Source organism: Phragmites australis, chromosome 23, assembly GCF_958298935.1.
Source record: "Phragmites australis chromosome 23, lpPhrAust1.1, whole genome shotgun sequence".
NCBI lineage: Eukaryota > Viridiplantae > Streptophyta > Magnoliopsida > Poales > Poaceae > Phragmites > Phragmites australis.
In genome coordinates this window covers 5,916,315-5,987,769 of record NC_084943.1, presented here as the reverse complement: position 1 = coordinate 5,987,769, position 71,455 = coordinate 5,916,315, and the positions used below count along the sequence as shown (strand labels likewise).

The window sequence follows — 71,455 nt, the reverse complement described above, 5'->3', positions numbered from 1 at the left end:
AAACGTAGCCACATCACTGTGTCGCTGGTTTTGCCGCTCGCTGCTGGCCGTATCAGCCTCTAGCAGAGCCGGCTTCCAGCGCTACAGTGATTTAGCCGAGACATTATAGCGCTAGGTGAATGGCAACGTTGCCATGAAAACGAGGATACTGTTTACAGCGTATGACTGTGGGTCTGAAGAAATGAGGAGAGTAATAGAAGGTAGAAAATAGGGTAGTTGCTTGAGATTAAAAAAATAGAAGGTACTGTAATAGTATTAGGGGATGTTGTAATGGTGTTATAGGGGACGAATTTTTAAAGTATCTGCTGGAGATGGTCTAAATCTTATATGAGCTTATTTGCATAAAAACATAATTTAGTATAAACATTTGAACAAAGAAAAAGTAAATGCAGAATTAAATGACCTCAAGAACATTCTTGACCTCAGTCGAAGTTGATCACCTTAAACATGGTTCCGACAATCATGAATGAACCACCAACCCAAAGCTATCCAAAATAGTGTACTCTAATCATGAATTGCATTCTTCGCCGCTCGTAATCGTGAGCACAACTAATATATCAATTTTACATTTTGCAAAGATTGTATACTTTACCCTCAAGACGTGTCATCCCATTTTGCCGAGTATCCATTGGCCAATGGAAAACTCTTACATATTTCTGAGCTGTGTGCTAGGAATCCACTGCAAGACCTTTACAAAGTCTTCTCCTAATATGTGTCTACCCGCTGAAGTTTCACTACTGCGTGACACAAATATCCTCAACAATGGAAGCCTCCTCTTACGCCAGATGGTTCCAAGAAAATCTCATCCATTCCCCGTTCATCTACCTAGTCTACACTATGTTGGGAAAAAAAACTAATTATTTAGCTAGGTCCGTCCCATACTAATCTTGTGGTTGTACTATAAAACTTGGTCCGATCGCACCATGAACCAGTCCTTAATTAAATTGAGCAAGACTACCATCTACCTACCCTTGCCAACCAACCCAACCTCTTGCTAAATTACCTATTCCATGTTGCTAAAAACGCAATTTTATCTCGTTGCATAAGACCATTATCAAGTTATTAAACCAAGTGTTTTTCAAGCATGGCTAAGCAGTACTACTCTTGATCCCACCAAAATCAAGACGACAAGGTAGATCTGAGAAGGACTAAGGTATTTCTATCATGGGTTTCCCACCAATTTTAAGCATGCAACTTTATAAAACGAAAACATTTAGAAAACATAGGATCAAAATGCATTAAGGGCAACTTGCCTTCATACTATTGCTCAACAGGATCTTCGAACTCCAGGTCTTGAAAACCTGCAAACTTCTTCTGTGGAGTCTAATCATAAAAGAAAACAAGGCAATAAACACAAAGAACCAAGAAAGATAAAAAACACATCAACAACTCATGCAATCTCTTATTTATATGATTTTTGGTGAATTATCGGCAAAGGAAACGATTATATCAGAGTTACGATGATGGAGATATGGCTTTTGAAAGGTGAAAGATAGGTGCAAGAATTTTCCTGGGATTTGGAGGCTCATGGTATTTTCTAGGATTTTTTTAACAATTTTTAGGAAATAAAATAATTTTTAGGAATTAAAGAAACTCTAAAAGAATTAAAATAGATTATTCATAATTCTTTTACTACTGAAAACTCATTTTCTAATTTGTCAAAAATTTCACGATTAAAAACATTAAAGAAACTTAAATATTAAAACAATTATTTCAAAATTAATAAAACATAATTTTCATAATTAAAACATTTATTTTATTAAAAGAAAACCTTTTAAATGAATTTAACAGAATTAAAAAAATTAATTAAATTTATTTTACTGAGATAAAAATTTTAAAACCCTAATTTAATTTATTAAAGAATTCACCAAATTTTTATATTGAAGAAAAACTATTTTTGGATTTATTAGATTTTAGGAATTATTTTTTAAAGGAAAATATATTTATTGCGAATGGCTGACGTCAACAGAGGGAATAAAAGAAAAAGAAAAAAGATAAGCTGACGTGCCATGCTGACTGGCTCAACAGGCTAGCGTGGTTGTGCCACATAGGACAAATAGGTCTACATAGTGCGTTGATGTGGATTATTACTTCTGAGTGGGCTAAGGCAAACCAATATCTAATCGTGGCCACACAATTTGAATCTGACGATTGAGGCTTATCGTGGCTTGCTTCGGTTGACTGGGGGCGCGGCTAGGGTGCGGCGGTGTAGTCACCGGAGAGGAGCGAAGACATCGTCATGGTGGCCAAGGAGCTTTGGTGAGCAACGAAAAATGGAGAGGAGGCGATGGTGAGTCTTCCCAGGGGACATGTCGCCATCGAGGCAGCCCGTGGTGGACTGGAGATGACGAGGAGCTTCAGCGGCATCTCGAGCTTGTCCGAGAAGCTTGGATTCAACGCAACGGTGGTCGCGCAGCTTCGGTGAGCGGTGGATATCGAGGAGAGGGCAGTTGTGATCCCGTTTAGGGGTCATGTTGTCGCTAGGGAGTGGTGCAATTGCTTGGCGACGGCGAGGAGGTGCGGTGGTGGTGGGAGCTCAAGGAGGAGGCTCTCAGGTGGCTTTGGGGCTATGTTTTGTGAGGGAAAAGAACATGGAGGGCCGGTGCGGTGCTTAGGGGGTCAGGAGGGGGTATATATTGGCTTGGGCGTGGATTGAGTTTGGGCAGGGATCGGCGGCTGGCGAGATTTTTGCGGTGACTCCGGGCCTTCCGTGTTTAATCCGACGCACAATCTTTTCTTCTTTCCATCTCCTTGGTCGGTGCTTCCATCTATGTGTTCGTGCTTGATTTCCTTCCTCTCTTGGGGTGTTGATTGAGGCGTGGTGCCGGACACTGCGCGGAGAGAGCTTAAAGGAAGGGGCACAAGGTAGGAGGAGCACCTAACGGGCGGGTCTGGTGCGCAGAGAGAGCGGGGGAGCAGGGTAAGCGTAGGCCGAAGCATGGGCTAGCATGACGCGGAGGTGGGCCAAGGCTGCTCGGTCCGAGCGGGGACACGCGGGGAGGGGAGTGGGCCTAGGGGCATGGAAGGGAGAGCGGGCTGGTGAGCGCAGCTAGGCAGGGATGGGCTGTGTGGAAAAGAGAGAGGGGGAGAGAGCCTAAGAGGGAGAGAGAGAGGGATTGGGCCAGGGAGGGGTTTTCTTTTCTTTTCTCAAGCAAAACTTTTATTCCATTTATTGATTTATCAAAAAGAGGCATTAGGCTTTTATTATTTTTTTGAATTTAAGCGCATCCATGGCTGAATGATTAAAGTGCCCAACTCATAATTGGTAAATTTGCGGGTTCAATTCCTGCTGGTTTCTTAAGAAATTTTTTTTTTGTAAAATTTGAGTTGTTACACTACATGCATTTTGTAGTCTCACTACACATTATATTAGATAGCTTGAAATATCGTTTTGATGTGTTTCTGTTAACTCTAGTTGGACACAAGATTTGTAAATGATATTTCACTATCTCTTTTTTCATATTATTTCAATTTTCAACTACCACCTGCAGTCAAATCAGGGGGACGGGTTTAAAGATTCTAACCTATTTATTGTGAAGATATTTCGAGCTCCCATGTTGAACAAATCGTTTTAAAAAAGACGTGATTTCGCTGTCATCACCTTCCCCGACACAATCCATCCATCAGAGTACAGCTCCCACAGGCTATTGTCTAAGTGCAATCAACAATATCGCAAATAAAGTGATACTTGATATCAATATACTTGGTCAATATGCACCTGATGTAGGAGCAGAAATATGCACTTTGTGGTCAGATGCACTCGCCACCATAATTTCCGTTTCTACATCAGAAAGCATCACAACAGCCATGTATGATAAAGTGCATCAACTCTCAACAGTCCTCATCTAAGCACCAACTCTCTACTCTCAACAATTCACTCCCACAAAGCACCAACAATATCGCAAATAGAGTGGTACTTGATATCAATATGCTTGGTCTTAGCATGGAACATATCATTCTTGGTCAAACAAATAGCATTGTCTATAACAATAAACAATATTAATATCCTGTGAAATACCAAGTTCATGAACCAAACCTTGCAACCAAATAGCTTCCTTGACACATTCAATAGCTGAAATATATTCTGCTTCAGTAGTAGAAAGAGTAGTAACAGACAGAGAGGAGCTTTTTAACTAACGGCTGAACCACACAAAGAGAAGATATATTCAAAAATAGGCATTTATTTATCAAGATCACCAGCATAATCGGAATCAACAAACCCAATAACATTATTTGTCTTCACTTATTCTTATCAAACATCAAGTCAAAGTGAAAAACACCTTACAATAACGAAGAATCCACTTAACACCATTCATATATTCTTTGCTAAGATTATGCATAAATCTATTAACCACATTAACTGCATGAGCTAAATCTGGTTGAGTGCAAATCATAGTATACATAAGATTTCTAACTACACTGGTGTAAAAAACACATGACATGTAGTTTTTATCTTCTTCATTAATAGAACATGGACTTAAAGATAATTCTTTCTTTGAGCAGCTCTGGCTCTACCCTCTCTTTTTATCAAGCAAATGGGTCTGACAGTGATTTGGATGCAGTTTGGAATGATATCAATGACAGCAGGAATGGTGGACAGTGCTCCTTTGACTCAAATCTCATGATTGTCCCATACCAGTTGCACCAGATGGATGTCACAGTACAGTTCACGAGTGCTATCCGGCCAATGGTCGTTTCACTTCAACACCCCTCGGTGATTCACCCTGTACCTATCCTTCCCCTTAAGAGAAAATGATCAAACACTTTCTCACTGGTTGTGGTTCTGAGGGCTTTTCTGGAGCCTGCTCTATTGAGGTTTCAGTTGGCTGATCCAGTAATTAATGAGAAGAACCTAAACTCAGCTATTGACCCCGCGCCTCCCTCACTGTCTGCCCTTCGGGAGCCTAATTTGCATGTTGACCCTGGATTAGGTTCAGAAGCTAGAGTTAGTAAACTCCCTTTTGTGCCACCTACACCTCAAGATAGTCCACCTGCTAACTCTGTTCATGACATGACTGAAGATATGGACTTGTCCTCTGATGCATTCGCGACCCGAGTGAAGTGTCAACTGAAGGCTACTGTCTTACCTAAACCCCCAAAGAAACCAGTCACAAGGTCATCGACTAGACGTAAAACAACGCCCTAGTGGATAAGACTCTACGCCACAACATTCGACTCAAGGACAACAATAATGGCTTCCAACATATACACTCATCGGCAATTGGCTTTCAATATATATAGCTAGAGGACACATCGGCAGACCAATGTGAAAGCAACAGACCCATCTTTAATGTTTGCGAAGCAACCTACTAGTCATCAGGTCTCAGGCCCAATTCTTATTGATCAGTGGTGGAGTGACTTTGCATTACCCCTTTTTGTGGGAGTTGATGATGCTATCTATGATAAACATGTAGTTGCTTGGTTGGTCATTTTACTCTATCATTCTACAAACTTTATGGTTATATATCGTACTCAAAACTTTATGGTTATCTGTTGGTCGAACCTTTGCTATCTTTGCCTAGTCGATCATGGTCATATATGTCTTTGTGATTTGAGGGTGTATACACCTTTACTCCATGGATCATGGTCCTTCCTCCATGACGCACAATTTCTGTTGATGGATGTTCCATGTCGGAATTTGTTCAGACTTCGGATCAACACACATTGACTATCTCACAATGCTAGATACGGTTCATGCTATGCCGTATATAATCCTGTACCAACTAGTGAGCTCCTAGCACTTGTCTACTGGTACACAAGTTAATTATTTGCACTTGATCCTTGGTTAATGAATAGAAGCTAAATATCTTAAAATGGAATGTGAGGGGCTCAAATGATCCAGATAAATGGTCGATAATAAGGGATAAAATTGAGGAAAGCGCTTGTTCCCTCCTCTGTTTCTAGGAAACAAAACATGAAGCATTCTCCCTTTTGGATTTATGACAGTTTACCCCCAAACGCTTCGATAAATTTGATTTTGTGCCTTCTCTTGGGGCTTCTGGTGGGATTGTAGTAGCTTGGATCAGCTCTGTCTTTTCTATGTCCACCCTGGAGAAGCAATAGTTTGCTATGAAAATGACGGTCACGTCTCTACATAATTTAGACTCCTGGACTCTAGTAACTATTTATGATCCATGCCGTGAACCAGATAGATCACACTTTGTTGAATGATTGTGAGACCTAAGCATTCATGATGATGAGAATTGGCTCATCCTAGGAGATTTCAATTTTTACCGATCTCTGGAAGATAGAAACCAACCCAGTGGTAGCCCCCAAGACATATTTGTCTTCAATGATATCATTGAGCACCTTGGCTTAATAGAAATACCTCTTAAAGGAAGGGCATTCACTTGGAGCAACATGTAGCATCATGCACTTTTTATACAATTGGATTCGGTTTTCACTTCGATTAATTGGACAACCCAAAATCGTAACACTTTGGTGCTCTCACTGGCACTAACTACGTCGGATCATGTCCCCCTGCAAGGTCACAGTAGACACAACCATTCCTAAAGCTCAAGTTTTTCATTTTGAGAATTATTGGCTAGAGCACCCTGGGTTCTTTGATGTTGTCTGTAAAGCTTGGTCCACTGAGGTGGGAACAAAGGATGCAACATCTACCATCACGGTGAAGTTTAAAATCTTGGGAAGGGAGCTTAAGCAGTGGAGTAAACAATATCTAAGCTTAACATCCTCATTGAGAATTGTAATAAAGCCATCATGTTTATTGATTCTCTAGAGGAGCTGCAACCACTATATCATGCTAAAGGGAATTTTAGGACAATCATCAAGAAGCACTTGCTCATACTTCTGCATTATAAGAAACTCTAGTGGAAAAAAGAGGCACTTTAAATTGGATTCAATTTGGTGATGAATGCATGAAGTTTTTCCATGCCATTGCTACAGAAAGTAATAGGAAAAACACTATATCCCACATACAGAACGCAGATGATCAAATGGTAACGGATCATGAGGGTAAGGCTACACTGTTATGGCAATCATTCAAGAACCGGATGGGGGTTTCAAATAGCCCAGTGATGCACTTTGACCTCTCTACTCTCATTGAATGCCAAATTGACTTGAGCTGTCTCATTGAGCCTTTTTCAGAAGCTGAAATTGATGCCATTGTCAAAAGATTACCAAATGATAAGGCCCCGAGGCCTGATGGATTCATTGGGTTATTCGTTAAAAAATGTTGGATCATCATCAGATAGAACTTTTATAAGCTATGTCAATATTTCTTTGATGGAAAGATCAGTCTGGAAACTATAAATAACTACCACATTACTTTGGTGCCCAGATTGCAAAACCCCGAGAGGTGAATGATTTTAGGCCAATCTCCCTCCTCAACTACAACCTCAAGCTGCTCACAAAAATTTTAGCAGATAGATTACATAACGTAATATTGCAACTCATTCACACCAACCAATATGGCTTTCTCAAATCAAGAACTATCCAGGACTGTCTTGCTTGGTCTTTTGAATATATTCATCAATGTCATCAATCAAAGAAGGAAGCTATCAATCTGACACTAGATTTTGCAAAAGCTTTTGACACTGTTGAGCACTCAACAATCCTACATATCATGACTTAGACGGGTTTTCCTAAAAAAATGGGTTCAATGGATATCATGTATCTTATCCTTACTGAATGGGGTGTTGGGAAAGCAGTTCAAATGCAAGAGAGGAGTTCAGCAAGGAGATCCCTTATCTCCTTTGCTTTTTTGTCTTGGCAGCAGATTTTTTACAAAGCATAATAAATAAAGCTTTTAGGCAAGGGCTGCTGCTTCCTCCTATAGGCCAATACGAGGGAGTGGATTTTCCAATCATTCAATATGCTTACGATACCTTGCTGATCATGCAAGCTAATGCCAAGCAACTCCTCGCTCTGAAATCTCTCCTCAACACCTACTCAAATTTTATGGGACTCAAAGTAAATTACAACAAATCCCTCATGATTCCAATCAACGTGACTACAGAAAAAATGGAAATCCTTCCAGGGACTTATGGATGCACCGTTGGCTCCTTGCCATTCACATATCTTGGGTTGCCAATGGGAACGACAAAGCTACGCATGCAAGATCTCACCCCGGTCATGGATAGAACTAAGAGAAGGTTGACCACATCATCATCCTTCCTTTCATATTCTGGGAGATTAGAACTGGTAAACATAGTATTCTCTTCCCTCCCAACATACACCATGTGCACGTTGAAGCTACCAGCTAGAGTCATTGAGTTCATAGACAGAGCACGAAATCAATGCTTATGAACATGCAATGATATCAACAAAAAAGGAGGGAACTTAGCAGCATGGGAAAAGGTGTGTATGCCAAAGGATAAAGGGGGTCTAGGTGTCATCAATACTAGGATACAGAATTATGCTTTGCTTATAAAGCAACTCAATAAGTTCTACCAAAAAGCTAATCTACCATGTGTAAAACTTGTCTGGGCCAAATACTATCAAGACAAAATCCCTCATGCATCAAGGGAAGTAGAATCGTTCTGGTGGAAAGATGTACTTAGACTAAATGTGATCTATAGAGGCATTGCCAAGTGCTCAATTGGTGAAGGTGACACGGTGCTGTTTTGGGACAACTTATGGCTAGATGCTCCACTGCAAGCCAAATATCTAAGGGTATATTCATTTGTGGAAAAAGATAGACTATCTGTCCGGAAAATCTTGGCATCCATAGACAATCTGAGAGTACTTTTCAATCTTCTACTGACAGGGCAGACCTATGAAGAATTGCTACATCTGCAAAGGGAGTTAGACGAACTAATAATCACGAATCCAAAAGATTCCTGGGGTTTCATATGGGGTAACAAAGTATACACTTGTCGGCAATTCTACAGACTATTCTTTCAGCATGAAACAGCCCCACGGCCTTTCATGCTCATATGGGAATCAAAATACATTCTGAGAATTAAGTTCTTTGTTTGGCTGCTCCTTCGAGATAGGCCGAACACCAGAAACATGCTACAACATAGAAAACATCATCAATTTCAAGATCCAAATCAATGCAACTACATTCTATGCAACAAACAAGTGGAGGAAACGATCAAACATCTATTTTTTTTAATGTGAGTTTAGCAGAAGATGTTAGAGAACCTTAGGGATTAGATGGAGATTACACCTGGAGTTGAATGAAAGAATATTGTTGGCCAAACAGATGTTCTCTCACCCATTCTTTATGGAGATATTCCTCATTGTAGCCTAGGAAATATGGAAACAGAGGAACGCCAAGATTTTTGATCAAGCCCTGCCTTCGCACCATCTCTGGCTCTTGAAGTTCATAGAAACTGTAATTCTACTTCTAATATGAGTAAAAGATGTGATTAGGCCCAGTATTTACAATTGGCTATATGATCTTGCCTAGGTAAGCTCCTTGCTAACCTTGCAACCTTATAACCTTTTCTACCCCTTTCTTTAATGAAAAATGCACTGTGGGGAATTTCCTTACAGTTTCGCAAAAAAAACTTAAAAGATTATTTAAAGTGTGAAGCAAAAGGTGTAGAAATAGTGTTGCAATTGCCAAGATTAAATCTATCAAGTATGTTCTCAATGTAACTTTTTTGATATATAAATAATTTACCAACCTTGCAATCACGTTGAATTTCCACACCAAGAATTTTCTTTGCTAGACCAAGATTTTTCATCTCGTGACTAAGTTGAGCTTTCAATTCATTAATCAAGAACTTGTCATGAGAAGCAATGAGAAAATCATCAATATAGAGCAGTAAATAAATGAAAGATCAATTGGAAAATTGTTTGAAGTAAACACAATTATTATAATTGCTGCAAAAATATTATTGTGCAAATATAAAGGAATCAAACCTTTATACCACTATCTAGGAGCTTGTTTAAGACCATAAAGAGATTAGTTTAAATGATAAACTAAATGCTCTTTTTCAGGAGTAGCAAAACCTTCAAGTTATGTCATAAAATCTCCTCTTTTAAATCTCCATGTAAGAAAGCAGTTTTAACATCAAGTTGCTCTAATTCCAAATCAAATAAAGTAACAAAACCAAGCATCACCCAAATGGAAGAGTGGCGTACAATAGGAGAAAAGGTTTCATTGAAGTCAATACCTTCCCTTTGGTCAAAATCTTTTACTACGAAACGGGCTTTCCATCTTTCAGGTTCAATTCCAGAGATATATTCTTTCTTCTAATAAATCCATTTGCACTTTAAAGGTTTTTTTTTACCTTTTGGAACCTCAACCAAATCGCATGTACGATTTTTATGGAGACTCTCAATTTCTTCATCCATAGCTATCAACCACATAGAAGATTTTTCACAAGAGATAGCTTTGGAATAAGAAAAAGGTTCTACAACATTATGAATATCTTGCGCAGCAAAAAGAGCATAACATGCTATAACATCCCGAGTTTTAGCATTTAGATTATAGCAAAATTCAGTCCTTTTTAAAAAATATAATTATTTAAAACAACATAAAATCAAGAAAAATATATATTTAAATATATATATATATATATATATATATACTTGTATGTATATGTTCAAATATATTATTTTGACTTAGTATCTAAAGAGTACCAAATTAATTTCTAAATTAATCCTTGCAATAAGTTGATCATATGCATTTTGGTTTATTGTTTTTATGGTTGTTTGAGTGGAGATTTGAATTTGAATATCTCTCAAATTCAAATCTATTTCTTAGATTCAATTCAGCTGAGATTCAAATTAATTCCAATTTTCTGATTTCAAATCCTATCCAAAATCTTAGAGCTTCAAATCCAAATCCTAATGCAAATACTCCTATTTGAATTGATGCCAAATCCAAATTCAAGTCCAAAATTCAAATAATTTCATTGAATCTTTTCCAAATCAAATCCAATTCCTTTTTTTTTCTCTTGGGCCACCATCTCCCTTTCTCTCTTCGTAGCCTGGCCACGCGACCCAGCCAGCCCGGCATCACCCCCACTCTCCTCTCCCTATTGCCTGGGCCACGACACGCGTTGGCCCAACTCACGCACTCTCTCTCTCTCTCTCTCTCTCTCTCTCTCTCTCTCTCTCTCTCTCTCTCTCTCTCTCTCTCTCTCGCACGCGCGTGCCACGCTGGCAGCCCTATCGGCATTGTCTTCCTCCTCCAGCTCGCCCTCACGTGATCCAAAAGTCACGCCGCCCTTTCCCCTCACCATTAAGGCTCCGAAAGCCTTCATCATCCTTCTACTCTCTCCACACTCTCGCTCTGTGTCCCTCTCGCTAACAGAGCGTGCGCAAGTTGCGGGATAGCCCGACATCACGACATGATTGACCGTTGTGCGTGGATGGCCAATAGCTGAGCTACCACACCTTGCGTGAAACCTGGGAAAAAGATGTGTCGCTCACTATCCTATTCACTGAGATGCCGGGTCGCACCATCTCGCCGCCGCCTCTCTCCCCCCTCTCTCTATAAAAGATGAAGCTCGCCCCTTTTCTTTGTTTCCCCCTTGCACCTCAAATCGTTGGATTCACCTCCGATCTCCCCATGCCATGCCTTCGTCGCCTTCCCATCTCTAAATTTAGCTATAGGGAGCTAAATAAAGAGGCTCTTGGAGATACTCTAATAACCAGAATAAGCATCAAGATGACGTAAATAGTCACATCCGGAGGTGGAGTCGACTATTTGATCTATGCATGGTAGAAGGAAGGCACCCTTAGGGCATGCTTTGTTGAGGTCGGTGAAATCTACACACATTCACCACTTGCCATTTGATTTTTTGACCATGACAGGGTTAGCAAGCCACTTGAGATGGTACACCTCTAGGATGAATCCTTCCTAGGTGAGCCTTTCGATCACCTCTTTGATGGCCTCCTTTTGGTCGAGCATAAACAACCGGAGCTGTTGCTTGGTCGGCTTTGCATCAGTTCAGATAGCTAATTTGTGATCACCTCTCTGGGGATACCGGGCATGTCAGACGATAGCCATGCAAACACGTCGCTGTTTGCCCAGAGGAATGTGAAGATCATGAGTTCCTATTTGGGATCCAGATTAGAGCCAATCCAGACAGTATTGGATGGCTCTGCTGGGTCCAAAAGAATAGTTTTGACTTCGCCATGGAACTTTATGGCCACCTTAGGCCTTGAGTTCTTCATCTCGTTGTCACGGTGGTGTTGCGTTGGCTTGTCGAGACTCTGCTTGTTGCAGTAGAGGCCTACTTTTGGACAACCCCAGATAGTAATGACTCCCTCGAGTCCTGAACTTGGCTAAAGTTGGTCATCCAAAGATGGCGTTATATGTCGTCTCGAATTCGACCACATCGAACATAATCTTTTATGTACAAAAGTTATCATGCTTCTTGAAGGTAATGGAGAATGATATTTGGACAATATGAGTGGCCGAGGATTCGGATACTATGTCGTGGAAGGCTTACGTAACCAGCTTCAAGTGCATAATCAGGAGATCTACATCGCTTCGAGTGCACCTGTGAAGAGGATGTTCAGGGAACTCCCTCCATAGGTAAGCACTCGGGAGACCTTACAGTTGTTTATCATGGACTCGACCACTATCGGGAAGTGTCTTGGCCATACAAAGTTCTCCAGGTAGTCATCCTGGTTGAAGGAGATCTCAACATTAGACCACTTGATGACCTAGTGACACTTAGGGATGACAACTAAAACTTCTCATACCACCATCTTGTACTGTCTTTTGGACTCGTGGGACGTAGAACTACTAAACATGTGGTCGAGGATCCTCTCTTCTAGTTGGAAGGACATCGGGTTCAAGTCGTCCTTGCTGCTATTGGAGCTAGAGTCTCTATTTTGGGCCACGACCTAGGTCTTCTTTCCTTTGGCCTTCTCGATCTCAATTTTGACTATCTTCTTTCAGATGTGGCACTCGTGGAGATTATGGTTGTTGGTTTGATGGAGATCGCACCAAGGCTTGCCGTTATGTTCGTTGGTTCCCGATGTGTAGCTCTTGCCCCGATACAAACTAGAGCGCTTGTCAGGATGAGTGTCAAGAAGATATGCAAAAACCTCATCAGCTTTGGTCTTCTTGCCCTTACCTCCTTTGGAGTTCTTCTTGCACTTGCTCTTGGCCACGTCGTTGTTGAGCTCAGGCTAAGGGTGTTTGATGCATTGGGCCTTCTCCTTAACAAAGAGGAGCACCTCTTCGGCCTTGGCTACCATATCGAAGATCTTCTGAGCTCTTTGACCATCTCAAGATCCTTCCCGGCGATGTCTTCAACGCATCGTTAGCTCCTAACCCCTTGAGTGAATGCTTCGATGACATCATAATCGCTGATCTTCGGGATGGTGTTTTGGGTGTTGCTGAAGCAGCGCATGAACTCTCACATGGTTTCTTTATCCGTTTGCTCGCAATGGTAGAGATTATTTTTCGTGATAGCGTGAACGTACATACCCTAGAAGTTATCTCGGAATACATCGCAGAGCTGCTCCCACGAGTAGATTGCTCCTAGCGATAGGTTGGTCAACCAAGTTCTGGTTGCCACTTCTAGGGCTATGGGGAGGTAATTTGTCATTATCTTATCATCCCTGTCAGTTGCTTGGATTGTCGTGGTGTAGATCTGGAGGAACTCAATGGGATTCATGCTCCCATTGTACTTATTGATCAACCCAAGATGAGTCATGCCGGTCAGTTTATGTTCTGTAAATCTAAAGAGAAGGCATATCAGCCGTTGATGGCACCTTGCTCAGTTTGGTGACCACAGGTTATTTATGCATAGGGGTTGGAGATCGGCCCCGGCTCGAGCGGTGACGAGGTGTCCTACGATCAGACCACCGAGGCGTAGTTGATGCCTCCTCAGGGATCTTCGAGTGCCTCCACTGGTTCATAACTTCACGTAGATCATTGATCGGGTGATCTTTGATCGACGAGATCCTGTGGCCATTATTTGCTCAGTTATCTTCCTGGGTCAACTTGTTCCGAAGATTACACCTCTCTAAATCTAATCCATCACGAGAAGGGTGGTGTGAAACTATCACCGATTAGACCTATTCCTAGCGACGGCTAGATGGGAATTCTGGACCTAGGTGATGGCCTCCTTCGCTATGCCGGTCACCAAGTTGATCCATCCCTTACCGGCGGGGCTCATCAAATCTGCACTCGGAGGGCACATGAGAGCCTCTTGTAGAAGGAGGAACCTCTGTATTGCTACAGATATATAGCATCAAGCCCTCTGCTGGTGGTCAGGAGATGTTAGACCCTGTGCTTTGTTGGGGTTTTGGATCGGGGGGGGGGGGGGCGGGGGCGGCGTAGCTAGTGGAGGCTGGCCGTCCCTCGGAACCGAAGCGATAGGTACCCACATGTTTGCGGGATCGTCATAATGTTTGTCTAGATCGTCGTCCTCGTCTTCAATAGCAAAGACTTCTCGGGGGTAATCTCTACTAGAAGATGAATCTAGATCCATTATGGATTTGTCATCGGAGTGATCTAATTAGGTATCTCGACAATCCATGTTGTCAGAAGCTACGAGGGAGGATTCTGACTTGTGGCGAACATCACTTTCACGATCGTCTTAGCAATCGCATGGTTCAAACTTGATGTCGTAGTCCTTAGCACACTGATCTATAAAGCGACTTACCTTGTTGTCGAAGTCATCGAGGTTCACCCAATCAATCGCCGGCTCATCGGTCGAGGAGGGGGTGAAGTTGTCGTAGAAACCCTCGCCCAAGAAGCCAGTCCTTGGTGCCGGCTTGGGCGAAGCCGATGGCATGTCGTGTGTAGATGTTTCAACGCCTATTGTCATGATCCCCATGGACGACGCCAGCCGTTAACGATTGGTGAATTGGCAATCTTACGAATTTGTAGGAGTAGTAAGGGATACCTCGAGTAGACGGATCACATAACACACAGAGGGATTTTTATACAAGTTAATGTCTCCCTTAGGATAATAGTCATGTGTCATGTTTATCTTGTATTATTCTTTGAGACTATTACAAGGGGATGTGTGGCTAGTCTAGATGGATCAAAACCAAGTCGGATGGGTCCCTTGCATGTAGTCAGCGAAAAATGCTACTGCAGATCTAAACTGCATAATGCTTGGAGGGTTGGATCTTCCGTAGATTTGAATGGCGCGTGATGGTTTCAATGGACTTGTCTTCCACAAGGTCCCCTAGCTTCGTATATATATGTGGTATTGTATGGTCTCTGGATTCCTTCCTTCCTGTTTTTAGAGATAAATTTCACTATTTACAAGATATCCTGTGTATCTACGGTCAGTTTCCATATGTTTAGGGATTTTCATCCCGATGATAGAGATATGTCACGATAATAATGAAAAACCTTAAGGTATCTAAATATGATAGTTTTATACTACTCATCGTTAAGAGGTTTGTGGGGTATTTTCTAATCGTGGTGTGCGGGATGATCTCAGTACAACCTAGAGCTGCCTGAGGACCTCTTCTCCTGGGTGGCCAAGCGCGTGTGCATGCAGGGATTTGTAGTCTTTGACTACTAGTACCCTAAGTTCGAGGAGGAGATGGTTCGTTACCTCAAGGACGGCAAGATCATCTACGTCGAGGACATCATTGATGGGCCCGAGAAGGCGTCGGAGGCACTCATCGGGCTCTACCATGGGCACCGGCAAGCAGCCTGTCGCCGTTGTGCAAGAGTGAGTGCTGAGAATTTGTTGGGTTTTCCCAACCACCAGGATCACTCACGACCAACTGCTCCGAGCAGTAGTCTCATGACCAGCTCCCACGAGCAGCAGTCGCACAACCAGCGAGCATGCGTCCAACCAGTCCACGCTTGACTACACGAGCGACGAGCACGTGCACGACCACGCGATCCGCCAGCGACCACGCGAGTACATGCTCGATCACCCTGCCGACCAAGTGAGCGCCCGATCACACGAACAACCCTGCGAGAAGCAAGACGGATGATCCGTTAATCTGAACTCGACGAGAGAATACAAGAACACACAAATTTCTGAGGCCGTGATAGCTTAGCCTTTTATTTTCTTCTATTTCTTCAAAGTCTAGATCCGAGATCCAAGCTCGCTAAGTACCTAACCAAGTACTTTGAGCTTTCCACAATTCCACACCCCGAGGAGATCTGAGCTCTCCAAGTATCTAACCAAGTACTTTGAGATTTTCTCCCCGATGCATCTAAACTCCTGTTACATGCCCTTGCTTATATAGACCCCGAGTACTCAACTTGCCAGACATACAAGCTAACCGACTTGTATCTGGACTCCGTGCACCTGCACATGTACTTTGCCATACAAGCATGCAGACTCCGACTCGAATTCTACAACCTGGACACATGCAAGCATACGACTCGGACTTGATCGGCCACCATGTATTCCGCGGACTCGTAGACCTTCTATACGAGTACGTATACGGCAACTAGCCAACCAAAACTATCCTAGTTTTCTACGTGCATGCATCTGACTTGCCTATACTAAATACTTAACTTAATTAAAGACACCAAAACAAGATTAATTTCCATCAGAATTGGTGTGTTGGTGAACTATTGTGAAAGTTTTAGAAATACTTTGTTCTTTGCTGCTCTAGTTTTAGTAACTGTCGTGCCACAGGAAACAATCATGGGTTATATATTGATTATATACCTGAGTTACAAATGTACAAGCCCGCATCCCTGAGATCCAGAGAATCCGGGATTTACAAGTTGGGCAGCAATAGCAAGCATATAAATAATCTCTATTCATACTTTACAAATATACTAAACCGACTTTAAATCAACTCAATCTTCTATTTCCAACAGCCTCATCAGTTCCAGAGCTTCATCTGCTTTGTGGTTATGTGCAATGATGGAACTATTTGAAACAAACAAGAGTAAATCTGTTTAGTACCATCGCAAAACACAAGTGCTTAGCAGTTAGCACACATAAATTTTGAGATGATTTACAGTAAGGAATATCTGTACAGAACTAGAAGAGAAAATCAATGACAACATTAGTGAAAATTTCAAAATGATAGGTCTTACATCAAATGAGTTCATATGATTTTATATTGATTAAGATAAAAGAGTACAAGCTATAGAGCTGAAATTATACAAGCTGTTCTGTCAGATATTGATCAGTCAAGATCAAGGCACCAGGAATATGAACACCTGGAAACAAGATCTAAATCAAATATTTAAGCATGAGAAGGCGAAAAACAACTGGATTGATTTGTGAAAAAAATTGTAGAAGTTATAAACAACCAATAAGAATCGTACAAAACCGTCAGAGAAGTGCAAGGTGCAACAACATAACAGCAAGTGGGCATAGAAATTTTGTTTTTATCAATCTTGCCACCTCAAATCATCCCCATCTCCAACCGAGTTCTGCAGTTCTTGACAAGAGGTTCATGAAGGGAAGTCGCAAAGGGTAATTTTATCTGTTTCACACCTTCTCCGTTTGGCATTGTCAGAAAAGTCACGGAATGGCAGATTGCAACTCGAAGTCATTTGCAATGGCAGTCTTCAAATCAAGTTCTTCACGATGGTACTTTGTAACTCCACCACCTTTGAGATGGTATTTTCTAACTCCACCACCTTTGAGATGGTATTTTCTAACTACGCCACCTTTGCGATGGTAGTAAGCAAATTAACTCTACAAACAAATAGCAATATAGCATTGTCTGAGGCCCATACCACAACATGCAATCAGCCCGTTGCAACCTTTTGGTCGGGTGTTCGAGCCTGCAAACAAGTGATTTCGGAGATATTGAACGAGGGGTCTATATAAATGCTGCCCTGTGATAGCTGAGAAGATTATTCAAAATTAAACGTTGAAGTGGTTATTCAAAATATTATACTATAATATGTTACAACACAAAATGTTATAGAACAAAACTTAACCATCATTGCTCCCAAAAAAAATATACCCATCATTGCCATATATCACGTATGGACTATCGTAGCAAGCTTCCGATCATTGGTTGCCACTTGCATTGTTGCATCTTTTACAATGTGTTGTAACAATTAACAACACGAATTACATATCTGAATAAATTGCAGAACACGTCAAGACCAAATGATGTGTTGTGCCTTGCGCGACCCCACCGGCAAGACAAGTTGCAAGATGGAGCTGGCGCATGATCAGTTATCTTGTAAGGGTACGGCTGTAGCTGCATGGTGAATATTGCCGAGCAACCATCGGCTCTTCAATGATGTTGTCTAGAAAACAGGGTTTATTTCGCAGAGCTTTAAAAATTTTAGAGTTAAAAAATTTTAGAGCTGGAGTTATAAGTAGATTAATAGTATTTAGTTAAGTCACATTATTCTGGTTTTAAATTAAAAATAGATGTTTAAATCATATTATTTTATCCTACAAACTTCAAATCTTATATGGATTTTAGAGTTTGAGCTTTACCAAATATATCCTTAATGCCGCAACTCCCATCTCTTGTTCCATTGTAGAGGTCATGATTGCTGTATTGCTCCTTTGCTGTAAGATTCTATCCGCAGCTTGAGCTGGAAATAAAAACTAGGATTTTGCTAGTTACTAAGTAAAACACTGGTCGAATTTCACCGTCTAATATTTATGGTTTGATTCATTTACTTAGGTTAAATTTTACCGCCTACTATTTACATCCTGATTCGTGCTCTGTGTACCTTCCACTGTACCCTACAATATCATCCGAAACGGTCTGAAAATTCTTTTTTTAAACAAACCGTCAAGAAAGCTACATATTATATTAAATAAGAAAAAACCAACCGATTGATTTGCTCCGTTAATTAAAAAAACCAAACAAAAATAATAAAGCACCGTAAGCAAATACCTAACTAAATTTAACCTAAAGCACCGCAAAAACAATCTAGACTTTTAACCATCTTACTAATTAGACTAGACCTGCGATTGAAGGTACATTCCTCACCAATAACCAACATGACTGATATTTTTTTTTTAGTCGTCCTCGATGTTGCACCGCTGCCAAGCGTCCTCGACAATATGCTCCGCTGCTGCTAATCCCTACCGGAGAAAAGGTGGTGTGGTCACTGATCAGTACGGGCGGGGAAGGTGGCAGACTGGCAGCTAGACTCCAAAAAGCAATGTTGGCCACTAGCAATAAATGATGTTATATGATTTATGTTTTTCGTATTTTTAAATAGAAAAAAGTTAAAAATATATATTATTTCATCCAAGTTATCTCAATGCATGCCTAGCACCACTGGCTATGGATCACTTGTATTTTTCAGTACTATTTTTTGTCTTTGCGTCAAACGAGAATCGAAACCGCCACCTCCTCTCGCACGCGCGTGTTAACACTCAGCTATCGTTTGTTTGTGATAGACATCGGATATTTTATCCTTTTACCTTCTTTTCCAAAGGTCATAAGTGGCGGGTTTTGAACGATAGCTGACGGGTCACTTATGAAGGTTATAGGTGACGGGTCGTAATCTTGATTCGTCACTGATGACTATTTTTTTATTTTACATATAAAATTTGTATTAATATTTACATATAAAATATGTATTAATATTTACATATAAAATTTGATAGGTGAATGTTTATAATTTACCTATAAAATTGTATTAATATTTTATGAATTTTTGAATATCTCATGCAAACTATCGTAATTTGATACGTGCCCCGGAGTACATACGGTAAAACGGGCGTAACTTTTACATACAAACTCGGATTTTGAATTTTTTTTTTACTCTACAGACATCTACATAAAAAGTTACATCTGTTTCTCCCTCACTTGTCGGGTTCGGTGAATTTTTATAAGCCAAAGACGGCTTGGAAGATTGAGTTCTCGCTTCCTGAAGTTTCTGCACCGTTTTCAAAACGCGCGTTTGTGTCCATAACCGCCACCCCTTACATCAAATTTGAGTAGAAATTATATATATTTCATATTCTAATGCTGCTTAGGTGATAAAAAATAAGAAAAAAATAAAATAAATTAATATTAGTGAACTAAGTATCTATGACTATTATCGTTAGTGACGGGTGACAACATGACTCGTCACTGATGTCAGGTCATAAGTGACAGGTTCACAACTTAACCTATCACTTATGAGTGTCCAAGGTAACTCGTCACTTACTACTTGTCATAAGTGACGAGTCATGTTACGACCCGTCACTATTATCATAAATGACAGATCATATTATGACCCGTCACTAATTTCGTATCTCTTTGTCTGTTTTTCACGTAGTATCTATTTCCTTCCTCTTAAATATAAGTTCATTTAGATTTAAATATAAGAATTAAAATAAGGGGTACAATGACTCTATGACCCATCAATTATTGCTAATGTTAAGTTTATTGTATTGATTATGATAAGTAGAGACATACATAGAATAATGAAATAAAAAGGTGTGCTGAAGTTATAATGAACTTATATTTAGTGCATTTGAGAGAGCTATATGGCGGAGGGAGAAGTAATTAGCTTGCGAAGATCTCAGCCCACCACGATGATCCAATCACTATACCAAAACATTTTATCAGTGTCGGTTTAAAATTGTCATCAGTGACGGGTTTTGAACCGACACTGATTACTCGGCACTGATAGTCACTGACTATCAGTGCAGGGTATGGAACTGGTACTGAAAATCACTATCAGTGTACCAACTGGCACTGATAGTCGGTATCGATTCAATATTTTTTGGACTGAAAAAAGTTTCAAAAAAAATTTTCACAACCAGAGGCACCAGACCAGAGGCTGGCCACCCAACCACGCCTAATATTCGTAAAGTCACGTGATATTCGCTCGCATACGACAACAAAGACTCAAACTCAAGACCTCACAGCCAGTGCGTACATATGACCCCTCTAACCATCTCAGCTATCGTCCGTTCGTGAGCATAGTAGCAAAATAAATCATTTTGACATCTTCTCACCGAATATTTGAAAAGCTATTTGGATATCTAAATGATCTCAAATAAAGGTGATCAACTATAAAGTTGTAGATCTCATCGAGAGCTACAATTTTCATATAAAGTTTTTCTCCATCGGATTTCGTGTGAAAAAAGTTATGAATTTTTTAATGTGAGCTGTCATCGATCACTGCTGCAACTTTATTATAATTATTTGGGCATTTAAATGACCTCAAATTAAAATGATTTCAACTACAAAGTTGTACATCTCATCGAGAGCTATAATTTTATATAAAGTTTTTCCCCATACGACTTTGTGTGAAAAAGTTATGAATTTTTTAAGATGAACTGTGATAGTAACAATTATCAGTGATGGTTCGTAACTAGAACCGGCACTGATATTGATTATCAGTGCCGGTTCCAGTCACGAACTGGAACTGGCTGAAACCGGTACTGATATGTATCAGTGCCAGTTCTTATCTCCTCAGCTGTTATTCGTGCGGAAAAGTTTAAGTATTGATACTGATAAGATGCTACATATATAGTGTTCTGTAGTAGTGAATGATACGTGTCTAGGTGATCATGTACCGCTGTACTCGGAAAAAAAAACACGCTCAACACCAAATTTATAGTCAATCAATTACCCAGAATAGCTGGCTCCCAACCGTAATTATTGTTTATTGATTTGGATTCCAAATAGGGGAATTGGTCTGTGTATCTTTTGAACAAAACAATACTCCCTCCATTTTAAAATATAAGGTGTATTATAATTTAATAAGGTCAAACTTTATAAATTTTAATCTATAATTAATCAAATTATATATATGTTTATTGTATAAAAGATGTATCATATATTCGTATTTTATATATCTTTTAGTAAGATATTGGTTTCGTACTAATTGATAATATGTTGTAAGAGAATTTAATAATTACAGTACACTTCAAAAGACTTTCTCACGTTCTAATACGTCCTATAAAAATAAATAGAGCGAGTACATGATAGAATGGACAAAACTAGAAAATGTTTCTTTTGGCAAGGTGGTGGGAAAAAAAGAAATACCATATAATGAAATGGATTAAAATATGCATGCCTAAAAAAAGAGGAATTGGGATTCAAGATTTGAGAAAACTGAATGTTAGTCTCCTATGTGAATGGTGGTGGAAGCTTGAACACAATGATGGTGTCTGGCAAACCATTGTGAGGCAAAAATATTTTCAAAACAAATGCATTTCCCAAATTAAACACAAAGCAAATGATTCCCTAGAGTGGGCAGATTTGCTCAAAGTTAGAGATGTGTACCTGAAATGTAGGTCTATGATTATTTGGAACGGTAAGAATGTTGATTTTTCGAATGACTGTTGGTGTCTTCAACAACTTTTCAAAACAGCATTCCCTGACGTATATACAATCTGGAATGAGAGAACTTAGCGTTAGCTCAGTTGGTTGAGCCTGAATAGAATTTGGGCTGGTCGGCTAAGGTTCGAGCCCCGGTTCTCACAGCCTTCTCATAAGACTAGAGCGTATTCTATTCCCTGCGCTCTATATACAATCTGGAATGAACAGGTAATCTCGGTTGCCCTCTTGGCACAGAGAAATTGGAACTTGACTTTCAGAAGGTGGTTACCAGAACCCATGCAAAATCAACATAGAAAGATGAATGGTTGAGATTTGGTTGTGGTTGATTAATAATAATGTGATTCTTACAAAAGACGATATGCTGAAAAGAAATCAGCATGATGATGCTAAATGCAGATTTTATAGTGAGGATGAAATGATTTTACATCTGTTCTTTGAATCCAAACTGGCAAAATACGTTTGGAGCTTGGTTGGGCAATATGAGATTTTGTAGTGAGGATGAAACAATTTTACATCTGTTCTTTGAATGCAAACTGGCAAAATACGTTTGGAGCTTGGTTGGGCAACATGAGATGTGTGTGAAAAAAAAATTGTTACCAGGAGGGAATCAGTTTTACATGGTTGGGCTTGCAGCGATAATGCTGGGGCATTTGGAAACTCATAAATAGAGCATGATTTGAAAATTAGCTTGTAAAATACCTCATGGAGATGATTTGTTACGCGTGCTCCTTTCTGAAATGTTGGGCAGGTCACCAAAAGGAAGAGTTTGGACGAATGCTGGCCGAAGGTGCTGATGCCTTGGAAGCAGCGGCGCTACTCCATCACCCAAGACCGAGCCAAGCGCAGCGCAAGCTCAACGCTCGTTGTCAATATGAAGGCCAGGAGGTAGCAGCTGTGAGCGCGACAAAGCCTGAGGATGCAAGCTTATGCGGACACCGTCTACTTGGAGCGGCAAGGAATTAAAAGTACTGGAATCCTAGAAAATCTTCAACCGACTCCTTAAATATCACTTTATATATCTCCATACAGAGAATATCTTTAAAAGGTTCCTTCTTTTTTCTCTAAGCGCTTCAACCAAATTCCTAAATCTCGCTCCCTAAATTCTATTCATCTATATTTTATTAGTATCCTATAAATAAAAAAGTCACAACGGTTATATTTTCAATGGATAAATTTAGTATATGTTTGAATTTTGTTTTAATTCAAATTGAAGTAAAAGAAAAATATGATAAAAATGATAAAAATACATATAAATGAAGCATTACAAATGAACTCACTTTTTTACCATATAACCTAGGACTGAAATAATTTTAAAAATTAATCCATCACATATTAGAAATATTCGTGAATTTTCCTAGATTTTTGAGAATTTATTTGAGGGCATAACAATTATTAGAATTTATAAAAGTAGCTCTTTTTAGAGAATTTTAGTTTAAATTCTACACAGGAGTTTTGAGTGAATCCCATTAAAATAGGTTGAATATGGATTATGACACATACAAAAAAGTTCTAAACGTTTGGGGTAACAGAAGACATTTGTTTTGAACATAGAAGATACAAAGGGAAATTAGAGCTATTGGTATTGTTCACAGCACGGGTCCACAGGTCAGCGTCCGTTCTGGAGATAGCGAACCGGAGATGACGAGTGTGTTTGCATGGACAAAAGTAGTGAGCCGATCTAAGGAGATTGCAAGCCCCAGGCGATAGTGAGTTCAGTAGAGAGTCAGTTGGAGTGATTTTTTTCACCAAATAGCTATATGTAGCCATAGGGAGCCGGTTGGTAAGCTGGTTATGAGTTGCTCTTAATAGCAAAAATCTAATGTTGGGAGTTCTGACTTGTAATTTCGCCATTTTTATTTCCTAGTGTGTTCGCTTGAAAAAACCAAGTTACTAGTCGCTTCCTGTTTCTAATGTTCTGTTTAGTAGCGTCGTAGTAATCTTGTAAACAAAAACCTCTGTTAATTCCGATATTTTCTGGAGTAATGGAAGACGGGGCATAGCCCTGTTACGGAAAAAAGGATGGGGAATTGGTTAGTCGTGATAAGTCATGTGTATGTATGTACATATGAAAATTTCCCTTACAGGTTCCGACATCTCCATTAACCAAAAAAAAAAAAAGAGAAACGATTAATTCAGCATGTTGCAGTGTTCAAAAATGTCGTGTGTACGTAGTGCACATTAAGTTAAGTAATTAATGCAAAAATTGAATTCAAAATAGATATTTGATATCGTGAGTAAAAAAAGGCGCTAGCGTTAGCGCATCATGAATACAATGTTGGAGAGACCACTTGTCTATTTTGTTTCTAGACATCTACGATGATTTTGACATCGAATTCTTTTAGCATGCTCACTTGTTTGTGTGTAGTATAATCTTCTGACGAACATTTGAAACATTACAACAGGCCAAATTCTGTAACTTCGGAGCACCCGCCCCCCCTCCTTAACTCCATCGCCACGGACAGAGCGCTCGGAGGCACACAACGCGTCTACGGTCCCAAGACAGCAGCGCTCCATCCCATCGGACGAGCCGAGGCGAGCCAGGGAGTGAGGGCCGAGCGATGGCGGCGGCGGCAGCGGAGGGGCAGGAGGTGCCGAACAAGCGGGTGATCCTGAAGCGCTACGTGACGGGGCACCTCACGGAGGACGACATGGAGGTGGTCACCGGCGCCGCGCGCCTCGCCGTGCCGCCCGGGTCGGCGGCGGTGGTGCTCAAGAACCTCTACGTGTCCTGCGACCCCTACATGCGCGGCCGCATGACCAAGCACGAGACGCCCAGCTACGTCCCCGACTTCGTCCCGGGGGAGGTAACCAATACTAACCCACCAATCAAATCAGCCGACGTGTTTGGAGGCGCGATCAGACAATGGGGTTAGCGGCGGTGGCTTAGAGAAAGGTTGACAGTGGCAAGGCGGTGAGGCGGGCGCGGGGCAGAGCCTCGTTGGTAGGGATGTCACTGGCCACGGGCAGTGGAGGATGGTCGATGGGCGATGTAGGAGCAGGGCGAGCTGAGGTGGTCCAACGGAGCTAGATTAGTGTGGCAGCAGGGGTGGCAGCAGATCTGGCGATAGGAGCACCGCCGGAGGTAGGCGGGAGGTAGGGGAGCAGAGCCGACGTCAGGAGACACGGTAGTGTCGGGAGGCGGGAGCATCAAAAGGTTGAAGACGGCTATACATCCAATGCCTCACAATCGTCACTGAAAAAAATAGACAGTTGAAATATAGCAACAACCTTATTGTATAAAAAGACCGGATATTTTTTTGTTGTTTATTGTTGCTAGTCATAAACTATTCCCGGGAATTTGTAGTAGGTGTTCCTGTCAACACACAACGATTGCGCTTGATTTCGGAGAATTCAGCTTTGGCCACGCCAAGCAGAGTACAAGACAAGGGTCTCTTCGGGCTGTATGATTATCCAAGGATTTTGTTTTTTGGCGAGGGTTCAAAGGATTTTATGAGTACCAAAGAGTTTTCCTATGAAGCTTCTTGCTCTCGGAATGTGGGATTGAGGATGTCCAACATTGATGGAATGGCCTCTTATGCCCCAAATTCCATAGGAATATAAACATATTTAGGCCAGGTCAAAATAATTCTTATGTAGAACCAAGCATTGGATGTGTGACATCCCTACCAAGCCAGGTCAAAATCGTTCTTTGACTCTTTCGAATTCTTGTGATTTTCTATTGAAATTGATTCGAGAAGCCATGTCACTCATAGTTCAAATTCATCTTTCGTATTCGTGCATTTGGTAAATCCTCCGTTCCAAAAAGCCCTATAGTTACTGACTCCGCGTCGGAAACAACTAGACGTCTGTTTGAATCTGGCCTCTTAGATTGAATGTTGTCGGTTTCGAAAAAAGGTGTTCACTGTCTTCCAAGTACGTTGCTTGAACGATCAATGTGGACTATTTATCGAATTCAAGTTTGCCATTTATTCCTTGATCTATTAATTTTGGTAACAATGAAGAACTTAGTGTACTGTGAAAAGAAAATGTTGGGCTAAACACAATGCTGTACTCTGTTCTGATTGTGCCCAGGAGCTAGGTCCGTTTTTCATCCATTTACCCTTTTTTCTCCTTTCAAACTGGGGACCTTGCAGTTCTGCTCTCACATGGTACTAACCTTGCAGGTTTTGGTTAACTTTGGTGTGAGCAAGGTGGTAGCATCTGGGCACCCGGATTTCAAGGTTGGCGATCTTGTGTGGGGAATCACCGGATGGGAGGAGTACACTCTCATCCCTAACCCAGAGTCTCTGTTCAAGATCAATCATCCTGAATTGCCTCTGTCATATTACACAGGTGTTCTTGGTGAGTTCATTGTTAGAATATTAGCAACTTTTTTTTTTTTGGCAACCAAAATGCTAATTCCTCAAAACCTTCCTTCTAAATCGAACAATGGCCTACCTTATTCTTTTTCTTCATGCACAATTATACGACTCAGAAATCAGAACGTTTTGAGTTGATTTTTCGTTGGTCTTTTTCAGAAAGAAAATGATACCTTGTCTCCCTGAAAAAGCCTCTCTCAAATTGTTCATTGTTACACTGTACAGTTTTATCTTTCTGACTATGCTACAACCTCCACCATCCAGGCATGACCGGCCTTGCTGCTTGGGCTGGATTTTTCGACGTGGGCAAGCCTAAGAAAGGCGACTATGTCTTCGTCTCAGCGGCATCAGGCGCTGTTGGTCAGATTGTTGGGCAGCTTGCTAAGCTCAAAGGATGCTACGTGGTTGGCAGCGCTGGTTCTGACGAGAAGGTACTAATTTTCCTTAGCTTCAGTCAATAATTTCTTCTCTAGTTCATGTACTGTTTCCTGGAGTTCATCACCTGTTTACTGTTGTTTCATGCTTCAGTCACAAATCATTGGTAAATCATTGCGATTGAGTCTATTACTATACGTAGAGTGGTACCAAATGGTTGTCTGATTAAAAAGGGAAATCACTTCATCATTGACAAATTATCTGCAAATTCATGGCTTCCTCAGGTCAATCTTCTGAAAACCAAGTTTGGGTTCGACGATGCCTTCAACTACAAGGAGGCGCAAGACCTCAATGCCGCCTTGAAGAGGTTTGTGAGTTCTTGTCCGGCTCTTATGTGCAATTGTGCATCAGCATCAACATTAGCATGAAAAATTAGTAAGCTCTTCTCTTTCCCAAGAAATCCCTGTGTTCGGAACAGCACCAAAGAACTCACCAAATGTGATGTCGATGAGTCATTGCCCAGGTGCTTCCCGGAGGGCATCGACATCTACTTCGAGAACGTGGGCGGCCCGACACTCGACGCCGTGCTGCTCAACATGCGCAGCCACGGGCGGATCCCCGCGTGCGGGATGATCTCGCAGTACAACCGGGAGCAGCCGGAGGGCATGCGCAACCTCTCCAGCGTGGTGGCCAAGCGCCTGCGCATCGAGGGGTTCATGGTCTCCGACTACATCGGCGAGTACCGCAGGTTCGAGGAGGAGATGGTGGGGTACCTCAAGGAGGGCAAGGTCAGCTACGTGGAGGACGTGGCGGAGGGGCTCGAGAAGGCACCGGCGGCGCTCATCGGGCTCTACTCCGGACGCAACGTCGGCAAGCAGGTGGTCGCCGTCGCCCGGGAGTGATTGGCCTGATGAAAATCCATGCGTAGGGAAGTTCAAACTTCCATCTATCCAGTACCGATTGTTGTGTTAATGCTTACCATCAACATGTGCCCGGATTTGGTGTTTTGCTAAGATGTGCTATGTTTGATAGAACTTTGGTTTCGGGATACATGCAGAATTATGAGTTTGTAAAATAAAAAAAAAATTAAATATCTATTTTTAATCTAAAATAATAAAATATATCAACCCTCTAACTGCTCACAGCTTCAGACTCTAGAAATTCTTAATACTGAAACGTTCTTGATGCTAAGACTCTGCCAGACCCTAAAAAAGTTCAGAATTCAGAGCTTCGTCCTCTAGTTCCATATTTCCATCGATTTTGTGCATACGCTACCAATGTTCAGATGTTAATCTACTGCCTAATGCCGTAGCTTTCAGAGTTCAGATGCGCAAGGAACTAGTGTCTTGTTGAGCTGGGACTGCTAGTATCTTCTGCTTAAGCTAAACACAGTTTCAGAGAAGTTCCGGATTCGAATGGATGCGAATTTTCAGAACGTTCTGTTATCGGCGAATTCAATTGAATGGACTCAGTGTAAGTGTTATCGGCGAATTCAATTGAATGGACTCAGTGTAAGTGTTTTTGCCTGTCGGTTCCACGGTTCGTCCTACAACGCTTCATACCGAGTATTGCACTGGCAAACAGGTACTTCAATTTTATTTTTGAGCAATAACTACTGCATATGTGCTACCTCAAATCCAACCGATACAGAGCATGGATCCAGCACAAACTTAGTTTTCTGGGCCGTAACCACCTTTCGACCATGTATTTTTTTAACCGAATAAATGACAGCATATCGATCTTTTTGTCATCAATGTAATACACATTTTATACCGCAGGAAAACGTTGGATAACTAAAAGCCTACATTTTTACAGATGAGAAAGATCTTTGTGAAACAAACGAATAGGAAGAAAAAGATCAACTTGGAATCCAAACCTCATCAATCCAGAAGGAAAAATGGAAAAAAAAGAAATCTGAGTAAGGGATTGGGTGAAAGAGATGTAGCAGCTTGTTCGAGACCGTCACAAAACAGAGAAATCTGAGCGGCACGGAGAACTGCAGGGTCGAGTTCGTTCTCGCCAACCTTCAATGCAAAGATCGCCACTCATCTGGCCCCTTTGCTCTGCAAATTGGCTATCTTTCTTCCTTTACACCCTTTTAATTTTTATCCCCCGAGATCCAATCCCTAAAAATTTCGAGAAAAAGCCGAATCCAACCAAACCAAAATAAAAGCCGCTGAATCGGAACACCAAGAACGAGGGCAATACAGAGCAACAACCAGAAGAGAAGAGATCAGAAAGAGAAACAATGAGAGGCAGCAGGACGATCCAAATGAGATGGAGGCGCAGCCGATGGGGAAGAGGGGGGTGAGGAACAAAGTCGGATGGAGACTGCTATTTATAGAGGGGCTCACCGGCCGGGTGGTGGCGGCACAACCCTAACCCTATCGAATGCATCGTCTGAGGTCCTGGATAGGAGATGGGCCCTTCTGAGAACCAGCCTGCTCAGCAGTTAGGCCGGTCGGGGCCTCATGGGCTTCTCTACAGGCCGCAAGGTGAAAGGTAGACCCAAACTTGGTGCTTTTTTATTTTTATTTTACAATATTTGTAAAAATATATGTTTATTTAAAAATATTGCACATCTAAAGATACCGTCGCCAGTTGGTAGGGAGACAAAAAGATATCACCTATCTAAGGGGTGACACTTTTAAAAAAATAAAAAAATACTACGTTCTATTACTCTCAAAATTCAAAAAACTATTGAAATAATCATAAATAATTCTGAAAAAATATATATAGTAAAAGATATTATGATCTAGCTCTAAAAAAATTTCAGACAAAAATATAATTTATAAAATGAGAAACAAAAAATACAAATTTCATTGTACACAATGAAATTTTTTATTTGAGTTGAAGTTTTTTGAGAGATAGATTATAGCATCCTCTACGCCATACTTTTTTGAGAATTTTGCATAACTATTTTCATAGTATTTTGAATTTTTAGAACAACAAAATTCAATATTTTTTTCTATTTTTTGAGCTGTTGCTCATGGAAGGGCGACACCTTTATTTTTTTTTAAAGATGACGCCTATTGGAAAGGTGACACCTTGTTATCGCCCTTCCAACAAGCGATAGTAGCTTAGATGTGCAATATTCTAAAATAGATATTTATTTTTGTAAATATTGAAAAATAAAAATATAAAAATTCCAAACTTGGTAGGCACGTGCAGAAACGGGGGAGCCCACGGCCTTCTCTGGTTATGATATTTTCTTTTGCTAAAAATAATAGGAAATTCTGGAGACGAATTCCTTACATACCGCTGAATAAGTTGATACTAGGTAGAATGACGCGCTTCGCTACGCCCGTTCATACTACAGTGCAAGTGGAGGTGTAGAGAAAAAAATTACATCCAGATATAATTGAATAGCAACACATCATACAGATTTGTTGTATAAGATTATTATTTTCGTGGGTAACAGGTAGCACAATAAGGATTAATAAAAGTTCTAATTTGAAAAAATAAGGTCGTGAAGATTTTTTGGGTCGACGACAGAAGTTTTCAGAGGGAGATGTTGGATTTCTTCGGTCCCACTTATATGAGGGAATAAATGAGCGAGATATTGTGTTTTTTAGAATAGAATAATTTTTTTGTTATTTAAATATCTGGTAACAATAGCCACAGTAGTACCATAACAACCCAAATCTCAAAACCAAGAAAATTAAAAACCTTTTCCAAAGAAAATAAAAGAGTTTTGCAAAACTAAAGAATCCTAAGTGTGTGTATATGTATATATTTGATTGCTTGATTGATTGATTTTGTGAAGTAATATATATATATATAGTTATTCTAGACCGGAGTCTCCGGGCTCTCCAGACTTTTTATCCCTATCCTACCTGAACAGTTATTCTTCCCCTCCACATACATCCTCTTTCAACCTCTCTCTTCACAAGCAATCCCCTCCGGTGATTTTCAAGAGTGACCAAGGATTTATGTCATCTTTCATCGTTTCTCTCTCAAATCTAGGTCGGAATCTCTGGACTCTCCTATTCATCGATTCTCCGGGGTCTTTTGCTCTAAAAAGGTACTTTTTTCGAAAAATCTCTCGATATATCAATGCCTTTCTCTATAATCGATTTCCTCTGGCAGACTTGCTCAATATCCTTCTTAGAACTCATTGCTCCAAGAGATTCACCTTTTATTGGCTGAATCCCTCAAACCCTAAGGTTTTGAGTCAGCTTCGGGCTGTCCGGAGTATCCGGTGTTCACCGGATACTCCAACCCCTGTAAACTTGTCTGAATCAGTCCAGTCTTGATGCAAATCTCGTCGTATCTTAAATCTATCTCTCCCGTGTATCTCAAGAATCTCAATATGGGAGGAGATAGATATGTGCAAGGTCACACCTTCGAGAGAAAGAAAAAGCAAAGGAGTGATCTTCGTGCACAAGAGCAAAGTGCTCCGCCACAATCAGAGGACAGTGGTAGTGGGCATGCAAGCGTTGAGCGCGTTCGGAAAGTGGTGAAGAAAGTGAAGTCACCCCAAGCCACCGGACGTGGTATTCGTCTTGAAGAAGGAACAATTGATGCAGGGTCTCAAGAACAAGTGCTGGTCTAGGCAGAACAAAGACTCAAGTGAGTAGAGGTCGAGAATCTGGAAGAGGAAGGGGATCAACCCCAGTGACAGCGGGAAGAGGAAGAGGAACCTTGCCATCTCGAGAAGAGAGAGGCAAGGGCATTGCCATGGGGAGCAGCTCCGGATCTCCTAATGATGACTTTGAAGAAGAGCATGAGGAGGAGCGAGAAGAGAATACTGTGATAGGCCCTCTGAAGCTTCACAGACCCATCAAAACAGCTTCACCTTTTGAAACCCCAAGGCAAACCATCAACTACATGAAACATGCTTCGAAGGTAAATTCTGAGAGGCATGTAAATCCCTATGAGTATGAGAAAAACATCATTGATTATAGCTTTTGGAATGATTTTCAATCAGATTTCTATGAGGCAATCATTCTTACCAAGAAGAAACCCATAACTCATATGCAGTGGATAGATTGGGATTATATGGCACTGAAGAATGATTTTGTTTTCAATAAGGTCATAGCTGCCTGCGAACACAAAAAGGTGAAGAACATCATGGCATTTAAATATGATTGGAGTGAAGAAGTAATAGCACAATTCTATGCCACTGTTTGGCTTGATGGAGCAGAAAATCCCTCCATGTATTGGATGACAGAGGAAGAGCAATATAAAGTGAGTTTAGAGCTTTTGCTCACCACTTTAGATTTGATACTCGTGATACCCACAAAGATCAGATTCATAATGAGCATCAACTCACTCTGGAAGAATTGGGTTTCATGTATCTAAATCATGGAAGGGTTGAATTTGGAAAATTTACTAGGATGAGACCTTTCTATAGGTGTTTAAACTCTCTTTTTCGGCTCACTTTGGCACCCAAGAGCGGAGATTCCACCACGGTGCAAAATATTTCAAGAAATCTTCTTGCTGCAATGTCCAATGACCATGCACCGTTCAATGTTGCATACTTTCTTTGGGAAGAGATCGTCTTTACTTCCAAATCTCCTATCAAGAGCTGTTGATATGCTCCTTATATCATGTCCATCATTGAGAGAGTATCCAAGAAGACATTTATCAAAGAGATCAAACATGAGCCCTATCGTATGAGGCCTCTGAACATTAAGGCTCCCTCTCCATCACCATCTCCACCTTGTGTTCCCCCGAGCACTAGAAAGATTGCTTCAAGACGTGCTCCACCACGAGGATCCTCATTTATCAAGAGTGCTCTTAAGGCCATATTCAACGTGTGCACTCACAATGCCACACAAATTAAAGAGAAGAATGTCAGATTAAGGAAGATGGAGAAGCGCCAAAAAGCCATGTATGCTTCCATGAATCTTCAGTCGCCCTGCTCTCCCATTGCTTCAGACGAAGAAGAAAGTGCACCCATTGAGTTTGAAAATCCTTGGGCTTGGTATGATGTAGCCCAAGCGGCTGCAGAGAGCTCCCAAGCATAGCATGATGATGATTCCTCTGATGCAGAAGACGTCCCTAGAGCAAGTTCTTCTCATAATGGTGACAACGATGGAAGCGGGGATGACGATGACGGAGATGAAATCTATGAGGGAAGCAGTGATTAGCTCCTCTCCTCTTTTTGGTGTTTGATGCCAAAGGGGGAGAGATGTCAGTTTCTTTTTTCAGCTTTGTAATCTTTTCTTTTCATCTCCATTGGACATTAAGACATATGTATTATTTGTGATGAATTATGTGGTGTATTTAAAATTTGTAAGACATTTTATGTTAGTGTGATGCTTGTTTAGTTTGTCTTGTTATGATTATTTATCTCTTTATTAGATTGAGTGATATATATCTTGTCAAATGCATCATGAATACTTTTGTATACACAATTTGCATCCCACATATCCTAAGATATAGGGGGAGCTCTTGCAAATTTTCTTATAAATATGTGCATTTGAGCTCAACTCGATTCTCAATCAATGCACACATTTAGGGGGAGCTCGCCATATATTCTAGAATTCAAAATCTTTTAATTCAGCTATTTCTTGTAAGCTTTAATCGTGTTGTCATCAATCACCAAAAAGGGGGAGATTAAAAGTGCATCTAGGCCCTCTAAGTGGGTTTTGGCTTATTGATGACAAAACGATTAAAGAACTAATGTGTTTATTGAAGCTATGAACAGATTTTAGTCTCATTGGTGAAGATACACGACGTTGATGTTCCTCGAAAAGAAAAGAGAAGCGGTTTGTAGTACTCAATAGGATTTTATTTATTTTATCTTTGAAATTGAGTCTAGAAAAACCGTACTATCAAGAGGGATGCAATTGTCAACTTTGATGGTGTCTCAATGCTCAAAGTAACCTATTAGAACCAATAGTTGAGAGACACATTCACCCACGGACACCCGAAAAAATAGGCAGAATGTCCTGAGTACGAAGTCTCCGGTATTCACTGGATACTCTGGTACTCAGTGTTTTAGGCCGGAGTCTCTAAGTGAGACTCCGCCAGAGAGTCTTGGTTCCAAATTATTTTTAATTGTCCGGAGTCTTCGGTGTTCACCGGATACTCCGGTACTTGGTGAATTTTGGCCGGAGTCTCCGAGAAAGTCTCCGGCAGAGAGCCTCGGTTAAGGTTTTAGTTTTAAAAAGACCGGAGTCTCCGGTGTTCACCGGATATTCCAGGTAGATGAAGTTTTTGGCCGGAGTCTCCGAGTGAGACTCCGCCAAAGAGTCTCGGTTAGCATTTAATTTAAATGACTGGAGTCTACGGTGTTCACCGGATACTCCGGTACCTGAAGAGGCCAGAGAGTTCGGCAAGTCTCCGGACTGTTTCTTTGAGGTGACTAAGTCCCACCCGGAGACTCTGGTGTTAACCGGATACTCCGGACAATTCAACAGAACCGCTAGTTCTGACACTGTTCTGAGCCCGTTTTGGATTTTAGACCAGAGACTCCGGTGTTCATCGGATAGTAATGGCTAGTTTTTTAGGGTCAGCTATATATACCCCCACACCTCCTAGCATTCAATGCTTGCTGTTGCTGCTGAGCTACATTTTGAAAAAGCTTCCTAAGAGTATTCAAGAGCCCTCCAAACATCTCTAGCATTTAGTTTTGTGCCAAAATTGAGAGATTGTGTTTGGAAGAGTAATTGAATTGTTGAGCATTGAGTTCGTCATCAAGCACTCATTTGTGATCTTTTCTCTTGGAGCCTTGTGCTCCTAAACAGCAAGGCATCGCCTGTAGATCACCCAAGAATTGTGGAGTGCCACAGGAAGTTTGTAATCGTCATCGATTTGAGTAAGAAAACCTAGCTTGATCTTTGTGGTCGCTAGGAGAGGATAGGGTTGAAAAAGACCCGGCTCTTTGTGAGCTCCTCAACGGAGACGTAGGCATTTCTTTGTGAGATGGCTGAACTCCAGGATAAATTCTTGTCTTCTCACTTTATGCAAGTTTTACTAATTGTTGTAGTTTTGGGATTTTTCCCAAATTCTAGTATTCGTGAGAATCTTACTGCAAGCTATTGTTGTTTAAGCATTTTATTCATAGTAGAACTTGTGGTATCTTTTAGACTCTAGTAAGCTTTCTTAGATTCATTTGTTTTCGAAATCTTGTATAACCTAGATATTTCGGACTAGACCGGATACTCCTGACAAACTGGAGTATCCGACCTTCACCGAATTATCCAGCCTCTGAATAATCCGCTGCTGAGTTTTAATTTTCAGAAACGCCTATTCACCCCCCCTCTAGGCGACTTTAAGTACATTCATGTGTCCATGTCGTAGAGTTTGAGTCGGAGTCTGTATGCTTGTATGGCAAAGTACACGTACAGGTGCACGGAGTCCAGATACAAGTCGGTTAGCTTGTATGTCTGGTGGGTTGAGTACTCATGGCCTATATAAGCAAGGGCATGTAATAGGAGTTTAGATGCATCAGGGAGAAAAGCTCAAAGTACTTGGTTAGGTACTCGGAGAGCTCAGATCTCCTCAGGGCGTCGAATCGTGGAAAGCTCAAAGTACTTGGTTAGGTACTTGGAGAGCTCGGATCTACGATCGGGTCGAGGAAAGCTCGAAGTACTCGGTTAAGTACTCAGCGAGCTCGGATCTCGAATCTAGACTTCGTAAGATATAGGAGAAAAGAAAAGGCTAAGCTGTTACGGCCTTGGAAATTTGTGTGTTATTGTTCTCTCATCATGTTCTAGCGAATCGTCGAGTTCTGGTTGACGGATCGTCCGTCTTGCTTCTCGCCGGGTTGTTCATGTGATTGGACGCTCACCTGGTTGATAGAGTGGTCGAGCACGTACTCAATGGATCGCATGGTCGCTGGTGGATCACATAGTTGTGCACGTGCTGGTCACTCACCTGATCGTGTGCTTGCCCGGACGCGTGCTCGAGGAGCACGGGCTGGTCGTGGGAACTGGTCGCTCACGGTCCTGGTCAGGGAAAGCCAACAATTGGTATCAGAGCCTCGACAAACTACTCGACAAGATAGGAGATCTGTTGTGTGCGGTCGATGGATAGCAGAGGTAGTGAATCGACATCAGCGATGATGTCTGGATCAGGAGCACCGACGAAAGAGAGTTCACTGGTGTCACTACATTATCCAATGCTCACGACGAGCAACTACACAATATGGGCCATCAAGATGAAGGTGTTCATGCGTGCACAAGGCATTTGGGACCCTGTCGAGCACGATGACCCGAAGGAAAAGGTGGACATGAAGAAGGATCAGATAGTGCTCGTCGCCATCTATCAAGGCATCCCAGAGGAGACGCTGCTGGCAGTATCCGAGAAGGAAACTTCCAAGGAGGCATGGGAGTGCATCGAGATGATGTACCAAGGTACCAAACGCGTCAAGGATGCTCATGTTCAAACCCTCAGAGAAGAGCTAGATGGCTTGCGGATGAAGAGCATGGAGTCGGTCGATGACTTCGCAATGAAGGTGAATTCGATCGTCAGCACGATTCATGGGCTCGGCGACAAGATGGAGGACTCGTATGTGATAAGGAAGATCCTTAGAGCCACACCAAACAAGTTCTTGCAAATTGTCGCTTCAATCAAGCAATTCGGTGACCTCGAGACCATGACAGTCGAGGAGGTCTTTGGCAGGCTCCGAGCGTACAAAGAAAGGTTGCGCGTCAATGACAAAGATGTCGACATCAATGCTGAGTATTTGTTGCTCACCCGAGAGCAATGGAGGTTTAAGGAGTAGAAGAATGGTGCTGAAAGCTCCTCCAACAGTGGCAGACAAGGAAACAAGAATCGGAAATTTGACAAGGATGAATAATGAGTGCTTGCTTTAGAGAGTAGAAAGCCTTATTGCACTCTTCATCAAATTCAAATTTGGCATCCTTATGTAGTAATTTAGTCAAAGGTTTTGTTATCTAAGAGAAATCCTTGATGAATCGTCTACAAAATCTGACATGACCAAAGAGTTCCTAAGTGAATTGATATTTGTGAGGTGGCAACTTCTCAACAATTTCAACTTTTGCTTTGTCCACCTCTATCCCTCTTTTAGGGACTACATGCTCTATAATTCCTTCCTTGACCATAAAATGATACTTCTCCCAATTCAGAAGAAGGTCAACCTCTCCATAGCGGTGAATCACTTTCTCCAAATTTGCAAGACAAGAATCAAAACTCATGCCATAGACTGAGAAATCATCCATACTTCCGTTATTTCTTCAATGAAATATGAGGAGATAGCCATCATACACCACTGGAATGAAGCTGGGGCATTGCACAGCCCAAAAGGCATCCATCTATAAGCAAATATACCGTAAGGAAATGTGAATGCTGTCGTATGTTGATCATCGTTGTGAATAGGGATCTGGAGAAATCCTGAGTATCCATCCAAGTAACAAAAATTCGAGTACTTAGTATCCTCTCAAGCAACTCGTCAATAAAGGGTAATATGAAGTGTTCCTTCTTTGTTGCTTTATTCAATTTCCTTTAGTCAACACACGTATAAGTTCATTCTTCTCATTCTTGACTAGAGTTAATTCTCCCTTCTTTGATATGCAATGCACTGGGCACACCCATTCACCGTTAGAGATTAGATAGATGATTCTTGTCTTTAACAATCGCATGACCTCTTTCTTCACAACATCCCTCATTGCATTATTAAGTCTTCTCTAATGCTCTAGAGTGGGTTTGAACTCATCCTCCATATGTACCCGATGTGTGTAGAGAGCAAGGATGATTCCTTTAAAATCATCAATAGTGTAGTCAAACACCTTCTTTTAGTTTATGAGAACCTGAAGTAGCCGTGTTATTTCTTGTTCACTTAGATCATTGTTGACAATCATTGGGTAAGTCATGTTTGGCCTAAGAAACTTATAATGCAGCCCCTTTGGCAGTGACTTTTGCTCAACTTCCGATGCTGGCTTCGCTTGTTCAGCTTGTATATTTTTAGGGGCAGATTTTATCTCAAATTTAGGTGTGACTAATTGGCTAATAGATTCATTAATCTCTTGATCCTCAGTGTTGTTATCTATGCTATCTTCAAGAACTCTCTGGAGTGGGTCCATGAAACCATGTATATAGGATACATTCTCTAGCTCTTCGTTATCAAGAGGTGGATCAATAGGAGGGTCTAAATATTGCACAAAATCATGAGTTTATTTTATTCCTCATGATTCAATTGTCATCTTCCCTTTTCCCGTATCAAGCATATCATTAATCAATTTAAGGAAAGGGCGTCCTAAAATCACATCTTCTATTTCAGCATGACAAATAACAAGAATGTAAAAATCAATTGGTATAGAGTTTCCTGCTATATGACATCCTGATTTTCTATAAATCCTAAGGGTTGCTTAAGTTTTTATCTACCATTATTAGTTTAACACAAGTTGGGGCAAGAATAGTACTTCCAAGTAACAAATATCAAAAGAGGCGGTATGAAAGCACACTTACCTACGCTCCAATGTCGCGTAGAGCTTGTGATATCCATTGTCCTTCAATCATACATCTGATGTGTGGGATTGGGAGCTTTTCACCATCTTGATGAGCTGTGGTTATCCCAGTTGTAATTACCTCTATTAGATCTTCCTTTATCCCATTTCTCGGTCTATGTTGCATAAGTTGCTTCACTTCCCTGATGTGTTGGCCAACATCTTCTGTGTCTTCGGAGAAGAGCTTCCCAATGATTTCTTCAGTGATCTTCATAGCATTAACTTTTTCATCACTCCTCTTTTATTCATTAGGAAAGCATCTCTCTACAGCTTTGATTGATTTGCACTTTTGATCTGATGGCATTCTTGATCGTCTGAAGGTTGGTCTCAACCCAATTGGTGTCTAGTCCATGGGTTCAAATTCGAACAATGATTTTTTGCTTCTTTGTCTTGTGTGCAACTGATGCAATCTCTTTAGATAAATATGTTGCATGCATATCAAGAATAGCCAATTGAGTGTGCTATGGAAGTGCTAAAGAGATGTTGATGTTTGGTGACACAATGATTTGAGGTGATATGGATGATGTCAGTGTTTGCCTCTCAAATGGTGATTCTCTTAGCACCTCTATTGGTGGTTTTGGCACCTCTTGTATAGGTTGTGGTGCCAAAAGCGTCTTGCTCCTTTCTTGCTTCACTTCGACGGGCATTGAAGTGGATGTGACAAGCTTTGGTTGCTCTTCTTTGAATGGTAGCTCATCATAGTCTTCATATTCCTCCTAATCTTACCACATTGCCTTAGCAGACATGATATCTAGAATTACTTGCTTTTCTGTCGTAGTTGTTTTTGTCATGAAACGGCCTCCCGATGCCGCATCAAAATGAACTACAAAATCCTTAGAAAGTGACATATATAATGTTTGCATAATAACATCGTTAGCTATTCCAAGTTAAGGTCCACATGTTAGCAGCTCATTGTATCATTCCCAAGCATCAATCAAAGTTTTAGTTGGTGATTGAGTGGAAATGATAACTTATTTCCTCATTTTATTGATTCTAATGATAGGAAAGAACTTCAAACAAAGTTTCAGAAGGAGTTCACCCTAATCCGCTTGCACTTCCTTGCTTGTTGTATTGCACCAAGTTTTAGCTCTTCCTTCGAGTGAGAAAGGAAATGTCATCCATTTGAATAGCTCTCCTGATACACCTTATTGCTTGGATGTATTACAAAGTCCTTCCGAGGCTTTGATATGTTTGTATGGGTTGTCCTCCTTGGTTCTGGAGAATGTCTTTTCTTGAGTCATTTGAATCAATGGCGGGTGTAGACAAAATTCCTTCATTTCAATTTTTGCGTTTGAGCATGCTAGAGCACAATGTTGAGTTCCTGGTCCATAATAATCGATGAGCGTCTTCGGCTGACCTAGAGGACTCATTTTCACAAAACAAAAAGAAACAAAACTAGCAAAAAGATAGGGATTAGAGTGTTAGTAACAAATCCTAATATACGAATAAAAATTTGAATTTTCCCCAGCAATGGCGCCAGAAAAGCTTGTTGATACTGGCTATGCACACATTTAGATTAACCACAAGCGCATGGGTTAATGTTGCAATTCCTAGGAGTATTTCAAGGTTTATCAAACTCAGAGAATAAGTGGATCAAAGTTGTAACTAAAGAATATAAGTACTAACTAAATCAAGGTTGATTTAAATTATTTGGAACCTAGAAAACACGATTGATAGATGTAGGGTTGTAAACAGATAGATAAAATGGTCTTTCCTAAGATATAGGTTCACAAGCATGCAAAGATCAGATTAAAGAGGCCATTATCACTGATCAATGATTACGCTGTATATGAAGAGGTTTGCCTCTTTCAGGATGTCACGTAGGAAGGGTATGCCAAGATCATCTACAAACACACCATAACGATATTGTCGGTACATAAGCCTAAACACCACATTTACACTTATCTACTAGAGTATCCACTTATCAGAATGAATTCAAGATGCAAGAATTGAAAGTGCACATCACATAGATTGAACAACTTACACGAATACGATTATCATCATAGAGTCTTCTGGGTAGGCCTCGATAATATCTTCCTTATGTTGTTGGTTCTTCAAAATATCCTCTCTTTACTGCGAATCTTCCATGATCCCTTCATTGTTTCAATTTCTCCCAAATTTTTGTATTTTTATACAATCAAACATAAAACACAATATGTCGCAAAATGGGGTTAATGTTTAGCATTTATGACAAAATAAATATAATATATCCACTATATTCAATACAAAATATGTACATAACTAGCGTCATCATATACTTGTTCTAAGCAGTCTATATATGTTTATGCTATCCTTTTTTGAGATTCAAAGGGGAGTTCTCAAAAAATTGGATTACTATAGATCTAGATTCTTCTATCAAGGTGATGAGCATAAGAAAAAGTACATACTTACTAAATGGAATATCTTGTGTCAGCCTAAGGAACAGGGCTATCTGGGAAATCAGGATCTAGACATCCAAAATAACTGTTTACTAAGTAAATGGCGATTCAAGTTAATTAATGAGGATGGAGTGTGGCAAAGCTTGCTTAGGAACAAATACCTAGGTAGCAAAACAATTGCTCAGATGGAAAAGAAGCTAGGTGATTCTCATTTCTGGTCTAGTCTCATGAATGTAAAGTCTACTTTTTGTAGATTGGGGGAATTTAATGGCACCCATATCAAGTTTTGGAAAGATAAATGGATTGGAACAAATACACTAAAAAAAGCAATATCCTATTCTCTACAATATAGTGTGTAGGAAACAAACAATAGTAGCGGAGGTCCTTAGATCTACTCCTTTGAACATATCCTTTAGAAGAGCGAATGTGGGAAACAAATTAGAGGCTTGGCAAATTTTTGTTGCAAAAGTGGCATCAGTCCAACTTAATGAACAACCAAATATGTTCATATGGTTAGTACATCAAAGTGGATATTTCACTATGCATTCAATGTACATGGCTTTGCTAGACTCAAATATTATTCAAATGACCGCTATTTATGAAAACTTAAGCTCTCCTTAAAGATTAAGATCTTTTTATGGTACTTGCATAGAGGTGTTATAGTGACCAAATATAACTTAGTTAGAAGGAACTAGCAAGGAAGTGAAAAATATCGTTTTTGTAGTAGTAACAAGATTATTCAATATTTGTTCTTTGATTGTCACTTTGCTAGATTTCTTTAAAGGATGGTACAAATTACCTTTGGCTTACATTCTCCTAGTAGTATCTCCAACATGGTTCATGGCTACATGGAATTGACGTTAAGCTAAGGAAACAAATCTTGGTTGGTGCCGGTGCTTTATGTTGGGCACTTTAGCTAAGCCGAAATGATGTTATTTTTAACAAGGCAGACGTTTATTCCTCTACGCAGGTTGTCTTCAGAACTACTTATTGGATCCGTTTGTTGGCGTTGCTATAGAAGAACGAGGAGCGGGGCACAATGCACACCGCATGCCGTCTTTTAGAGACAACAACTATGGACATCTTCGCAAAGCATGGGTAAAGGTTTAGCAATAGAATAGATATTTAATATTGAACATTTGCTATTTGTTAAACCTCTTTGGTTGGAGGATGTGTGGTGCCTGTATGGTGCCTGTGTGGTAGGCATGGATGCCTATAACATAGTGCAAACTTTTGTAATAATTATCAGCTAAATACATCGCAAGATGTAAAGGCTAGGATATTTTCAATAGCGTGATAAAATAAAACTCTCTTTATTGAAAACAGAGTAAATGGTGAGATAGAAGTTAAAAGAACTAAATGATATGCGATCCTTAGCACAGTGCCACTGAATGGGAGCAAGTAGATTAGCTACCACATGCATCACAGAATGTCATGTATCATGGATGCAGAGATGTAGATATATAGGGATTTGTGATAACCGATAATGCATAATATTTATACTCACCCCGCCTGATAATAGCTATCCATCCCAAAATACATGCCATACTAGAATGCATAGAATTAAAACTTTGACCACTACTCTCTCTGTTCTTAAATAGATGTTGTTTAGAGATACATGCAGTCAAATTTTATAAACTTTGATTACTAATATACACAAAAGTATGAATATTTATCACATAAAAATGATACTAGTAGATTTATCATGGAAAACATTCTCAAATGATTATATTTTCTATAAATTTTAATAACAAATGCTTAGAAAAATCAACGGTCAAAATTATTTAGTACTAACTATTTTTCAGGCACTTAAAAGCAACTTATTTTTCAATCATTTTCCTAGTCCTCGGAAATCTTTGCCATAAGTTGGTGGTTGTGGGTTCAATGGCCTAAGATGGTGATTGAAAATAATTTGTTTTGAAGCACTTGAAAAAATAGTAACAGTTGAGAATAAGGGATACTGTTCAAGTTGAGCATAATACATATCCTAATTTCCTTCCTTCCAAATAATAGATCCATAAACTGAGAAGAAAAATGATAAGAGAATACATAGAACTTATGAGCCGATTTGCCAGAAAAATATTTCACATTTAACACTACAGAGGGCTTGTTTCTACATACAAATTGAAGAAACAACGAACACTGTTAACCAAAAATTTATCCAAATGGAAAAAAAAAATTATTGACGCATCGATGAATTAGCCAACTGAAAGAATTAATTCACACGTGCAATCAGATTGCCGCACTACCATGTCAAGCTGTTAATCAAATATCTACAACGCCCCCACGCCATCGGCCCAATGAAGGCATCGTCCACTCCTCTGATCATCTACCTAGCGCGGCAAATCCGCCGCCGCGCATCATCTGCTTGAACTCCTTGAAGTTGACGCGTCCATCGCCGTCGGCGTCGACCTTGCTGATCATGTTGCGGCAGTCCTCGGCCGTGCGTCCCTGCTTGAGGCCGAGGCTGGATAGCACGGACCGCAGCTCGTCGACGGTGATGTAACCGTCGCCGTTCTGGTCGAAGACGTTGAACGCCTCCCGCATGTCTTCCTCCTCGTCGTGCTTGTCGCCGCCGTCGGCCCCCTGGCCCCCCTCGCCGAGGATGGAGCGGTAGAGCAGGCCGAACTCCTCGACGTCGACGCAGCCGTCGCCGTTGGCGTCGATCTTGTCCATGGTGGCGTCGAGCTCTTCGTCGGGGATGTAGATGCCGAGGTTCTTGAGCGACTCGCCCAGCTCCTTCTTGGTGATCCGGCCGTCGCCATTCTTGTCGAACATCCGGAACACCTTCCTCAGCTCCGACGAGTCCATGCTGCTGCTCATGGCCTCTCTTTTTGCATGCTCTACCGATCGATCTGTCTCGAATTCTTGATACGTGTTGGTGCGCAACTGCTGGAATTGGCGGGGAAGAATTAATTGGTAAACGGTTTTGTTCACTGGAGAATAACATTTTGTGTGGTGTGGAGGTAATTGTGGTGTCTATCTTTGTCATGTATTGAACTGCTTTTATTTGCCATTTTTCGTAGGTTTCTTTTTGTGGCGAATGTGAGAAGAAATCTAAGGTAGGACGCTGTGGGCACGACTAGTATGCAACGGTAGCGTAAACATGTAATTATATATTCAAGTTGCCATTGCACGAATAAAGTAAAATTATTCAATGCTGCAATTCATATATTGAAATAATACAGCGATGTTATGGCATTGATTCTTGAAGGTAATACCTTAATAATAAAGCTTATGCATAATGCCATGGACATACTTTAAACAGGTTTGTAGGCCATGGACATAAATCATATAATTTTTTAAACATTAAACAGAAAAAATGCAGAACAAACCATAAAGCAATTAAGTTACACAACAGCAGATTTAGAAAAAAAATTGGTCTCCGCAGTGCAACATAACCCAGATTAAATAAACAAGATTATTTCAACCAAAACCAAGGGAGTGGAGGACGGAGGAAGCCTCGGCACCATCCTGATTGGTTTTCTTCATATTTTCCTTTTCGCACAAGATATATTGCAAATCCAAGTTACCTGTCTAGTTTTCTATAAATGAGTCAAACTCACGATAACACCAAGTGAGTCAAACTCACGATAACACCGAGGAAAAATAAATCAACTATCATATCAGTACATCATATACATTGCGTAGAGGATTTTTTTTTTCCGAAAACACGGCACAAACATTACCGATTTTATATTAAAAAAAGAGAATTAATCCAGTTTATGAGATAAATCAGACCCAAAAACCATACAATTGATCAACTATAGGACAACACCGGATCAACTACAACCAACACCGGTTCAAGCACTCATCACAGCTCTACAATGGTGGGTCTACCGCTGGTCATTGTTTCCTAGCTCATCGCAAAGGACATAGCAGCTCTGACTTCCAAAGAGGACCACGACCAAAGCCGTCTCCGAACTGACCAAAGCTGCAACAAGAGGCCAGCGGGCGCCAAAAAATTGTGATGGATTTCCATTGCGACACCTTCGAGGAGGACACGACGTTTAAGCGCTGCCGTCGCATGTCCGGAAGCATGGAAAGGGCTATCACCCGGAGAATCCCTCATGGGTGGGACAAGGGAGAACATCACGACAACGCCTCAAGGGAGGAGATTGGCGCCCAAGCACATCGCCTTCGTTGGCACCAACAAAAAGCCAGGCAATGCTTTCTTCCGCATCTCCCCCATCCCACCCAGCTTCTAGCAGCAGCCGCACAACGCCTCATACCTGCCCCGTCCGTGAAACCACCATGCCACCTGGCTCCACGCGGGCTAGATCTAGGAGAGTAGAGAGATCAAGTAAGGGGAGGAACCCGACAACAACACATGATGAGATGGAGCTCCGATGATAGCAAATGGGGCTCAACAACCACGAACTGCAAGCACAACACTGGGAATGGCATCATCTCTCCACTTGCAAAGTGGGGCGCACTCGAAGATGTGCACAACACAGCACCACAAACAAGCAACTAGCACACGACGAACTCGTGGTGAGGTCCCACTTGAACTGCAATACCGTTGGGAGGGCCACCATCGCCGCTTCGTCCATCGGCCGCCCCTACGAAGCTGGACTCGACACTGTGCCCGTGTCACGGCCAGCATTCGGCAACACAATAGCGGCCAAGGAAAGCAGAATGGAGGTGTCTTCCAGGTGTAAACGCAAGCAGACGCCTGCGTAGACCCCACACACAGGTGGAACCTGCCACCGAATGCGCCCACTACAGCATCCCCACCATCGCTCTCAAGGTGTCATCGGCTTCGTGGATGTCGGCACGCTCCTCGACGCTTGCCACCCAGAGGCCGGGCTCCGTGGTTCCCCCACGACCCTGCCCGCTGTCGGAGGATTAATTCCAATCACAGGGATCCCGAGAGACCCCTTTTTAGAGATTCGGCCGGGGGGATGATCTTGAGGATGTTCGTCAGAGAAATAAATGGGAATGAATGCAACGGCCGGTGGTGGTGGAGTGACCTAGTGCAAAAAGAAGTAAATGCACCGGAATTTAGACAGGTTCAGGCCGCACGGGGGCGTAACACCCTACTCCTGTATGGATACTATAAATGCTATGAGGAAGTCCCTCAAGGATGTTGCTGGTTACAAGAATCTTGATCTATCTAAGAGCCTAGGGCTCTTTGCTCTTCGACTTGTCTAGTGCTGCTCACTTCTCAGCCGTGTTTCTCTTGCACTGTGTTCTTCTGAGCTTAAGGATCTATTCCAGATGCATTCGGCTTCACCTTGTTGCCCTTGGTTTTTTTTTTCAGCCTCCTTCTCTTCTGTGCGGCCAGCTGCTCTAATACCCGCCGGCAGCAACGTGCCCCGAACGGGAGGGGGGCACGAGTTTCGAGACACCACAAATGGAAAGGGCATCATCATTTCCTCTGGGCGAAGTGACCGAGGGTGGAAAATACGGCACACGCCCGGTCATCCATCACCATAAATGCCAGGGCAACGGGCGCCGTGGAGAGGGCCCACCGGGCAGCCGCAGAGCGACCCAGCGTGCCCGCCCTGTCTTGTCCCCCTGCCACAGCAACGCGGCAGACGGAACGCCTTGGTCCTTATGACGTTATCCTGAGACGGGTCGGATGGCACGGGACGGGACCCGTGCAATTAATAACCCCACGCCTCTCTTCCAGAACGTGGCAGGAACTGACGCTGAGCGCGGCGGGAGCAGTTGGAGGTGACAGGCCACGCACGCTCTTTAAATGCGGCCTCGAGCCTTTGACTGGTTGACACCTCATCGGTGGGCCCCTCGGGGGCCTCCACCAGGGGACTTTCTGGGTCGTCGGGGTACCGAGTGCTCGAGGGTACTGTTTACCTCCCCGAGCACTCTCTCCCGAGAATGCCCTTTCTTGTCCTTGGGGAACCGAGTGCTCGAGGGTACTGTTTACCTCCCCCGAGCACTCTCTCCAGGGCACACTTGTACGGATCCCCGAGCACTCTCTCCCGGAACTTCCTTTGGTGGGCCCTCGGGATACTTGGGTGCCCAGGGGCTACGGCAGGCGGCCCCGGCCACGTTTCTCCTGGTACTTAGCTCTTCTGGTCGTCGGGGGCCTAGGGTGCTCGGGGGTCACCGTACACCTCCCCGAGCACTTTCTTCTCGGCACTTGGATTCCGTGGATCATCGGGGAACTGGGGTACTCGGGGGCCACCGACTGTGGCCCCGAGCGCCTTCTCCCGGGACTCGCTCTTTCTCACCTCGCGGGAGAGACTCCGCGGGATGGCGCCATGTGGCGGATGGCTGGCCTGGCCTCGGGATTCGGGGACCCCCGGTTCCTGATACACCGACAGCAGCCCCCGGGCCCATTGGCAGGCAATGGCCCAGAGACTGTGGATGGGCCCTTCGTCGCCAACGAGGCCGAAGCCGGTACTGACGCCACGTGGCGATCTTTCAGATGGTGGTCCCTCCGGTCCAGGCCTTTGGTACAGCCCAACGGGGAGCCGAACGGACGCGCGTCCAAACGACTCCCGAGGCGTGTGACAACGGGACGTGCGGCGCATGATGACGGAGCAGGCGGCACGCGTGGCAGCCGTGCCAATCGAGGAAAATACGTCTGGCAACCGCTGACACAGCACGACCCGTGGGAGACTCGCCTGGCGGTTGCGTCGATCGAGGAAACCGTCCTGCCGAGCGACGTTTGAATTTCCCTGGGGTATAAAAGGAGGAGGGGAGCGAACCGCCCCCCTCTTTACGCCATCTCGTGATCCAGCCCCTGCTCTCCTTGCGCTCCTGAGCCCTAGACTCTCCTTAGGCCATCAGAGCACCTTCCCTTCTCCACCGTCCAGATCGTCCCCCGCCCCGACAAAATGCCAAGAGCGGGAGGAAGCCGCCGCGATAGGACTCTCGACGGCGTGCTGCCGGAGTCCCGCCTGTCGAACGAGGAGGCGGCGGGGAAGATTCGGAAGTTGTTGGTCCCCGAGGGCCAGCAGGGGGCCTTGGTGGTGACGCCGGCGAGCTTCCCGCCAGTGACAAACTGCCCGGGGTGCATCGTCCTCTTCACCTCCTTCGTGGCGGCCGGGCTGGTGCCGCCGTTCTCAACATTTTTCCTCCAGATCCTCGACACCTACGGGATCCAGTTGGTGCATCTCAGCCCCAACTCCGTCGTCATCCTGGCGGTCTTCTCCCACCTCTGCGAGATGTTCGTGGGGGTGCCGCCGTCGGTGACGCTCTTCCGGCACTTCTTTGCGCTGCGGTCAGCCGGGAAGAAGAGGGGCTTCTCCACCGCGGACGTCGCTGGCTGCTGCAGCTTCCGGCTGTGGGACAGCCTCGGGGAGCGATATATTCCCCAGGTGCTGCGAAGCAAGTGGGAGGAATGGCGGCGCGACTGGTTCTACGCCGACGTCGACCCCCGCGACCGTCTGACCCTGCCAGAGGTGGCGGCGGAACCCCAGAAGGTGACCTGGGAGGTGCCACCGCCGATGGACGCGCTGCTGGAGCCGGTCTTGGAGTGCATCGGGTTCCTGCTCGATGCCGGGCTCACTTCGGTGATGGTGGTGGCGGACTTCCAGCGCCGTCGCCTGGCGCCCCTGCGGGAGCGGGCCTGGCCTTACTGGATTTACACCGGCCCCGAGGACATCACCCGGACCCAGATCGGCGAGGATTGAGACCTGGGCATGCCGGAGTTGAGGGGCATGCTCCGGGTGGTGACCGGGGTGGATGACCTGAGCCGGGCGGAGCTCCCGTGGAAAGAGATGGCGCTCTGCGCCAATCCTGACCGGGTGGCGATTCAGGCGAAGCTGCCGGAGTTTGACGCCCAGGGGTTGGTCGATCGGCCGGGGCGCCGGAGTCCTGGGACCATCGAGACCCCGGCGCGGACGAGGCGGCCGGCGAGGAGGCCGCAAGTTATCCGGCGCAGACTGGTGGCCCGGGCGCCGCAAGCGGCGAGCCGCAGGCCAGCAGTAGGGCTGCTGCGGGCAGCAGCCGCCACACCGGAGGAGAAGGCACCGCCGGCAGCGGGGCGGCGACGGCGCCGGAGGACCGGGGAAAGCGCCCCCGGCTCTTTATTCCTGTGCCGGAGCCCCCGCTGTCGCTGTTGCCAGGCGAGGGGGGAAGCCGGGACGGCCAGTCGTCGAGCGCGGGGCCGTCGACGGGGGCGGCATCTGCAGTTCTGGAACCGCACTTTGGTCTGCTTGGGCCCGATTCGGCGCCCGGAGACCACGCGGCGGCCCCGCAGAGCCCCCAGCGGAAGAGAAGGAGGGAGGACTTCGGGCCAATGCCATCGCAGCACCACGTCTCCTCTGTTTATCAACCGGCGTTGCACGGTTGACCTCGCCAAGAAGGCTAAAATCCTTGCCTGCGAATCGAAGAACACAAGCAAGAACAAGGAAGAATGCAACCAAATTGCAGATGAATGATTAATCTCACGAGTTGGGGTCTCACAAACCGACGAAACGGCGAAACTGTTCTTGACAGAATAATCTAAGCAAAACCCAACCCTAATTTAGGGCGGCGGCTACTGTATATAAAGGATTAGGGTCGGCCAAGGACCCCTAGACGCGTCCCTAATGGACTCCAACACGATACATGGCCCAACGGACCAAAAACGGTGACGCAGCACCGGGACAGATTCTGGACGCTGACTTGTTTCGACGTTTCCCGTTGACTCAGAAGGAATTTGGACCTCAATCCAACGCCATTGGTTTCCTTATGAAATTATCTTTCCAACCATATGTGAATCGTCAAAAACGGAGTCCGGATGCGTCCTGGGCGTCCGTTTTATTGCTCGCTGGTCCTGGAGGCCGAGGCTGATTCGGACTCGAGTTGGACTGGACCTCCTGCTGTTGTTGGACGTCCTAGCTGCTCCTCCACGCCTCCAAGCCTTCCTCTATGTGTTTCCTTGTCCTCTCCATGATTCCTAAACAACACATAATCATTAGGTAGTAATCTATTCTCAAAATTATATAAAGAGTTGCTTAGGAACGAGCTCACCTCTAAATTTAATTGTCGTGCGCGAGCTCTTGTGATTGGACCTTGAAAGTTCAATGGAGGATCATTGTATGTATCCAAGGGAGTGATGTCCTCATCATCCTCCCCCTCTTGAATTGGAGTCGTCCTCGACTCAAGCTCATCATCGGCTCCCAAGTAAGGTTTCAAATCTGCAATGTTAAAAGAAGGACTAACCCCGAACTCGGGTGGCAACTCAAGTTTATATGCATTATCAATTATTTTCTCAATTATCTTATAAGGACCAGCAGCTCTTGGCATTAATTTAGACTTACGCAGCTCTGGAAACCTATCTTTTCTTAAATGTAACCACACTAAATCACCCGGTTCAAGTTTGACTTCTTTCCTACCTTCACTACCAGCAATTCTATACTTTTCATTCATCTTTTCGATATTTATTTTAGTTGTTTCATACAACTTACGAATAAAATCAGCACGTGCACTAGCATCATTATGTGTTCTTTCAGTGGTAGGTAAAGGCAAAAGATCAATAGGAGCGCGAGGGGTAAAACCATACACTACCTGAAAAGGACTTACCTTGGTGGTAGAATGTGTTGCCCGATTATAAGCAAACTCCACGTGGGGCAAACATTCTTCCCACATCTTCAAATTTTTCTTCAAAATAGCTCTCAACATGGTACCCAAAGTGCGGTTCACTACCTCCGTTTGGCCATCAGTTTGTGGGTGGCAAGTAGTAGAAAACAATAGTTTTGTACCCAACTTATTCCATAGAGTGCGCCAAAAGTGACTCAAAAATTTAGCGTCGCGATCTGAAACAATAGTAGAAGGCATACCATGCAAGCGAACAATCTCTTTGAAAAAGAGGTCAGCAATATAAACGGCATCATCACTTTTATGACAAGGTATAAAATGTGCCATCTTAGAAAAACGATCCACAACAACAAAAATGCTATCCCTCCCCCTCTTAGTCCTAGGCAATCCCAAAACAAAGTCCATCGAAATATCTGCCCAAGGAATAGAAGGAACAGGAAGAGGCATATACAAACCATGTGGATTCAAGCGAGACTTAGCCTTTTGACATGTGGTACAGCGTGCCACGAACCGCTCAACATCTCTCCTCATCTTTGGCCAAAAGAAATGTGTGGCCAACATATCCTCCGTCTTCTTAGCACCAAAATGTCCCATCAATCCTCCTCCATGTGCTTCCTGCAACAACAAAAGACGAACGGAACTAACTGGAATGCATAGACGGTTAGCTCTAAACACAAATCCATCATTGATCACAAACTTGTTCCATGTACGTCCCTCTTTACAGTTCAGCAATACATCTTTAAAATCAGGATCAAGCACATATTGTTCTTTTATTGAGTCAAGTCCAAAAATTCTATAATCAAGTTGGGACAACAAAGCATATCGTCTAGACAAAGCATCAGCAATTATATTATCCTTCCCTTTCTTGTGTTTGATAACATAAGGAAAAGATTCAATAAATTCAACCCACTTAGCATGTCTACGATTCAGATTATTTTGAGAACGAAGATACTTAAGCGATTCATGATCTGAATGTATAACAAATTCTTTAGGCCACAAATAATGACGCCACGTCTCTAAAGAACGTACAAGTGCATACAATTCCTTATCATACGTAGAGTAATTAAGAACAGGGCCATGCAATTTTTCGCTAAAGTATGCAACGGGCTTACCTTCTTGCATCAAAACACCTCCAATGCCAACTCCACTAGCATCACATTCTAGCTCAAAGGTCTTACCAAAATTTGGAAGTTGCAGCAATGGCGCGTGCGTAAGCTTGTCCTTCAAAGTGTCAAAGGACTCCTCTTGTGCCTTACCCCAATGGAACACCACACCTTTCTTTGTCAACTCGTGTAAGGGGGCAGCAATGGCGCTGAAATCCTTCACGAAACGACGATAAAAACCTGCAAGTCCAAGAAAACTTCTCACCTGTTTGATGTTTTGGGGCACCGGCCAACTCTTTATGGCTTCAATTTTCATCTCATCCACCTCAATTCCCTGTGGAGTAATAACATAGCCAAGAAAAGAGACTCGATCCGTGCAAAAGATGCACTTCTCAAGGTTACCAAATAAACGTGCATCACGTAAAGCATTAAAAACAGCACGTAAGTGATCCATATGTTCATCCAAAGACTTGCTATAAATCAATATGTCATCAAAGTAAACCACCACAAATCGTCCAATAAAAGCTCTTAAAACCTCATTCATCAAACGCATGAAAGTGCTAGGTGCATTAGTCAAACCAAAAGGCATTACTAACCACTCATATAATCCGAATTTAGTTTTGAAAGCTGTTTTCCATTCATCTCCAAGTTTCATTCTAATTTGGTGGTAACCACTACGCAAGTCGATCTTTGTAAAAATTACAGAGCCACACAACTCATCAAGCATATCATCAAGTCTAGGAATAGGATGGCGATATCGAATAGTAATGTTATTGATGGCTCTACAATCAACACACATACGCCAAGTACCATCTTTCTTAGGAACCAAAATCACAGGAACAGCACAAGGACTAAGGCTCTCACGTACATACCCGCGGTCCAAAAGCTCTTGGACTTGCTGCTGAATTTCCTTAGTCTCCTCGGGATTGGTTCGATACGCAGCACGATTTGGCAATGTTGCTCCCGGGATCAAATCGATTTGATGCTCTATCCCTCTCATAGGTGGCAGTCCCGGGGGTATCTCAGCTGGGAAAACATCCTCATACTCCTGCAAAAGGTTAGTGGCAGCAGGAGGTATCGAACTAATAACATCATCAAGCGAATACAAAACTCGTTTGCAAACCAAGGTGTAGCAAATATCATTATTAGAAATTTCAGCAAGGTCACTTTTTAGTGCAAGCATAACACCACCCTTCAATTTTATGCCCTCTACCTTAGAACTAGGTGTAGACTTATCCTTTTTAGGTGGGTAAAGAGAATTAGCAACTTGCTGATTTTCAGATTTAATATCACGCAAATTAGCAGCTCGTTCTTTATCAGCTTGTACAATTTCAGCAGGGGTCATAGGAACCAAAGTAATTTTCTTTCCTTTATGCATAAAAGTATATGTATTACTTCTACCATGGTGTATAGCATCATTATCAAATTCCCAAGGTCGACCCAATAAAAGTGAGCAAGCTTCCATAGGTACCACATCACAGTCAACATAATCAGCATAGGAACCAATGGAAAAAGAAACTCTGCAAGTTTGTGTTACCTTAGCTTTTCCAGCATCATTAAACCACTGAAGATTATATGGATGGGGGTGTTGGCGTGTGGTCAAGCCAAGCTTCTTGACCAAATCTGAACTCACCAAATTATTACAACTACCTCCATCGATGATGACACGTGCTCGCCGATTTTGGATGACGAAGAAAATCTGGAACAAGTTATGGCGTTGCAGCTTCTCTGGTTGTTGTACCTTTGTGCTGAGCGCCCGCTGCACAATGATGCTCCTATAGGTCGCTGTGTCATCACTGCCCAAGATTTCGTTGCTCTCCTCAATAACTGGTTCTTCTTCTTCTTCAATGTCATAGGCACTGATGTACCCATCTTCCGTTGCAATGTATGCCCGCTGACTTGGGCAATCCTTCTACACATGACCGAATCCATGGCAGCGACGGCATTGAATGCCAGAGGTGCGTCCCGTTGATGCAACAGAGGAAGCACTCTTGGAAGATCCCTGCAAAACAGAATTTTTACCTGAGCCTGAAGGTCGTGTAGTGATCGGATTTGGTGCCGTAGCTGCTTGTTGCTTGCTCGCTGGTGAGGGAGCCCTGTAAGTGGATGGTTTGGACAGCCCAAAGGATGGTCCTGTGCGCGGCGTGTATGTGGTGCTGGCCTTGTACTTGCCCTGCTGCTCACGCCCCTGCAACTCCTTCTCTGCAAGCATAGCAAACTGAAACAACTGGTTGACATTGTTAAATTCTTTATAATCAATAATATCCTGGATTTCACGTCTCAAACCCGAATAAAATCGACAAATAGAATCTTCGTTTCCCTCTACTATGCCACAACGCATCAAGCCCTTTTGAAGCTCACCATAATAATCCTGCACAGATTTATCTCCCTGTTCTAAGCGCATCAATTTCTTACGCAAGTCTCTATGATAAGATGGGGGAACAAATCTATCACGCATAGCAACCTTAAGCTCTTCCCATGTACGAGGTGTGGCACCATCTGCAGCTAAACCAGTCCACCAAATAATAGCAAAATCTTTAAACTCACTAGTGGCTTGTCTAACTCTATGTTGTTCAGGTACTTGATGGGCACTAAATTTTTGCTCTACTGTCATCTCCCAATCAAGATATCCCTCAGCATCATAATGTCCCGAAAAAGAAGGTATAGTAAATTTAACCTTAGCATAAGGATCTTCAGGAGCTCGATTATACATACCTCGATGGTGGTGGTGATGTGGAACGCCACCCATACCTGTGGTGTTAGTGCGAAGACGACGCCGTAATCTGTTTTGCAATGTCGCCGCTGGATCAACATTAACATCGTCATCATACAACTCATCACCGGTGTTGCTTCCATTCACATCTTCGTTGTGCACAGGACGGTTTTCCAAAGCATTTACCCTGTCGGTGAGCTCGGATAACCGTTTGTCCACCCGCTCAACCGCGTTTGCGAGTTTCATCTCAATTATCGCTTCAGTGACAGCCTTGATGACTGTCTCCCTCATCTCCTTCTGAGCATTGTCTACAATAGCTTGTAGCTGCTCTTGGCTGACACACTCCTTGAAGTCCTTTGGCGTTTTATCTCCTTCAACTGACATTGTGGAAACAAACACAACAACAAACAGTGAAGGTTATCCCTAATAATCGTACTACAAAGGTGGAGTGGTGCCTCTCAATCAAGATCAGCAAAGGTAGACACCTTACCAAGCTCTTACCAGGGTTCTTACCAGCAAAGCAAAGGATACCTGGAAGGCGTGCGAGCGATTGCAGGGATGCAAACCAGTGCTGTCCAGAAGAATCTGTGGGGCTTGGAAGGCACACAAAGAGAACAAATATGTATATGTGGAACACAAATCAGAAACAGATAGTAATGCTGAATTATAGTCCCAAGTACTTATTCTCGTTGCTGGCCTAAAGTGTTGCAAGTACCAAGTATGTGTGTTAAACAAGGTGGAAAAACAAGTATGATGGATAGCAAGAGCAACAGAAACAAAGAACTAAATAGCACACGCTAACACAGCTCACTTTGCCCTTCTCTATGTGCTCCTCTAGATATTGTTCCTCTTTTGCCCCTCTCTTTTTTCTATTTTTTTGGGCTGTCGTTGTTTTTTTGGGAAAATTCGACTTTTTCTTTTTATTTTTTTGATATTTTTTTTTTCACTTAGGAGCACACAAGAGGGAACCACAGAAAATTTGAGCTTAAACAAGTGAAAGACGTGGCCTATAGAATTTTCTGAAGTTCAGCCGTAAAATGAGAAAAATATTTGGAAATTGAAAACTCAAACTTCGGAGGCGAATTTGGGAATTCTGATTTCGCCAAACCCGACAAGGCGGGGACGAACGGATCCGAAACGCTGTTTCGATGCGAAAAACTCTATGACTTTTCTGAAAACGGAGTTCGTATGCGAAAGTTATGCCCGATTTGAGAAACGACTCCGAATTAGAGGACAAAACGGGAAGAAAGTGGGGAAAATATGCGACGGAGGCTAGGGTTTGATGGAAACGGTGGGGGAAAACACACGAACTGGACTCTAACACGACCTAACCAGCAACAAGACCTTGACCAGGACACAAACTCAACACGACGAACTCTGAAACTGAAATATGCAAAAGCTAAAGGCGCGGAAGGGTTGTAGGACAGGAAAAAAAAAACGATATGGCAGTGGACTATGGAACGAAGGCGAAAACACTCGAAACTAAGGGTAGATATGAACCTGACGGTATACCTGAAGCTCTGAATACCACTTAATATGAACAAGGGTTCCCGATCTTCCGAAAGGTTCTGGTAACTCTCGATTTGGTGGAAACGAGACACAAGTCGATCCGGCTTCCGAACAACACGATCCGAAACCCCGCAATCGCAGCACCACGTCTCCTCTGGTTATCAACCGGCGTTGCACGGTTGACCTCGCCAAGAAGGCTAAAATCCTTGCCTGCGAATCGAAGAACACAAGCAAGAACAAGGAAGAATGCAACCAAATTGCAGATGAATGATTAATCTCACGAGTTGGGGTCTCACAAACCGACGAAACGGCGAAACTGTTCTTGACAGAATAATCTAAGCAAAACCCAACCCTAATTTAGGGCGGCGGCTACTGTATATAAAGGATTAGGGTCGGCCAAGGACCCCTAGACGCGTCCCTAATGGACTCCAACACGATACATGGCCCAACGGACCAAAAACGGTGACGCAGCACCGGGACAGATTCTGGACGCTAACTTGTTTCGACGTTTCCCGTTGACTCAGAAGGAATTTGGACCTCAAACCAACTCCATTGGTTTCCTTATGAAATTATCTTTCCAACCATATGTGAATAGTAGAAAACGGAGTCCGGATGCGTCCTGGGCGTCCGTTTTATTGCTCGCTGGTCCTGGAGGCCGAGGCTGATTCGGACTCGAGTTGGACTGGACCTCCTGCTGTTGTTGGACGTCCTAGCTGCTCCTCCACGCCTCCAAGCCTTCCTCTATGTATTTCCTTGTCCTCTCCATGATTCCTAAACAACACATAATCATTAGGTAGTAATCTATTCTCAAAATTATATAAAGAGTTGCTTAGGAACGAGCTCACCTCTAAATTTAATTGTCGTGCGCGAGCTCTTGTGATTGGACCTTGAAAGTTCAATGGAGGATCATTGTATGTATCCGAGGGAGTGATGTCCTCATCAGAGCCCGGAGTTCAGGATTCCGGCAGCAACGTGGCAGTACCGAAGACCCACAGCCACATAAGTTTCGTCCTCCATTCTTTCCTGGGCGTGCTTTGCCCGGACTAAATTCTGAGTTTTGATCCAATTCTTCTCTTGCAGGCCGCCTACGAGCGCCGCTAAGAACCAAGGGCGGTCAGAGGCGCCGAGGACGGCGCCAGCCCTCGAGCCAAGGACGCCCGAGCCGAGTGCACCGGCGGAGCCAGGGCTGGCGAGCGCGGCGACAGAGCCAGGTCTAGCGGGGGCAGAGCCAGGTCTAGCGGGGCCAGTGGACGCGGTGGCCGAGACAGAAGTGCAGCCACCGCCCGAGCGTTCGGCGCCATCCAAGCCCGCCCCGAGCGCGCCGAGCCCCCCGGAGGAGGCTCGCAGGGGACCCAGCGCCCAGCCGCCGCCCAGCCAACCCGCCGACCCTCTCTCGATCGTGCTTGGGAGCGCCCGGGAGGTGATCGGGCGACTGGAGGCGGCCGTAGCGGGGGAGATGGCGCAGCGGGAGGTGGCTTGGCGCGTTTTCGACTCCCGCCTTGCCGCGGCGCGCGCCACCAATGAGGACGAACAGCGCGCCATAGAGGAGGGGTGGAAGGCCTTGGAGGAGGCCCGCACGGAGGTCGCGCGGGAGCAGAAGACTCTGGAAGACGCCCGCGCGTAGGTCGCGCAGGAGCGGGAAGACGCCGCCCGCTTGGCCGACGCATCGCGGCAGCAGGCCGCCGAGGCCCTTGCCAGGGAGAGGCAGGTGCAGGAGAGGGAGGAGGCGGTGGTGAACCGCGAGAGGGCAGCAGAGGCCTTCCAGGCCTACCTAGCTCGCCAGAAAGGCAAGGTCGACTGGACCCGCGCCGAGCTCCAATACTGGGCGGAGGAACTCCAGCACGTCGAGGGGGAGCTCCAACGCTGGGAGGAGGACGCCGCGATCCGGGAGACCGACGCCGAGATAACGACGGTGGACATGGGCGCCCGGGAGGATCTGCTGGCCCACCGGGAGGCGGAGGCTACCGAGGCGGCGGCGGCTGCTGCTGCCAGGGAGGAGCAGGCCGCCAAGTTCGCAGCAGAGCTGGCTGCCCGCGAGCAGGCCCTGTCTGAGGGGCAGGTGAAGCTGACTGAGGCCCAGGCGCTAGGCGCTGGCTCTACCGGTATGGCCGGGGGGCAGGGCCTTAAGGAGCGGCTGCGGACCGTGACGGAGGAGTTCGAGGCCGCCTCGGTCGAACGGGCCAACCTGCAGCTGATGCTAGAGGACGTCCTCCGGCGGATGCAGCGGTCCGTGAGGGTGGCTGGGCTCGGGCGACTTCATGTAGAGGAGAAGGGGGCGGGCCCTGGCCGGTTCGCCCTAGGCTTCCAGAAGGTCAGCGAGTGCCTCGAGGCGCTGCCCCAGGCCGTCCAGGAACTCGCCGCCCGGGAGGGGCGTGGCTTGGCCCAGGTAGTGGCCGAACACGTCCTAGCTTGCTACCGGAGCTGGGACCCGAACTTCCCGCTGGAACCAGCTCAGGAAGGTGTGGTCGAAGCCGAGGAGGAGGCCGCCCGGGAGGCAGTTCAGAGCACCGCCGCCGCGGTGGCGGCTGGCTTTTCGCGGGAGGTGCCGCCGACCCCAGTCCCGAGGAGCAGCAGCGAAGGCTCCGACTCCGACTAGGCTTTTGTAGTAGTTTTTTCTTCTTCTTTTCCTTCTGACTTGATGTAAATATGGGAGTGATCCCTCAGAACAGCTGTCCTTTTTATGAATATAATGGAAGCCTTTATTTGGAGTCGCAACTCCAGAATTCTTCTGAGTGCTTGATGAAGTTTCTGATGTTTTCACTTGATGCCCGGAGGAGTACTCAGTCGGACCAACCCCGACCTTTCCTTCCCCGAGAATGGAGTTGCCCCGACCGTCCTTCTCGGTGTGTTTAGCCCCCGAGCCCTCGCGAGTCCGCAACGGCTGAGTCAAAAGACAAAGGCACGAACTTCCTTGCTCGGGAGATAGATCGATCCAGCACGGAGCACGCCATGACCGGTGAACACTTTTCCACTTTGTGACCACTCAGCAAGTAGACTGGAGACACGTGCGGGTGGGAATGCGACCAAGAGTCCCCACGGTTCGGTGGTGCCCAGGCTTAGAACGGATCAGACCGAGGACCGACAGCCCGTCCCTGGGGCCTAGGCTCCGAACTACTCGAGCGGCTCGAGCGATAGGATTATCCGAGATCCCCAGGGACTCGGTAGTGCTCGGGGCCCTAAAAGCGTACCGAACACCACGACCACCGTGAGGGACTTCGATCAGACATTACCGTACGTACGGTACAACTTTCTACGAACTGTTCTGTCGTTCTAGGAAAAAGTGGACATGCGGCAGGGTTTTGTGCGCGAGGAGACCATCTCACCGAGCAGATTAGAGTACGAGGGCCCCCGAGGATGACTCGGGAACAAAATATTACTGAATGTATATTCATCTGAATTTAACCACTCACCGGACAACTGTCAGCTTCTCGGCCAACCGATCCAGGAGGGGCATACGCTCCGAGCTTGGGGTGCCCGGGAACTTGGTTCCCACGGCTGAGGCGCCCGAGCACCAGGGGGTGCATGAGGAGCCCGGGATCAGGCGATCCCGACCACTCAAGCCTGAGCGGTAGGACCACCCGAGGACCCTTAGGGCCGAGCAGCGACCTGGGCACTGAGGCCTTCGCGGTCGAGCTGCTCTTGCTTTTGATTGTCGATCTGCGACTTGAGAAAAATAGAGAAATTCTTTGCTTGGTGCGCTCTGTTAGTGCAGTACTCATCATAGACTGCTCTCGTTTTCGACTAGAGACCTCTCGAATACCCAGACCGGTGAACAAGAGCAGGCAGAGGCATAACCTAGAGGTCCTATGGTTCGGTGGCACCCGGGTATGACAGACCAGATCGAGCACCGACAGCCCGCCCCTGGGGCCTAGGCTCCGGACTACTCGAGCGGCTCGAGCGATAGGATTACCCGAGAGCCCCAGGGACTCGGTAGTGCCCGGGAGACTGTCACGACACTGAACGCCACAGCCTACCACATCAGACGTAAGTCAGCAGCAACTGCCCGCGCGCATACCGATCGGGATTCTTTTATCAGCGGGGAAAATGAGAGAGCGAATCTTTCTCGCACAATCGAGCATCTCACCAGACAGATTAAACATACGGAATCCAGAAAAATGAATTTTGACATAAGGATTGCGTATTGATATACATACGGTATTGACATTTTTTTTTACAAGGTTGGGTGACTTACCCAATTAGTGGTAGCCCCCGGTCAACTTGGGCGGGGGGAAGCCCCCGGCCTGGTTGACCTGAGCCTGCAAACATGGCGATCTACGGGAAGAACTTGCGCAGGTGCTCGATGTTCCACGGGTTGGGGAGCGACTGCCCATCTTCTGCAGCCAACCAAAAAGAGCCTTCTCGCGGGACACCGATCACGGTAAAGGGGCCTTCCCACATAGGGGACAGCTTATTCCTTCCTTCGCGCGACTGGACACGTCGGAGAACTAGATCCCCCACCTCGAGAGACCGGGCCCGGACGTGGCGCTGATGGTAGCGTCGCAGGCTTTGCTGGTACCGGGCTGCTCGGACGGCGGCACGCCGCTGGTGCTCTTCCAAATAGTCGACGTCGTTGCGCCTCTGCTGCTCCTGTTTGCCTTCAGAGTAGGCATGCACCCGAGGGGAGCCTAGAGTGAGCTCGGAGGGGAGGACCGCCTCATCGCCGTACACGAGGAAGAAAGGAGTCTCCCCGGTAGCACGACTTGGCGTGGTCCGATTGGCCCATAGCACGGCAGGCAGCTCGTCGATCCACCCTTTCCCGTGCTTTGCGAGCACGTTGTAGGTTCGGGTTTTGTGCCCCTTCAGTATCTCCGCGTTGGCGCGCTCGACCTGCCCATTGCTCCGAGGATGAGTAACGGAGGCGAAGCAGAGCTTGATGCCGAGGTCTTCGCAGTAGTCCCCGAATAGGGCACTTGTGAACTGAGTGCCGTTGTTGGTGATGATCCGATTCGGGACACCGAATCTGCTGGTGATGTCGCGGATAAACTGGAGCACCGTGTTCTTGGTCACCTTGACGACTGGGACCACCTCCGGCCACTTGGTGAACTTGTCGATGGCGACGTAGAGGTACTCATAGCCCCCGATTGCTCGGGGGAATGGACCCAGAATGTCCAGCCCCCAGACCGCGAAAGGCCATGACAGGGGGATGGTGTGAAGAGCCTGAGCTGGCTGGTGAATCTGCTTTGCGTGGAACTGGCACGCTCTGCAGCGCCGGACCAGCTCGGAAGCATCCTGGAGAGCTGTAGGCCAGTAGAAACCTTACCGGAAGGCCTTCCCGACCAACGTGCGGAACGATGCATGGCCACCGCACTCGCCCTCGTGGATCTCAGCGAGAAGCACACCACCTTCTGCCCGGGAGATGCATTTCAGGAGAATGCCACCTGCGCTACGCCGGTAGAGATCCCCATCTACTATGGCATAGCATTTGGACTGCCGAGCAACTCTTTCGGCAGAAGCCTCATCCCTGGGGAGGAACTTTTCCTTCAAGTACCCTCAGATATCGTCCATCCACGAGGCATCTTGAGAACTGTCTGCAAGTGCAGCGCACTCGCCGAACGGGGGCACCCTGTCGGGGCTTCCCACTGAGGGTGCCGCCGGGGTCCCCTGAATTGAGCTCGAGGTTTCCCCTTCGTCCTGTTCGGCATGCAGGACGGAAGGCCGTGTGAGTCTTTCTTCAAAGACTCCGGCTAGGACGCGCGCACGGGAGGAGGCCAGGCGGGAGAGGTCGTCGGCCAGAGCGTTGTCGCGGCGAGGGATGTACCGCAGCTCCAGGCCTTCGAAGCGCTTCTCCAGCTTCCTAACTGCTGCCACGTACGCCGCCATTTGAGGATCCGTGCACTGGTACTCTTTAGATACCTGGTTGACCACCAGCTGGGAGTCTCCCTTGACCAGGAGGCAACGAATCCCGAGGCCCACCGCGGCTCGGAGGCCAGCGATGAGGCCTTCATATTCCGCCATGTTGTTGGACGCGCGGAACTGCAGCTGCACGACGTACCGGAGTTCTTCACCCGTTGGGGAGGTGAGAACCACTCCGGCCCCCACGCCCTTCAGCGAGAGGGAACCGTCGAAATGGATGATCCAGTACCCTGGCGCATCGTGCCCGGGATATGTGGAGATCTCTTCTGGGACGACCTCCGGGACAGGCGTCCACTCGGCCACGAAATCGGAGAGCGCTTGGCTTTTGATCGCCTAGCGGCTGACAAAGTGCAGGTCGAACTCCGCCAGCTCCATCGCTCACTTGACTACGCGCCCAGTGCCTTCTCGGTTCTGGAGGATGGGCCCCAGCGGGTACGTGGTAACCACTGAGACCTTGTGCGCCTGGAAGTAGTGGCGCAGCTTCCGGGAAGCGATGGGCACGACGTAGAGCAGCTTCTGAGCCTGGGGGTACCTTGTGTTGGCCTCCCGGAGGACTTCACTGACGAAGTACACCGGTCGCTGCACCTGGCAGGCCCGGACTATGGCCTAACCCGAGGGCCTACTACAACCCCCAGGCTCGGCGACGTGGTCGGGGCTGACCGGGTGCTCGGGCTCGACTCCCTGCTCGGGAGGAGCCAAGTGCTCGGGGGCAACCGAGTACTCGGGCTCGACCCCCTGCTCAGGAGGAGCCAAGTACTCGGGCTCAACCCCCTGCTCGGGAGGAGCCGCGAGGATGGGGGAGTGCCCGGGGGCGGCTGGGAGCAGGGACCCAGCACCCGACCCTGTGCACTCATCGCGCTCCACCACCAGCACCATGCTTACGACCTGAGGGGTGGCCGATACGTAGAGTAGCAGTGGCTCATCTTCGGATGGGGCCACCAGTACGGGTGGTGAGGTGAGATACTTCTTCAGATCACGGAAGGCCTGCTCGGCCTCCAGCGTCCAGTCGAAAGGACCGATCTTTTTCAGAAGCTTGAAGAGGGGGAGCCCCCGCTCCCCAAGTTTGGAGATGAAGCGCCCGAGGGCCGCCATGCAGCCGGCGAGATGCTGAACCTCCTTGAGTCGAGCCGGGGGTCGCATCTGCTCGATGGCCCAGATCTTCTCTGGATTGGCCTCGATCCCTCGGCTGGAAACCAAGAAACCGAGGAGCTTGCCCGCAGGTACCCCAAAGACACACTTCTCGGGGTTGAGCTTCAGGCGGGTAGTGCGGAGACTATTGAAAGTCTCGGCAAGGTCTTCGAGCAGGGTGGTGCTGTCTCGGGACTTGACCACGAGATCATCAATGTAGGCCTCGACGTTACGGCCAACCTGCGAATCAAGGGTGATGTGGATAGCGCGCTGGAAAGAAGACCCAGCATTGCGCAAACCAAAAGGCATCGACACATAGCAGTAAGTCCCCATCGGGGTGGTAAAAGCAGTTTTTTCTTCATCCTCTGCGGCCATGCGAATCTGGTGATAACCGGAGTTTGCATCCAAAAGCCACAAAAGATCACACCCCGCGGTTGCATCTACAATTTGGTCTATGCGGGGCAACGGAAAAGGATCCTTGGGGCAAGCCTTGTTTAGATCGGTGTAGTCCCAGCACATGCGGAGCTTGCCGTTAGCCTTCGGGACGATAACTGGGTTTGCCAACCACACTGGGCGGAGGACCTCTCGGATAAATCCGGCGTCAAGGAGCTTGCTGACCTGCTCCCGGATGAATTCCTAGCGCTCGGGCGCCTGCCGCCGGACCTTCTGCTTCATCGGGCGTGCGTCCAAACTCACAGCTAGGTGGTGCTCGATCACCTCCCTAGGGATCCCGGGCATGTTGGACGGCTACCATGCAAACACGTCGGCGTTAGCCCGGAGGAAGGTGACAAGCGTGCTTTCCTATTTGCCGCCCAGGTCACCGCCGATTCGGACAACCTGGGAGGCGTCTTCGCCCACCACGACCTCCTTCGTAGGAACGGAGGCGTCGGCAGCGAGTCGGGGTTTGGATGAAGATGATCCCGGGCCCCCTGGACAGCCTTCGACCTCGGCCTGAGCTGAGACCAAGGCCAGGTATGACTGCTCGGCGTAGGAGACGGCACTGCCGGTGTCGGCGGACACGGAGATGAGGCTTGCTGGGCCCAGCATCTTGACCGTGAGGTACGCATAGTGCGCAACCACCATGAACCTAGCGAGCGCCGGGCGCCCGAGGATGGCGTTGTAGGAGAGGGGGAGCTCCACGACGTCGAAGACGACGCTCTCCGTGCGGAAGTTATCCCGACTCACGAAAGTCACGGGCAGCTCAACCTGCCCGAGGGGCAGGGAGTGCCTGGGTGTCACCCCGCAGAATGGAAGCGACGGCTTTAGGCGCCTGTAGGGCACCTGCAGCTTCTCGAAGGCCTCCTTGGAAAGGAGGTTGAGGCCTGCACCCCCGTCGATCAGCACCCTGCCGACCCTTACATTGCAGATGGTGGGGGACACTACCAAGGGTTGTCTCCCCATGCCTGCAGTACTGGCGGGGTGATCGGCCATAATGAACGTGATCGGGGCGTCTGACCATCTCAGGGGCCTTGTGGCCTCTACGCTCGGGGTTGCCGAGCATACCTCGCACCGCATGATCTTGACACCACACCATGAGGAAGGCGTATAGGCGCCTCCGTCGATGAAGGCGACGGTGTGCTCGGGCTCCTGAAAGCCGAGCTCTGTGTTGTTGGGGGCGGCTTCATCGTCGCCATCCCCGCGGAGCTCGTCGCGCTCTCTTTGGCGCTGCTCGACGAGGCCCTTGACCGTGCGGCACTCCGTGAGGTCATGCCATATGGTCTGGTGGATCGGGCACCATTTGCTTGGCTCGGGCCCCGCAGGAGCGGGGGCCCTTGCTGGAGCGGGAGCCCGGGCGGGAGCCGGAACCCTTGCGGGAGCCGGAGCCCTAGGAGGGGCTCGGGCCGGGGCTCTCGCGGGCGCGGGCCGTCTGTCGGCGGCCGCTCGGCGTGCTTGCTGGCGGTCGGGCTCTTGGGCCAGCCTATGGGCGGAGCCCTAGGTCGGCTCGACGGGGACAGCCTCGCGCCTCCTTCTCTTTTTCTTTTCCCGCCTATCGGAGCGGGAAGAACCTGGTTGATCGGCGGCGGGGTGCTCAGGGCGCGGAACGTGCCAAGCCTGAGCTTTCACCGCCTTAGCGCACTTGTCGGCCAGCGCGAAAAGTTCCGCGGTGGTCTCAACCTTGTGCGTGCCTAGCTTTTCGAGCACACTTGTACTGTTTACCTCCCCTGAGCACTCTCTCCCGGGCACACTTGTACAGATCCTCAGAGAACCGAGTGCTCTGGGGCTGCTGCACGCAGCCCCGAGCACTCTCTCCCGAAACTTCCTTTGGTGGGCCCTCGAGATACTTGGGTGCTCAGGGGCTACGGCAGGCGACCCCGTGCATGTTTCTCCCGGTACTTAGCTCTTCTGGTCGTCGGGGGACTAGGGTGCTCGGGGGTCACCGTACACCTCCCCGAGCACTTTCTTCCCGGCACTTGGATTCCGTGGATCATCGGGGAACTGGGGTACTCGGGGGCCACCGACTGTGGCCCCGAGCGCCTTCTCCCGGGACTCGCTCTTTCTCACCTCGCGGGAGAGACTCCGCGGGACGGCGCCATGTGGCGGATGGTTGGCCTGGCCTCGGGATTCGGGGACTCCCGGTTCCTGATACACCGACACCCGCCGTCATGGACCGTGACGTGGGGGCACGACTGCTGTGTGCATGGACGAGCCGAAGCCTGGGGCAAGTTTTCTTATCACGCCATGCGATCATGAGTACCACCGCCCTGCATCATGCTGTGGCTCAAGGCCAGGGGCACCTACCCGCTCGCTAAATGCACATCGGCACCGGCAAACGAGACAACCTTGTCCTGAGTCACTTCCTGGGCAGCCAAAATGGCCTCAGCCAGCGTATCCCCGGGCACATCTACCGGGCCACACCGGCAATGGAGGCCGACACACAACACCGGATTCGGCCACGACGGCCACCGGGACCGCTGGGAAGAACGAGATCCGAGTCAAGGGCAGCCGGATCTGGTTAGTAGGCGCTCGATAAGAGCAGCAACCACAAGAACCCAACCTTGCAAGCAAAGAAAGGAGAGGGGGGAGAGCGGGGGATGAGGGGGAAGCCCTGCCACCGCCGTCCTCACCACTGCTCTGGCGGCGGCAAGGTAGGAGGGAGGGGGTGAGGCAGGGTGGCCACGCTGAGGGCGTGGAGCTGCCTCTGGGAGCGACTTGGGGGAAGGGGAGCAAAAAGGGTCCCTCCTCCGCAGAGGATTTTTTTAGGGAAGATTTTACCAAAGAGAATATCCTTTTCAATTTAACAGTAGTTATATGTTTTACCATGGAACTCAATTCGGTGAGAGTTGCTCGAATCTTGATGCAGTGCAAGCGTCAAGTATTTGAACTCAATTCGCGAGTAGTGTGATTTTACATGTGTAGGCCTACAACACGCGTGCACATAGGTATGCATGGTTCTGCATGAGGCTCGACGCCTTTTGAGCTGACATAGTCATATTCACCATGTTGTTATCAAGAAGACCCAAGTTTCCTTCTTCCTTCAGTTTTAGTGAGTCGTCCAGTAACAAACAATGCATCTTATTGGTAATCTCCTTTCGATGCATAGCTCATCATAAAATCCCTCGTAAGATCAATAAAAAGACTTGGCATAAATGTTTTAGTAATAATCTCATTTCCTACTTTGTAGACATCCCATACTTGGATGTGCTTCGAATCTTATATTACAAAAAGGCAAAACCCATCGCCTTTGACTAAGCAACATAGACAGGCAACACTAAACATTCCTCAATTCTCACAGAAGGCTTCTAATGAATTGTGGATGGGCTATAACCACATCTTTAGAGTGCTCGTTCGTATTTTTGTTGAACATAATTGAAGATTTATACTTATTAATCATCTGACCCAAATTGTCTTCATATAAATCAAGCACAATTCTGAGACACCATTGTGTATTCCTCATATATCTACCTCAGACAAATCTGTCAAGAACTCTTTTTTTAAGGTACCCCCTCTTACCTCCCAAGAGGTAAGAGTTCTGATAGATCCTAGCCATTGATAGTAATGTTTTTTTTTTGCATAATATTAGTTATGTTTTCTCCTTCCAATTAATACATAGTAGCTAAAAGGGAAATGCTAAGGCACACGCTAATCTTCCTAAGCCTACGCATGCATGCGGATATCAGAAATCAAGTGGAGCACCTAAAAGAGGCAACATCAACCCATTAATTTGAGTGCAAATGCTTCCAAAATCACAAATTTTAAAGTCCAGATTAAATGTATCAAAACACATTCTGTTCTCGAAGCGCAAAAAAAATATAGTCCGAATTATCAAATATCTTTTTTGTGGAACTACTAGAATTCAAATATTTAAATTGATCAAAGTCTCCATTACTAATTAAAATACGAACACATGGATTTATCTATTTTATTATTTCGAACACTGAAAGTTCATAGAAAATTTTAAATCTTACAGCCAAAATTTGTTATTTTGTTATATTTAAGATTCAAAATAATTATCAGAACATAGATCACAGCAAGTGAAATTCTTTCACTAATTACTTGCCATATTAACAGCCATACTTTTAACCTGTGTTACAGGAACACGCGTGTCCACAAATTTTTTGCCACGTCGACTCGCGTCGGACGCGGTGCGACACGCATCCGACGCGGTGCGACATGCATCCGACGCGGTGTGGCCATGTCCAAGGCAGGGAGAGGCGGCGGCGGCGGTGGGGGAGAGGCGGCGGCGGCGACGGGGGAGAGGTGGCGGTGGCAACGGGTGAGAGGTGACGACGACGGCCGGGGAGAGGCGGCGGTGGCGGGGGAGAGGCGGCGGCAGCAGGTGGAGGACAGGCGGCGGCAGCAGGCGGGGGAGAGGCGGCGGCGGTAGCGGGGGAGAGGCGATGACGGAAGGGGAGAGGCGGCGGCAGCAAGCAGCGGCGTTGAGGACTTGGGAGGACTGAGAAGTGAGGAGTGTGCGGCTGGTGGTTAGGGCGTGCGGTTTAGATGGGCCAGTTGCTGGATGGGCCAAATGGCCAACAAATGATGAATTGAGCCCATTCCAATTTATTCTTTTCTATTTCTTTGACAACTCTAGTGAATTTGATTCTAAATTAGAACTATGATTTTATTTCCCCTTCTAATGTATTAAAAAGAGGTAGGTATCTATGTTATACATATATTTTATGTATATACTTAGGTTTAAAACATAAAAAATAAAACTAATATATATATATATATATATATGACGAATCCTCGATGAATCCTCTTTATAGTTTGCCGAATCGGACATCCGCACCCGAGTCGGACTCCGACACCCGTGTCTGTGTCCGTGTAACACAGCTTTTAACAGCAGGTAGCAAAAATTATTTGTTCCCTTGTATGCTTTGTGATAATTGATTGACCCATCTCTTACCACCTATGAGGTAATAGTAATATCAACCATCCAATCAACTCACGATAGACGGTCCACATTAACTTGGAGTACCTTGAAAAAATCCATCAATTAATCATCAGAAAATAAGAACTGCACAATGTAGCATGGACAAAAAAAAAATCCTTCAACACAAATTAAGGACAGCCAGGGTGAGAAGGTATCAATTTGGCAGAGCCCTTGGACCGGTGTAATTTCATTACACAATTTTCCATGAGCTTCGATGTGCCATGTAACCGTATGAACACACATCATCAACCTATTCACTCTGAAAAGAAAACTAAAATCACCTTATTTCCATTAACACCACAGTCCAATTGTTCCCATGACTCCAAGTCCTCACGTTTCTTCTGAAGCCAACGACCTTCAAATTCAAAGCATTCGCCCTTTGTCTGATGTCTTCTCATGCTGGCAGTTGTGGTTGCAGCATTTAAAAACATCGCCTGCGAACCCCAAGTCGAACAGATCATTCCTGTCTAATGTCAAGGCATGAAACTGACCGGCTCTTTGTCTATTCAACGTTGGGGTTTTGGAGGTATGCCTCAAGAAGTCTCATTGCACATGCCTAGATTTCTAGTTATCTAGTGACAACAAAATCGGTGAAAACAGTGTAATACATCATTGCTTTCTTCTGGCAACGGGAATACTCCCAAAATCTACTATTATGATGCGAAGGAGGATGAACCAACAAATGACTCACTAGCGACACTGTGTTTGATTACTACAAATTTAGGAGGCATCCATAACATAATACTACATCCAATCCACTGCACGAAACTGTTTAATTGCAAACCCGCTGAGGTAGCATGACACCATCACCAAACCAAAGAGGAGAAAACATCAAGCACTCACCAAGAGCCCCCCATCACGCGCACCGACAATTCATTCCAACAAACCATAACCACATACAACATATGCCCATATGACAACAAATACAGCGTGTGGCTGCCCATCTAGTTCCATCTAAAGAGACCGGAGAAGCATTCAGCAGTTCCCAATATATTATCATGGGTCATCATCGTACGGAGCACAAGCGCTCAAGTGTGATGGAAGAACCAGGATCGGCTTGCCATGCTTCTTGAATTCAAGTAACACAGGAAAAACAGAGCCTGACAAATGCATGTTGCTTGTCAGGTCCACTCGCTCCAAATTACCTAAAACAGGGGAACGCCCATTGGTTATGAACCAATCTCTATTTTCCGGTGCCTGTTAGGATTCACTTGAATGTACGTAAGAAACAATGAGAATTCAGATAAGTATTTTTTTTCTTACATGTCCTCTGCTTCAAGGTGTTACAAATGACTTCCAAAGATTCGGGGGGTAAAAGGTTAGCTGCTGCATTGACTGAGACGAGGTTTGGTGCTTGCAATATTAATCTGGAAACAAAATATGCTGCTCTGATCCCACCTCGGTTCTTGCTGAAAAATATAAATGAAGCCAGTGACGAAACAGACAATTATGTCGCGTGACAGTGTTTGTTTCTACCTGATGTTGATGTGGGAAAGAGCTACTTCCATTGACAATGCTTCCTCGAGTATTTGGAAACCTAATGTCCCCAGTCCAATATCTTCAACATTTAGATCTCTTACACGTGACCCCAAGAAGTTGGCCAATGCAGCTGCCACAGAACTGCAAGCGCATTTCAATACAAAAAGTGACATAAAAAGAACCAATGCAGCTGCCACAGAACTGCAAGCGCATTTCAATAAAAAAAGTGACATAAGAACTAACAGGAAAAGTAATTCATGAAAAGAGATACTACTCACCTCCCAAGAGGATTATCTGCTATAGATAGCATATCTAGTGGTTGTTTAACAGATGTGAGGCCCTCAAGAAGTTTACTCACACCAATACTGGACAAGTCACAGTTCTCGATTCTTAATCTCAAAAGTGGATTTTCCTTTTGAATAGCCCGTGAAATAAAAGGAACAAGCAATCTGCAATTTTATGTGCAACCGTTGAGTGCTTCAGTAACTCAACAAGAAAGAGTTTAAGGCAACAAAAAAATGAAGAACTACTGTCCATTTACAATTGGTGCATATCTAGCGGAACTGAAGACAAACATGCAAGCATAATTCTACTTTCTGTATATATTTGTGCAGAGTATAGATGGGTCTTCTGTTATGTCAGTCAGTACCTAATACCTTCGTCCATGATTGGATTGCCACTTATATCTAAATCTCTCAGGTTAGGCATTTTTATTAGAATTTTGTGAAGATCTTCAACATCACCCTTTTGCAAATTATTTCCCCTAGAATGATAAGAATCAAGGAATGAAACACATAATTAGGACATTAGTAATTCAGAAAAAACAACAATTTGCAGAAGTTGTTTGAGACACCCTAGATTATGGTAAGGATAAAGTAATACCTCAGGTTAAGAACGGACAGGGAGTTCAAAGAAATATTTGATTCCAGTGCTAATGAGGAAATTGTCGAACTTTTGTCCATTGTGGAAAGCCAGCCTGCAATCTATAAGAGATAATCAATTTAATGGGCAAAAAAGAGGTAAAAGGATAAAAAAAAAAGGTTTTCCTGTCAACCCACATTGTTTTCTGATATCTCAAGAGTTTGTAAACCACATGGTGACTCAAGGAGAGTAAGAAAAATCATTTTAGCAAATGACGGCTGCATCTTAGTATCGTTGAGTGACAGCAATTGCAATGACCTGAACAATCATAAGGATTTAACAGTGTTTAGATGTTTCACATAGCAATGAACAGCATCAAGTATTGACATAACAAATGCATATAAGTTACAATGTCTGATGACTACTAGCTCAGAAAGGCATAAGTGGTCAATGCCCCATGAGTAATATTAATGGGAGAAGCATTGCCATAGAACAAAGAAACTAAAAATATAATTCATTTTCCTTGTTAATCTCCAATATCAATTTGAAAATAAAATCAATTAAGAATAGAAAGGGCATGCAACTTACTTTCCATATGAAAGAAAATTTAACAGACCAGCAGAGATGGTCAGAGGCTTGGTTCCACAAATACACGATGATTTAATACTTAAGCGTTGGATTCCATGGTTTAGAGATTCCTTTCGGCACACACTCTTGCAAATTTTATCCATGACTGCAGGATAAAGCTGGCAGTGGATAAATTCAAGGGACACCAGTGTCTCTGCATGGCAACTCAGAAGCAGACATACACCATGAACCTGGGATTGAAAATTAAGAAGAAACTTAAACCCCTGGAAGCGTTAATGACTTGCTATCAGGTCACAAAAAGAACAGTAAAACCCTTGAACAATTGGGTATCATGCAGAAAATGATTGTGCCAGCATAAGTGCATGACTAACCATATCAGCAGCCTGTTTTAGTTTTGATATATTTCTTATATGGAATATTTAGTTACCCAGCCTTAATAGTACCATGAATAGAGACACGTGAGTTCTATTTTTGTTATGGTTAAAGATAACTATTCTACAGCACACACAAAAATGAACTTGTGGGCATTTCTTCATGCTTTGAGCTGATTCAGATAATGATCATCACACTCCACATTGTTGTTCCTAAAGCTATGGTATGCAAAGGCAAATGTTCACAGGTATAATATTACCTCGGACTCTGATATAATCCTTATGAACATCAATCTTTCCAGCTTGCAATATTGAAACAAGCCCTGAAAGACAAAAGATTCCCCGCAGTTAAAGTACAATTGTCAGAATATCACAATAAGGATTTACAATCCAT

General features: G+C 45.0%; 4 protein-coding genes and 1 non-coding gene across 10 annotated transcripts in view; 2 read left to right on the top strand and 3 right to left on the bottom strand.

Annotated features, from left to right (window-relative positions):
• The first annotated feature begins 24,577 nt into the window (after positions 1-24,577).
• On the top strand, positions 24,578-27,972 carry LOC133906302 (2-alkenal reductase (NADP(+)-dependent)-like). The gene is made up of 5 exons (XM_062348165.1): positions 24,578-24,896; positions 26,217-26,394; positions 26,676-26,842; positions 27,071-27,153; positions 27,310-27,972. The coding sequence occupies exons 1-5, from the start codon at positions 24,651-24,653 to the stop codon at positions 27,686-27,688; spliced, it is 1,053 nt and encodes a 350-aa protein (XP_062204149.1). The 5' UTR covers positions 24,578-24,650; the 3' UTR covers positions 27,689-27,972.
• Positions 27,973-28,724: 752 nt separating this feature from the next.
• On the bottom strand, positions 28,725-28,850 carry LOC133906835 (small nucleolar RNA snoR86). The gene has a single exon (XR_009907846.1). It is a non-coding gene; the product is annotated as a small nucleolar RNA snoR86 (small nucleolar RNA).
• Positions 28,851-42,799: 13,949 nt separating this feature from the next.
• Positions 42,800-43,561, bottom strand: LOC133906566 (probable calcium-binding protein CML28). Its single transcript, XM_062348508.1, has one exon. It carries the CDS (start codon positions 43,405-43,407, stop codon positions 42,910-42,912), a length of 498 nt encoding a protein of 165 aa, XP_062204492.1. The 5' UTR covers positions 43,408-43,561; the 3' UTR covers positions 42,800-42,909.
• Positions 43,562-44,943: 1,382 nt separating this feature from the next.
• Positions 44,944-57,028, top strand: LOC133905950 (uncharacterized). Its single transcript, XM_062347770.1, has 2 exons — positions 44,944-45,239; positions 56,485-57,028. Exons 1-2 carry the CDS (start codon positions 44,944-44,946, stop codon positions 57,026-57,028), a joined length of 840 nt encoding a protein of 279 aa, XP_062203754.1.
• A 10,892-nt stretch (positions 57,029-67,920) lies between these two features.
• The window catches only part of LOC133906266 (uncharacterized), a 5,738-nt gene continuing 2,203 nt past the window's right edge, over positions 67,921-71,455 (bottom strand). For 3 of the 6 annotated variants that reach the window (XM_062348125.1, XM_062348121.1, XM_062348122.1), the window contains 9 exons: positions 71,322-71,384; positions 70,691-70,920; positions 70,300-70,420; positions 70,124-70,224; positions 69,891-70,004; positions 69,520-69,690; positions 69,239-69,442; positions 69,026-69,171; positions 67,921-68,907 (listed from right to left, as the gene is read on the bottom strand). In XM_062348125.1, coding sequence (XP_062204109.1) covers positions 68,759-68,907; positions 69,026-69,171; positions 69,239-69,442; positions 69,520-69,690; positions 69,891-70,004; positions 70,124-70,224; positions 70,300-70,420; positions 70,691-70,920; positions 71,322-71,384 — 1,299 coding nt within the window. In that variant the 3' untranslated portion in view covers positions 67,921-68,758. The remainder of the gene's footprint in view (positions 68,908-69,025; positions 69,172-69,238; positions 69,443-69,519; positions 69,691-69,890; positions 70,005-70,123; positions 70,225-70,299; positions 70,421-70,690; positions 70,921-71,321; positions 71,385-71,455) is intronic. The other 3 variants (XM_062348123.1, XM_062348124.1, XM_062348126.1) reach the window with 2 other exon arrangements.

Excerpts from the sequence above, each read along its gene's own strand:
- LOC133906302 (XM_062348165.1), top strand. The coding sequence starts at position 24,651 with ATGGCGGCGGCGGCAGCGGAGGGGCAGGAGGTGCCGAACAAGCGGGTG. Across the intron at positions 24,897-26,216 it reads CCGACTTCGTCCCGGGGGAG|GTTTTGGTTAACTTTGGTGT; the intron begins GTAACCAATACT and ends CTAACCTTGCAG. Across the intron at positions 26,395-26,675 it reads ATATTACACAGGTGTTCTTG|GCATGACCGGCCTTGCTGCT; the intron begins GTGAGTTCATTG and ends TCCACCATCCAG.
- LOC133906566 (XM_062348508.1), bottom strand. The coding sequence starts at position 43,407 with ATGAGCAGCAGCATGGACTCGTCGGAGCTGAGGAAGGTGTTCCGGATG.
- LOC133905950 (XM_062347770.1), top strand. The coding sequence starts at position 44,944 with ATGGGGCTCAACAACCACGAACTGCAAGCACAACACTGGGAATGGCAT. Across the intron at positions 45,240-56,484 it reads AGAATGGAGGTGTCTTCCAG|GCCGCCTACGAGCGCCGCTA; the intron begins GTGTAAACGCAA and ends CTTCTCTTGCAG.